This window comes from Schistocerca gregaria, chromosome 8 (genome assembly GCF_023897955.1).
Source record: "Schistocerca gregaria isolate iqSchGreg1 chromosome 8, iqSchGreg1.2, whole genome shotgun sequence".
NCBI lineage: Eukaryota > Metazoa > Arthropoda > Insecta > Orthoptera > Acrididae > Schistocerca > Schistocerca gregaria.
The window spans coordinates 243,404,518-243,471,214 of NC_064927.1; the positions used below are offsets into that span (position 1 = coordinate 243,404,518).

The 66,697-nt window shown below is 39.7% G+C and overlaps 1 protein-coding gene across 1 annotated transcript; it reads left to right on the forward strand.

Annotated features, from left to right (window-relative positions):
- Positions 1 to 4,863: 4,863 nt before the first annotated feature.
- On the forward strand, positions 4,864 to 55,988 carry LOC126284455 (nuclear migration protein nudC). Its single transcript, XM_049983376.1, has 6 exons — positions 4,864 to 5,056; positions 6,015 to 6,092; positions 16,956 to 17,177; positions 30,474 to 30,662; positions 52,065 to 52,462; positions 55,375 to 55,988. Exons 1-6 carry the CDS (start codon positions 4,979 to 4,981, stop codon positions 55,424 to 55,426), a joined length of 1,017 nt encoding a protein of 338 aa, XP_049839333.1. The 5' UTR covers positions 4,864 to 4,978; the 3' UTR covers positions 55,427 to 55,988.
- The last annotated feature ends 10,709 nt before the right edge of the window (positions 55,989 to 66,697 follow it).

A 66,697-nucleotide genomic window follows, 5' to 3' on the forward strand; every position in this document is an offset into this window, starting at 1 on the left:
TCCAAAGGTCTCCTTGATTTTCCTGTAGGCAGTATCTATCTTCCCCCTAGTGATATAAGCCTCTACATTCATACATTTGTCGTCTAGCCATCCCTGCTTAGCCATTTTGCACTTCCTGTCAATCTCATTTTTGAGACGTTTGTATTAATTTTTGCCTGCTTCATTTATTGCATTTTCATATTTTCTCCTTTCATCAATTAAATTCAATATTTCTTCTGTCACCCAAGGATTGCTACTAGCCCTCGTCTTTTTACCTAGTTGATCCTCTGCTGCCTTCACTACTTCATCCCTCAAAGCTATCCATTCTTCTTCTACTGTATTTCTTTCCCCCATTCCTGACAATTGTTCCCTTATGCTCTCCCTGAAACTCTGTACAACCTCTGGTTTAGTCAGTTTATCCATGTCCCATCTCCTTAAATTCCCACCTTTTTGCAGTTTCTTCAGTTTTCATCTACAGGTCATAACCAATAGATTGTGGTCAGAGTCCACATCTGCCCCTGGAAATGTCTTAGAATTTAAAACCTGGTTCCTAAATCTCTGTCTTACCATTATGTAATTTATATGATACCTTTTAGTATCTCCAGGGTTCTTCCATGTATACAACCTTCTTTCATGATTTTTAAACCAAGTGTTAGCTATGATTAAGTTGTGCTCTGTGCAAAATTCTACCAAGCGGCTTCCTCTTTCATTTCTTAGCCCCAATCCATATCCACCTACTACGCTTCCTTCTCTCCCTTTTCCTACACTCGAATTCCAGTCACCCATGACTTGTGCATTCAAAGTACAGTGGCCCCTGGTAGCTGAGTGGTCAGCATGACAGAATGTCAATCCTAAGGGCCCGGGTTCGATTCCCAGCTGGATTTTCTCCGCTAAGGGACTGGGTGATGTGTTGTCCTATTCATCACCATTTCATCCCCATCAACACACGGGTCGCCGAAGTGGCGTCAACTCGAAAAACCTGCACCCGGGTAATAGTCTACCCAACGAGAGGCCCTAGCCACACAACATTTATTTAGTACAGTATATTAGTTTGTGCAAGCAGAACAGTTCTGTTCAAATCATGGCAGTCATAGTCCATACACATAAGCATTGTCACTGCTGTTTACAGCACTTGTAGGGTGTATAATAATTATGTATAATAATTAATTATGTTTTTCAAAGCCGTAAAACACATAAAAACTTGTTACGGATAAAATGAACATTTTATAGACTTTGACACTTTAAGCTACAATATTCGGGAGTGCCAGCAGTCGAACGAGGAAAACCAGCATTGGTCATGTTTCTACCCAATGAGAGAAGGCTGATGACCAGCAGAGTTTGCGCAGCGGCAGTCAGCACTTGGACAGATCAAAGACCGAACAGATGGGCACTGCTTCCAAGGAGAACAACGTTCAGCGCTGTTCACACATCAGTGGTCAACACTCCAGGGACTGTCAGCATACTGAACTGACACGCACGACATATCTGGCGATGCGGAGGAGACGACAGGGCAATTCCCGACCATGTCAGCATATAGTCAAAACAATAACCAATGCAGCAGCACACAATATGGCTAATTCATGACAAGACACATAGTAACAACATGGAACACCACAAATAATAAAAACATATTACATACATCAGCATTAACACTTAAGTGTACACATTCAAATTAACAATATCAAAGTATCTGAGCAACAATATAATACTACAGCAACAAATAATGTACATTTATGCTTACATTGAATGGCTAACTCAGTTTTATAATAAAATCTTTCTCCCATGCATTAAAAACCACTAACTGAATAGAATGACTTTTGTGTTAGGTATTCTTTCAGTTTGCTCTTGATCTTTGGTGCTTCAGGAACAAGACATTTGATGACACTAAGTAGAACATTGTAAATTCGGATGTCTTTACTCCTTTCTGTACAAGGGTATAGTTTGACCTTGTGCTGTGACCATGATATTCAACATTGGTTTGGAAGAAAGTGTTGTTTTCATTAATGCAACATACAAGGCAGTACACAGGTGTTACAAAAAGGTATGGCCAAACTTTCAGGAAACATTCCTCACACACAAAGAAAGAAAATATGTTATGTGGACATGTGTCCGCAAACACTTACTTTCCCTTTTAGAGCTCATTTTATTACTTCTCTTCAAATTTCATTAATCATGGAATAGAAACACACAGTAACAGAACGTACCAGCGTGACTTCAAACACTTTGTTACAGGAAATGTTCAACATGTCCTCCATTAGCATGGATACGAGCATCCACCCTCCATCACATGGATCAGCGCTGATGCAGACCTGGAGAAGGGCGTATTGTATCACAGCCATACACAATACGAGCACAAAGAGTCTCTACATTTGGTCCCGGGATTGCGTAGACAAGAGCTTTCAAATGCCCCCATAAATGAAAGTCAAGAGGGTTGCGGTCAGGAGAGCATGGAGGCCATGGAATTGTTCACCTCTACCATGCACACGCTGTTCTCTCTTACCACTCTCCGTACAGTGACATGGTCTATGTTACCTTGTATAGCAGCAACTTCTCTGACGCTGACATTAGGGTTATCGTCAACTGCACGAAGAATTGCCTCATCCATTGCAGGTGTCCTCGTTGTTCTAGGTCTTCCCCAGTCGCGAGTCATAGGCTGGAATGTTCCATGCTCCCTAAGACGCCGATCAATTCCTTCCTACATCTTCCTGTCGGGACACCTTCGTTCCGGAAATCTCTCTCGATGCAAACGTACCGCGCCACAGCTATTGCCCCGTGCTAATCCATACATCAAATGGGCAACTACCAACTCAGCATTTGTAAACATTGCACTGACTGCAAAACCACGTTTGTGATGAACACCAACCTGTTGATGCTATGTACTGATGTGCTTGATGCTAGTACTATAGAGCAATGAGTCGTATGTCAACACAAGCACCAAAGTCAACATTACCTTCCTTCAATTGGGCCAGCTGGCGGTGAATTGAGGAAGTGCAGTACATACTGACGAAACTAAAATGAGCTCTAACATGGAAATTAAGCGTTTCCAGACACATGTCCACATAACATCTTTTATTTATTTGTGTGTGAGGAATGTTTCCTGAAAGTTTGGCTGTACCTTTTTGTAACACCCTGTATGTACTGAGACATCATTATAAACCGTCTACCCGGCGGGAGACCCTCGTCACACGACATTTCATTTTTCATTGTAAATACCTATAGTTTCCTAAACAGATTCCTGCATGAGTGCCTTGGTTGCACACAACTCATGATGTGAATAGCTCTCTTCTGAGCAATAAAAACTTTTCTTTTTTTGCCAAGGACTAATTACCCCAAAAGATGATCTGCAAGACAAAAGTGCATGGAAATATCTGAAGTAAGCAGCTCTTATGGCATGCATGAGGCAAATGTTGCAGACTGTAGCCACTTTTCTTTATGTAGGATATGGTTGGACCAGATTCGTTTGCAATCTGTGTGCACACCCGAGTCGACTTGCTTTATTTGTTGTCTGTTACATTATATATTCGTATCCCTCGGTTCTTCATGTGCCATATGAAACTGTACACAATGAGTTTTTTTTATATTCAGAGAGAGCCCTTTCAGTTAAACCATTTCAAAATGTTACCAAATGCGTTTTCGCAGATTTTCCCGGTTGTTCCTTATTGCTTCATCAACTAGCAGAGAAGTATCATCAGTGAATAGCGTGAACTTGTTCACTGAAGTGGTGCAGTATGAGAGGTCATTTACAAATATAGGAAATAGTAAGCGTCCCAATATCGAGCCTTGAGGCACTCCAGTGTTGACTGTGCCCCATTCGGATAATGCAGGGATTCCATTACTGTCAGTAGTTATTACCCTTTGTTTCCTACCTGTAAAGTAGGATTTAATCCATGTCCCCATTATTCCACTTAACCCATAGCAGTCTGCATTATTTACCAGAATTTCATGGTTGACACAGTCACAAAGAATTTTAATTGCTGCTAATTTTCTGTTAAGGAATTCGAGAATTTGACTGATGAAAGATAAAATAGCATCATCAATTGATAGGCCTTGCCTGAAACCAAACTGACTTTGACTGAGAGTGTAATGGCTGTTCAGGTGATTAACAAGTCTCCTGTATATCAGTTTCTAATGGACATTTGAAAAAGTTGTTAGCTGGGATATTGGGTGGTAGTTTGTTACATCAGTTTTTTCATCTTTCTTGAAAAGTGGTTTCACACAGCATATTTTAATCTAAGTGGAACAATGCCTTGTTTTAGGGATTCATTAAAAATGTGATACAAGACTGAATTTATACAGTCATGACAATGTTTAAGTGTCTTAGTTGAAAGGTTTTTTTTGACTTCATCTCTCTGTCTTATTAATCTGACTAATTGTTATGGGGACTATCTTCATCTGGCAAACTCCTGGCATTGTTAGCTTTATGCAGAAGTGCTATTTCATCACCCATTGAGCCTTCACTTTTACCACTCTCTCTTTTTATAACTTAAAAGATGTTTTTTATTTTTTATTTGTGTTATCAATTTCAGATGTTATGTACATAGTTTTGGATTTTTAAAATATTACAGTACAATCAGTGGTCCTTCTTTTTGATGGGATCATTAGGTAGCCTTAGGGTGTCATATAAATTTCTTTTTGTTCAACAGGAAATTCTGATCCATTTAATAATCCAGGGTTTCCGTTTTGCAGCCAGAGGATTGTTTCTCAAGATTATGTTGAGGGAATAAACGTGCAAGATTTCATTTCCTGTGGAAACGAAATTTGCTCTGTGCTGTGGCTTATACTTAACACAACTCAATTCATTTCTCTACTCTTTTGGCCTGAAAGATACTCTACTTTCAATGACGGATTATTCGATATTCGATTTCAGCCGATGATTGAGTTTAATTTCAATGTATAGTATCTTTGTTGAATTCGAAGTTCTGCTGCGCGTAGCAACGAGTTGGTGGGTTAGGAGTTGCCGGTGTTTGTGGATTTTATTTTTGTTGTTGGTGTGTGAAAAATGCAACCAAATGATCCAGAAAAATTTGATGGAATGTTGCTTGCTATGGCACAGCAACATGAAGGAGGTGTCCAAGAGGTACAGTCAACGTGTGTATATTATGTCACTGAATTTGTATTATTCTCCTTTAATGCTTTTTAATTCCTTGTGTACGCATTACAGAATGTAATGCTTTGGTGACTATGTATTTTAACAATATAGCAAGTTACTAAGTATGGTACGGTTGTTGATTCTAGAAACATCGATCGTGCAGCTCAGGAATATGTTGTCAAGTTTAAGAGCCTGGATCTTACACAGTTTTATGTGCAACTCTACCGAAATATTATATTTTCCATACTCTCAATGCTTTCAAAAGTACTACAAACGCACTATTTTAAATTAGAACAGGAAACTATTGGCTTGCTTCTCAGCAAGCATGTGGGAAATACATATTGTCACCATGGTTGTCTGCTTTTCAAACGTAGTGTTCAGAGTTGACAGGTCTTGTTCAGTTGACATGAACATCAAATAAGAAACATAAATGTGTGTGTGTGGAATATAGAAAATGTCATACGTGAGACACTAGGTGATGGAATTGCAAAATGTGGTATTTTGCCCGAATTAATAGCCCTAGTGATAGTAATTTTTTTTTCTTCTCTTCTGCCTATTATTTAATAACCTGAGTAGGCCTTTCTAAATTGGTTGAGCTAAAAACACTAGATAATAAAAAAAATTGCCCTAATCCTTGATAATAAGGTACAGGAATGTCAGGCGATAATTTTTGCAGATTAAGAAATTCGTTTAGTATGTAAACATCTAAGTCAGTCAGATATGAATGCTGATATACATTTAAAACAGAAAATCCTTAGTATTTCGTATTTAAAGTTTCTGACTCCAAAAGGCCATAGACATAAAGAAACAATGTTATGCCCTGCTCAACAGTTATTGTGCTAGTGGCCTACCTCTAGGATTGGTAAGAGTGATCTTGCAGTAGTGTAAATTGTATTCAAACACTGCAGTGCTGTTCTGAAGGATTAATACATCATACTTCTTTCAGCTACTGGACACCATCTTCAGTTTCCTAGCAAGGAAAACTGACTTCTTTACTGGTGGGGGTAAAGGAGCAGGAGAAAAAGTAAGTCTTAATTTAAAAGTATAGAGTAGTAAAACAAATTATAACACAATTTTCCTATGAGTAATTCAAAGTCATACTATCCAAAAGTTCATCAAGGCACTGTTGGTCCAGATTGTCCCACTCCTCAACAATGATTCTCTGTAGATCCCTCAGAATGGTTGGTGCTCACGTCGTCCATAAACAGCCTTTTTCAATCTATCCTAGGCATTTTCAATGTGGCTCCTGTCTGGAGAACATGCTGGCCACTCTACTCGAATGATGTCGTTATCCTGAACAAAGTCATTCACAAGATGTGCGCGATGGGGACGTGAATTGTCATCCATGAAGAGGAATGCCTCGCCAATATGCTGCCGATATGATTGCACTATTGGTCGGAGGATGGCATTCGCGTATTGTACAGCTGTTTCAGTGCCTTCCATGACCACCAGTGGTGTACGTTGGCACCACATAATGCCACCCCAAAACAGCAGGGAATCTCTACCTTGCAGCACTCACTGGACAGTGTGACTAAGGCATTCAGACTGAACAGGTTGACTCCAGACACGTCTCCGACGATTGTCTGGTTGAAGGCAAATGCGACACTCATTGGTGAAGAGAACGTGGTGCCAATCCTGAGTGGTCCGGTTTGGATTTTATTGGTCCGATCTTTACTGCACATCATCATGTCATGGTTGCAAAGATGGACCTCACCATGGTCGTCAGGAGTGAAGATGCACATGATGCAGCCTATTGCCGCGGTTTTGTAACACGATGTCGTGTAAGTGCATGAAAAGCATTATTCAACATGGTGGCATTGCTGTCAGGGTTCCTCTGAGCCATAATCCGTAGGTAGCAGTCATCCACTGCAGTAGTCGTCCTTGGGCAGCCTGAGCGAGGTATGTCATTGGCAGTTCCTGTCTCTTTGTATCTCCTCCATGTCCGAACAACATTGCTTTGGTTAACTCAGAGACACCTGAACACTTCCTTTGTTGAGAGCCCTTCCTGGCACAAAGTAACAATGTGGATGCAATCGAACTGCGGTATTGACTGTCTAGGCATGGTTGAACTACAGACAACATGAGGCATGTACCTCCTTGCTGGTGGAATGGCTGTAACTAATCGGTTGTCCGACTCCCTCCATCTAATAAGCGCAGCTCCTGCTTGGTTATTTACATGTTTGGGTGGGTTTAGCGACTTGTCTGAACAGTCTTAACGGACTGTGTCTGTGATACAATATCCACAGTCAACGTTTTTCAGAAATTCTGGGAACTGGGGTGATACAAAACTTTTTTTATGTGTGTATTAATGAAGCTATAACTATATTAATCAACTGAATACTATGGTTTATTACCAAGCGGGAAAGTGCCGGTAGACAGGCACAATAAAATAACAAACAGACACACACACAAAATTTCTAGCTTTCGCAACCAACGGTTGCTTCTTCAGGAACGAGGGAAAGAGGAAAGGATGTGGGTTTTAAGGGAGAGGGTAAGGAGTCATTCCAGTCCCGGGAGCGCAAAGACTTACCTTAGGGGGAAGAAAAGGATATGTATATGTGCGCACACACACACACACACACACACACACACACACACACACACACACACACACACACACATCAATATATTTTTCTTTTATATATATATATATAACAACATGCCGTATGGCCTACCACGTATCACGCTATACCAAACGCTAGATAATATCATGGAGGCAGCACCATATATATAGGTCTATGGTTAGGGACACCAGGATTCTCGTCAACTTCATGCACTGCCCACAGGCCTTTCTACTAACATATTCTGCTATTAATCTAACTGTAGAAATTTTATTATTGACAGCAGATCTTCAACCAAAGCAGCACACAATCATAAGTTAGTAAACTTATCAGTCATATCCATGCCTAACAAAGAAAGAGAAATAAATACCACATTTCATTCCATGCAGCAAACACCAAACTAATCAAACCTAATAAAAATGCAAACACATGAAAACATAACAACTCACTGAAATCAAAGCAGACATTTCCAAATCCAGACTCAAATAAACACATGTTACCACAGTGATAAAGAAGACTCGAATGAATCTAATGCTGCATGTTAAACCACTCCACATATCAACATCCACCACTATTGTGCACTGTCAAATATAAAACTATGACCTCTGAGATGGTAAACTGTTTGTAATGACTGTGAGATTGCTAAGGCATCAAACTCAAATGCCTTGTGTTAACATTGAATCCTCCTCTTTGTCTGTTGATTAAATTACATGATTCAGCTCCTTCATCTGGTTACTCTATTGTTTATTGACAGGCCTCTTGCATATTGGTCTCAAGCTTCTTAGTGACACCTTATGAATCTGCCAGTATTTACCTTACAGTGTCACTCTTTATTGTGAAGTTGTTTACTTTAATTGTGTGGTACTATGTGTTTAACAATTTGCATTTCCTAGATGACACCAGGAGTTCACTTAGCTAATGATGATAGGTATTGTAATGTGTCAAGTCATTTGTGAACATTCATAGTATCCTCTGTATTCATAACCTCTGTTCATTTATAAACAAAGTACTGGAATAGTTAAAGAAAGGTGTTTTAAAAATCTTGTATCTATGCTTTTGCATTACATTTTCTACATGACCACCATTCTGATTTAAAAAAACTTAATTAATGTACCTCCCAGTTTTTGGACAAATTCCTTGTACATAAAATTCTACCACATGAGGTGGTCCCCAGGTTTTGGAATTCTAGACATGCATAACTTGTGGCATGCTAAGTTCTTAGGTGTAACATGATGCAAAATGCTTTCACAGATGTGTGAAAAGTTGTCAGACTGTTGAGATTTCAGAGATACAAGTTTTCAAGTATGTTTTTGTCAGTTTTTGTTGCTAACTACAAATAGAGATCTGCTTTAACAGTATCATCATCTTGAAAGTTCATTTTTCCATTCTTAAATAGATGACACCAATTCTCTTCACATTCAGTCCATACTGGTATGTTCACAAATAACACCCAAGTCCCAGGACATAACTGTATGAAAACTACAAAATATATAGAAAATACACATCAGTGGATAAAGCATCTCTCCAAGTTTTGTATCCTGTATTATAGTTGTTCAGTACTGGCACCATTCGTAAGCTGGCAAATGTCAATAAGTGTGTGCAGTTGCAAGTCCTTGATATGAATTTTCTGGGAAGGTGCCACAGCAACTATCTTTAGAAATATGTTCAGTATGTTGTTTATCTGTAGGTGCAGACTAATTTGATATGACAATACTGAGTGGGTGATTTCTCTACATCAAGAGCGTCACATTCAACAGTGGACATTGGGTAGACAAACAAGGCTCAAATTTAGGCTGGCCATAATACAAAGTGCAGATACAATTATAAGATTAGGCCTAATGTTTTCTTCCCGCCCGACACTTTCTTCCCGCCCGACATTTTCTTTCCGGCTACTTTAAAAACTGCCCCAAGGTTAATGCCTGAAGTTTTAGATCTGGCAGGAGATTTATTTACTTTAATGATTGACAATAGCTGCTTAGATTGATAAGTACTTCCAAACAAGGAAATAATTCAAATGCAAATTTTCAAAAATTTCCTGCCCTTATATCATACTCCACAAGCCACCTTATGGGTGGGTGGGGTGCAGGTTACTTCTGGTACAACTAACTGACCCCTTCCCCTAATGAACTGCGCATTGGAAGAATGGTAGTCAGTAAGGCTCTTTATTGGCTCTAATTTCTCAAATTGTGGTCGTCACGCGACATGTATGTGGCTGAAAGTAATGTTGCCTGACTCTTCCCAGAAAATTCTTTCTCGAAATTTTTGTAGTAAATCTCTCAGTGATGCACAAGGCCTCTCTTGTAATGGTTGACAGTGGAGTTCATTGAGAATCTCATGACGACCAAACAATCCATTGACGAAACATGCCACTCTTCGTTGGATCTTCTTTCTGTCCTCTTATCAGTCCTACCTGGTATGGACCCCATATTGATGAACAGTACTCAATAATCGGCTGCAGAAGAGCCTTCTAAGCAATTTCCTTCATTGATTAGTTACAGTTCCTATGAATCTGGCTTCAGATTTTCCCATTTATTTTACATGGTCATTCCACTTACGGTTGCTCGGGCAGACAAATATGTATGAAATATAGGCATGCAATGTCATTAAATCAATCTTCAGTTGTGGGTCACACAGGGTCTCAGTCTGTATTAGATTGGGTACTAATTCCATATCTATTATACAAATCAAAAAGAACTTGTAAAACTTTTTTTCCAATGATTTAAAATCTGCAAATCTTGATTGAAACTCATTTCTGAGGCTCAAGATTTTTTCTGCATATATTTTGTTTGAAGTTGTTTCACCTTAACAAGTTTTCTTTTCGTTTTTTCTCCATGTTGGGAATTGTATTAAATCTTTAGTTTTATGGGGAAAACTGTTGAAAAATAGAGTACTTTGTCCATAATGATCTGATCTTTTCCTTAACGTTTCAGATTTTAGTTGTGCAAGTGTAATATCAACCACAAAGGGTAGACATTGCAACAATATTTTCTCTAAAAAAATTGTATTGTATCTTTAAGTTGTTAAGAATTGACATGTCTGAGAATTGTTTAAGAATAGCCAACATACCGCATTGTAATGTGGCCAATGCAAATTATCTACATCTACATGACTACTCTGCAATTCACATTTAAGTGCTTGGCAGAGGGTTCATCGAACCACAATCATACTATCTCTTTACTATTCCACTCCCGAACAGCGAGCGGGAAAAACGAACACCTAAACCTTTCTGTTCGAGCTCTGATTTCTCTTATTTTATTTTGATGATCATTCCTACCTATGTAGGTTGGGCTCAACAAAATATTTTCGCATTCGGAAGAGAAAGTTGGTGACTGAAATTTCGTAAAAAGGTCTCGCCGCGACGAAAAACGTCTATGCTGTAATGACTTCCATCCCAACTCGTGTATCATATCTGCCACACTCTCTCCCCTGTAACGCGATAATACAAAATGAGCTGCCCTTCTTTGCACCCTCTCGATGTCCTCCGTCAATCCCACCTGGTAAGGATCCCACACCGCGCAGCAATATTCTAACAGAGGACGAACGAGTGTAGTGTAAGCTGTCTCTTTAGTGGACTTGTTGCATCTTCTAAGTGTCCTGCCAATGAAACGCAACCTTTGGCTCGCCTTCCCGACAATATTATCTCTGTGGTCCTTCCAACCCAGGTACTTAGTTGAATTGACAGCCTTGAGAATTGTACTATTTATCGAGTAATTGAATTCCAACGGATTTCTTTTGGAACTCATGTGGATCATCTCACACTTTTCGTTATTTAGCGTCAACTGCCACCTGACACACCATACAGCAATCTTTTCTAAATCACTTTGCAGCTGATACTGGTCTTCGGATGACCTTACTAGATGGTAAATTACAGCATCATCTGCGAACAGTCTAAGAGAACTGCTCAGATTGTCATCCAGGTCATTTATATAGATCAGGAACAGTAGAGGTCCCAGGACACTTCCCTGGGGAACACCTGATATCACTTCAGTTTTACTCGATGATTTGCCGTCTATTACTACGAACTGCGACCTTCCTGACAGGAAATCACGAATCCAGTCGCACAACTGAGACGATACCCCATAGCTACGCAGCTTGATTAGAAGTCGCTTGTGAGGAACGGTGTCAAAAGCTTTCCGGAAATCTAGAAATACGGAATCAACTTGAGATCCCCTGTCGATAGCGGCCATTACTTCGTGCGAATAAAGAGCTAGCTGCGTTGCACAAGAGCGATGTTTTCTGAAGCCATGCTGATTACGTGTCAATAGATCGTTCCCTTCGAGGTGATTCATAATGTTTGAATACAGTATATGCTCCAAAACCCTACTGCAAACCGACGTCAATGATATAGGTCTGTAGTTAAATGGATTACTCCTACTACCCTTCTTGAACACTGGTGCGACCTGCACAATTTTCCAATCTGTAGGTACAGATCTATCGGTGAGCGAGCGGTTGTATATGAGTGCTAAGTAGGGAGCTATAGTATCAGCGTAATCTGAAAGGAACCTAATCGGTATACAATCTGGACCTAAAGACTTGCCCGTATCAAGCGATTTGAGTTGCTTCGCAACCCCTAAGGTATCTACTTCTAAGAAACTCATGCTAGCAGATGTTCGTGTTTCAAATTCTGGAATATTCCATTCGTCTTCCCTGGTGAAGGAATTTCGGAAGACTGCGTTCAATAACTCCGCTTTAGCGGCACTGCGCAGCGAAGGTATTGACTGCGTCTTGCCGCTTGTGTACTTTACATACGACTAGAATTTCTTCGGATTTTCTACCAAATTTCGAGACAATGTTTCGTTGTGGAACCTATTAAAGGCATCTCGCATCGAAGTACGTGCCAAATTTCGCGCGTCTGTAAATTTTAGCCCATCTTCAGGATTTCGCGTTCTTCTGAACTTCGCATGCTTTTTCCGTTGCCTCTGCAACAGCGTTTGGACCTTTTTTGTGTACCACGGGGGATCCGTTCCATCTCTTACCTATTTATGAGGTATGAATATCTCAATTGCTGTTGCTACTATATGTTTGAATTTGAGCCACATCTCGTCTACATTCGCGTAGTCAGTTCGGAAGGAATGGAAATTGTCTTTTAGGAAGGCTTCTAGTGGCACTTTATCCGCTTTTTTAAATAAAATTATTTTGCGTTTGTTTCTGATGGATTTGGAAGAAATGGTATTGAGCCTAGCTACAATGACCTTGTGATCACTAATCCCTGTATCAGTCATGATGCTCTCTATCAGCTCTGGATTGTTTGTGGCCAAGAGGTCAAGTGTGTTTTCGCAACCATTTACAATTCGCGTGGGTTCGTGGACTAACTGCTCGAAATAATTTTCGGAGAATGCATTTAGGACAATCTCGGAAGACGTTTTCTGCCTACCACCGGTTTTGAACAAGTATTTTTGCCAACATACCGAGGGTAGGTTGAAGTCCCCACCAACTATAACCCTATGAGTGGGGTATTTATTTGTTACGAGACTCAAACTTTCTCTGAACTGTTCCGCAACTGTATCATCTGAGTCTGGGGGTCGGTAGAAGGAGCCAATTCGGCTGTTAAGTATAACCTCCACCCACACCAATTCTCACGGAGTATCTACTTCGACTTCACTGCAAGATAAACCAGGAGTGAAAGAACTGTTGCTGATTCGAAACTCAAGTATACGTTGCCTTTATGCACAATACTTACTGATTTCTATTCCAGTGCCGGTGATGACTCTTTGACTCATGCATTTTTCTTCCTTTTTTGACAGTAATGAAACAAAACCATGATTTTTTGTAGTCAATAAAGCAATTCCACTGTAGCATCCTGTAAAAGCGTTTTGCATCGAAACTTATTAGAACAAGTCTTCAGAATTGTTGAAATCTGTGTTACAAGCATGAAGAAACATAACCAAATGAGGTACGCCTCAAATGTCAGTAGTCTCATACAGGAAATGGTAAAAGTTTTGAAACGAAGATTTTTTAACTTGGATCTGAATACTTTGTCAGCCAAATCAGTAACTCTTTTTGTAACTGTGTTCCAAGACAAAGGGATTGCTTGACGAAGAGCCTTCACACTTCCTAGACAAACAATTTCTGTAGTTTTTATTATGCAGTCTCTTAGATGTTCACCTTCAGTAAAAGGTTTAGAGTATTTAGTTATCAACTCCAACAAGCTGTAACTTACGTGCACTGCCACTTCACTGTCTTGTGTTGTTGGTTAAAACATGTTTCTTCAATCCCAACTCAAGCTCTTCAAACCTTTCTTGTCTCATTAATCCTTCGTAATTATTGTGTGTTGACCTGCGTTGTTATGATGACTAATGTTACATAATTTTGGAACAGTAATAGCATAATTTTGGTATACTAATAGCAGGATTGCATATCAAGCCAATTATTTTATTATTTACTTACAGCAAAAGAATTCAAATTCCCTTTTTTTGAAAGTTTTGATATTTGCCTGCAGTTTTTCTTTAAATTTTCTGCCACTTCGTTTCAGTCAAAATGCTGAATACAGAGCATTGAAATATATGAATCTATGTTAAAATTATTAAAATAATAAAACATTTTAGTAATAAATAATATTTTTCTGTATATAAACATACCAGACACAGAATAATTACACAAATTTATAACTCTTTTCCAAAAGGAAAATAGAACTTATTTTCACCCACTAAACAATTTTATCTGTCCAAAACTAAAATCTGTCGATGCAGCTGTCGCATTAAGTGGGGTGAGAAGGAAGTAGAGCTCGGCCACAGCAGAATTTAGAAGGGTGTGAGGTGGGGAAAATGTTTCTCTTTCTTCTGCATTGCTACTAACTCGGGCACCATGCACCAGTAGCAGCTATGGCAGAAATGGTACATAAGTGAAACAAGCTTCGTGGAAGCGTATTATAAAGAAGTTCGTGTTCATATATGTTAAATTTTGTGGTAATAAAAATGACTAATGAACCAGGAAAAGCTCCATCAATTGTTTTATTAACACTGGACGCCCGTTCATTGAGCAGCTGCAATACAGCTGTTTTGCAAGGACCAATCCTATTCTGGGGAGCTACATGTCGTTATGGGCATTAGAAATGGTGAGGGAGAGAGCAGATTCATGTTGCAACATGCAGTTAAATATTAGTTAGTATTTACAGGTTTTTATGTAGCCAACAGTTGGATAAACTGACACCTCGATCATGCCAGTGAGGCCTGTTCGTCACGGTGGCAGCTGTTGAAGTGCCATGTGCGTCGCCAGCCTTGAAAGATGGACACGATCTGCCCAGGCCGTCCGAAGTTGTGTTGATTAGGCACCCTTGTGTGTATTCATTGCCCCATGTTGTGCACTTTGGTGCCGTAGCCAACACTAGATGTGCTAATGCCAAGCAGGAATGTCCCCATCACTCCCTAGGGTTTACAGTCCATCAGTTGGAAGACCCACAGTGGGTGGAGGCTGTCTGGGCACCAGCTCCCCATTTCAGTTTCCCTCAAGTCCTGCAGGACCCACCCCACACGTATGGGAGCACCTTGTGCCAGAACTCAGTGTGTTAATCAGGCAGGTAGCCATTCAGTCTTCTTCACCCAGCTATAGACATGGTTTCTCTGAAACTCAAAAAGTCTGTAGTTCTCTTATTTATGCCCTTATAGCCACACTTCTGACATAGTTCTGCTGGTGGGGTGTAGGGGAGCAGGTTCACCATACTACTTGCCTGCTAGCTTTTCTTAGTTCACTCAATGCCGAGCACAGGTTGTTAGGCCATGTTATATTTGCAGTTGTGTGTTCCTCGGTAACATGCAAGTGCTCTTATAGTACAAAGTATTACTTCACTTTTGGTCACAATGTGTCGGTGCTTCACCCATGACCAGGGTAGCAACCATGTCTGCCTGGAATGTTTTGATATAAGGTCAACAATACTGCCCAGTGTCTTACTTGATTAACCTATATTATTGCCTGACCTCGCCTCTACTGCATACCCACAGCTGAAATTAAACTTCAGAAACTTAAATTTTGTGTGCCAAACTTTTCAGGATGCAGCAGTTGTGGTGCTGCTGTTGGCACCAGTGGAAAACATCATGATGTCATAGTGTTTGAATATTACCAGCTTGTACCGATACGTGTCGAGCGAGATGATGATGATGATGATGATGATGATGATGATGATGATGATGATGATGATTATTATTATAGACTACTGACAAAAACTTTGATCAGGATTGATCTATTGTTGATTCATGAATGTGCAGCAGTGCACTCGTTAGTCTGTCAAATGGTAGTCACTTCTCAAAATGTTCACCTCTAGTTGGGTTTTGGCACCTGTGCTCAAGGTGACAGAGTATTTACATAGCATAAAAGGTGATGGAGTTTGCAGAAATAACCTTAAAGGGCTGTGTGCACCCTGCAGGCTTCAAGTTTTGTGACCTTTGTCCGCATGTTCTGACCTTAGTACAACAACAACACCGTGGCATGTATATCTAATTGAAACTCACAGAGTTGCTATATCCAAGTCCTCTGAAACTCGAGGTTCCTTACATTTCAACGTGATAAGCAACAATTTTGTGATTTTATACCTTTAAAAACTGTGTTAAAGAACAAATTGCATATATGTCGGGACACTTGAGTTGCATAACACTTTTAAAGAGCTATTGTAGGCAAATGAGCAGTGATGTGATCTTCCAACTGCTGTAGCTCTGGGCTCATTGACCAACTGTGTGTGTCAGTGGCGATTTGTGTTTCTATACTGCTACATTTCTTAAGTAAAAGTGGAGTTTATAATTCAGGTAGTCCTTGTAAGTATAACTGTGAATTATTTGACCTTTTATAAGATTTTATAGTGTGCAGAATTCTTGGGAACAAATTTTGAATTTTGTTGGTTGACTGCACCTGTCTGTGTGTGTTAGTAAATGATTGAGTTATTTGGCAGAAAAGAAATACTTAAGCTAGGTACTTGAGAAAAGAGGGATTGGAAACACATTTTGCGTCTGTGAGAAAGGATAGATAGAGTAATAGTCACTTCAAGTTTGTGATAAAGCTCTGCGTGAGAAAGACTATCAGTAAATATAATTCTAACTTCATTGTGAATTTAAAGGATAAATGTAAATCAGGAAACTCTTGCTATCTCCAGGAAACCATATGCTAAGTCACAAAGTAAGATATTTTGGGATGTGTTATAAACACAGGATGGGTGAGCAATGTTGGTTTTTAGTCTTTTTTATCTGTTTATTAACTGCACAAAGTATCAGCTATGTGGTGAGTTATTCCGTCCATTACTTATATTGTATCCTGTATTTTCCGTTTATATGCATTGAAAAGAAGTATTTTAAAGCACATGATACATTAACTTGAAGGGTGACTCCATTTTTTTTGTGTAGTTGGTAATGGAAAAGTTCAAGAAATATGAAAAGGTGGCACTAGACATGGAAGCACAGAAAGCCGAGGAACGAGAAGCCAGTGAGAAACGACGCCGTGAAAAAGCAGAAGCACAGAGAAAGAAGGAACAGGAACTACAGAAGCAACAACAGGCTGAAGAAGCAGCGTCCATTACTGAACTTACCGAAGAAGAGGCCAAGAAATTGCAGGATGAAATTGATCAGGTTAGTATATGCATCAAGTCAGTTTGATAGATTAATTGTGCAGAGTCATTATGAAAACATTTTTTATTTATTTTAGTTTCATGTGCTGTATTTGTTTGCATAATCTCGTTTTGTCACTACAGCCTTGAACTTTTATAGAAATGTAAAGATATTGCTGGTCCTGCCAGCATTTAGAACTTCTTTTATAAAAGATAGTTGGAGTTTAAGCTTCTGTGCCCACCTGTGGACAAGAATTGGACTGTAAATGTGATAAAAATTCTATCATCTGTTTCCTAATGGTTGACTCCTAGCTTCAGGCTCCTCTCGCATGATAATGTTGATGCATAGCACCTCTCTGTCTACTTTTATTTCACATGTGAGTATTAAAAGTTGTGTGATAGCTTGTCCCAGTGTTATTTTGCGTAGAGGTGATATTGAAGAGTAACAAAAGCCAGGCTGCAGTTTCCTCAAAAACATTGTATACAGTTACAACTCTTCTCTATTTACTGGCAGATTTTCATTGTTTTCTGGTTAGTCGTTTCTGCTGAATAATGCCAATGCAAGACCATATGATGAAGCTTGCTGTTGCAGCTATTGATGTAGAAAAATTGCAAAGTTAAAACCTGAAAATTTACTGGTTATGTCACATATCATTAATAATGTATAATTCCCACATTTTTTGGTTAAGAGTTTGTATTTGCATTAGTAGCTGTGGTTGAACAGTGAAGCCATACCAGTGCGCTGCCACTGTCGTAATGCAGAATAAGTGCGTATTCCACCAGCGAAGAGTGGCGACATACTGCTTGTGTACCAGTGTAGCTTTGTCTTGTTAGTGGATATTACTTGTGAAGAACATCAGTCACTTTCAAGAAGCAGGAAAATGGAAATTGGATGTATACTAGCAGTTGTCAGTAAATGAGTAATGAAATTTGTAACAGTAAGTAAAAAATTTGAACTGGTATGTGCATCAATTAGCTGGAATAAATTTTACAAGGCAGAAAAGAATGAAATGGAAAGAAGCTATTGTTATCACTTTCTGCACTGTGTGAGGTCTCACTGTTGCCATAGTGATCTATTTGAATCAGCATTGTTTCTATTAGCATGTCAAGTCAACAAACTCTTTATGCTAATCAGTATTTGAGTCTGCACATGAGCCATCAAATTTCTGCATACACTTTGCAGAGTTGAGATGTATACGATCACTTATATGTCTGGTTCTTTGTCATTAATTTTTTTGTGATAGTTCCAAATACGTAGACTAGTATTGAATTTGCAATGTACCACACGCAACCTCAGAAGTTAGCACAATACTCTGAAAAAAGAATTATAACAACACTAAGTGCAGTTTCATGTTCAAGCAAAACCTGCTTTAGTAAAGCCCTTGTAAGATGTGACATTAGATAGAAACTCTGCATCTCTAATCATTAAACTTTGGCCCTCAGTTTGCATGTGGCACAAATCAAGTGTTTGTGCGGCACACAGCTATATTTTTTAATACTTGTATGCATGTAATAATGCTCAGCCAAATCCAGAAACATGAACTGGTGTTAAGAACTTCATGAGAGTGTAATTTCCCTGCTCAGTAATAAACAAAAATACTTAACAGAGACAGTAGTATTTTAAGATATGCTGATTTTAATTGATGTTGATAAATTTCATCACTGATCTCAGCGGTGTAGGGGGTAAGTACTGTGGGTTAAAGGTTGTGTGAGGGCGAATCTTGCATTGTCCGTCTTCCAGTACTGCAAACTCCCCGGTGTGCATGAATCATACTGATCAGTTATGTTATAAATTTCAAGTGGAAGTAAAATGGATTCTTGAATGCTTGTTCAAATGTGATACATTGATAAGTCATTCTGTAATGTTACAAACTTCCAGGGATGAAGGAGAAGGGTAAATTTATCAATGTGAGGTAAGGTATTGTGGAGCAGAAAGAACAGAGTCAAAACTTCCATGCAAAAATCGTTCAAATACCTCTGATTATGGAATACATCTACTGGTACTGTTTTAGTGAAGGCTGTAGGGTAGGTGACTTACAGAGGTGGTAGTATGGATCAGAATATGAAAAAAAAGTCTGGTGAACATGAGTTCTAAAATGCAAATCTTAAGAACTACAAACACTTGTTCATCTTTGATACTGTGAAACACATCCACTGCAAGTTCTTTGGTTTCTGTATTTTTGGTAGAGGTAGTATGGGTCAAAGCAAGAAAAAAAGTCCAGCAATTATGATCTCCAAAAAGGTTACCTTAAGAGCTATGAGCATTTCTTCTGTAGAAGAGATGTGTTTCACTGTAGCAAACATGAACAAGAGTTCATAGGTCTCAAGGTATTCATGTTAGAACACATGTTTACTATACATTTTTGTCTTGTTTTGGTCTACCCTGAAAGTTGCCTACCCTGCGATCTTAGTAACAGCAGCAGTTCAAGTATTTCACTGTCAGAGGTATCGGAATGATTTTTGCGTAAAACTTTTGACTTTCTTGTTTCCGGACCATGATCAGTTACCTCGAATTGATACATTTACACTCATTCATCCTTGAAAGTTTGTAATATCATCATGGAATCACCTTGCTTTTGTAACAAGGAATATGAAATTAAACTAAGTCTACTGTAGTACAAGTTAATGAATAGAATAAAAATGACAATCAAAACATTTGTGATCATCTCTCATATTGCATAATTGTTTAAATATAAGTACGTTTGTTGATAGTTTAATCATCTGCACACAAATACGATACAGTGCCACTTCACCAGGCCATTACAGTGTCACAACTTCAGAGTCACTGTGTTTGGCTGGAGTCTGAAACGAAACAGTGGACATGGAGTGTTCTGAATGGTGTTGACGATAAGCACTAGGGGGCTAGCAGTGAATGTACTTGCCCTTACTTGAGCTACACTATTAGATGTCTGGAAGAAAGTTCTAATATTTACAGAGGATGTAGTATGCATTAAGGGAAGGAGAAAGGTCCTATAAACATTGGTCATAAATCTCATATCTTCGGAATTATGTCCTGCATGTGGACGAGGAACCTATCTTGCACACCAAGCACTTTGGCACAAGACAAATGAGGAAACAGCATACGTACTAGAGGTACAAGCAACACAATGTGTTTGCAATGGTATCAACCATGCACCCAACCGAGGAACACTTACAGTATTCAGCAGCATACTACGGTATGTAATGTATCGGTCAAGTATGTTACTTTTATCTAGTGTACCCATAGTGTTCATACAGCACACTATTTGTTGTGACACAGCAGTACACTACTGTAATTTATTTCCGTGTCTGTCACTGGTTGTACAGCTCTCGATGGAGCCCTACTATTCAACACAAGAGATGGGAGGTATGGTCTACTGCCATGAAGAAGCAGATGGAAGAAGCCAACCGGCTTTTAACCTCTATGTCACCAAATGTCCACAATGCCATACACCATCTGTAAAGATGTTTAGTACCCTTTTCCAGTGGCTTTGCACCATGAACATGGGATCATGGCAGACCTCAAACAACTTGCAGTGAGTATTAGAACATAGGATGGACATCTCTGGAACAAGTGCCTGAAGGATAGCTACAGCAAAAGGTACTGCTAAATCTGTTGTCTGGACAGTCTTCCATGAACAGTCACTCTATCCCTACCATATGCAGTGAGTCCAAGCATTCAGGCATCACAGGGACAGCTTTTTAGGTTCCTAGGTTCTACATAGCAAATTTAATGGTTCTAAGTATTGTCATTTCCTTCAAAACCAATTAACTGTTGTGCCATTACATGAAGACTGCAAATGTACATGCATGATGTGGCACAGGCCCATGGTCAACCTTGCGTGAGGCATCACCTAGCACGAGTCTTTCAGGAGCGATGGGTTGGTTGGGGAGGGCCAATACCATGGCCTGCTCATTCTTCTGACTTTAACCCTGTGGATTTTTTGCTTTGGGGACTTGTAAAGACCTTTTGTATGTGGTCCCCGTAAGTGGTGTGTATACGCTTCAATACCTGCGACGCAATCCAGCAACAACCAGGGATGTTCCAATGAGTGCCAGATTCCATGAGACATAGGGTGGAAGGCAGTGTTGCAACAGATGATTGTCACATTGAGCACAAATGGGGGTGAACTGTAGCACAGAGACATGGGGGTCATTGACAGTAGTGATAGTAAACTGTAATTCCTAAGATATGAGGTTTACAACAAGTGTTTATAGCGACTTTTTTCCTTCCTGTGTTACACACTAAATCATGTGTAAATACTGTAAGCTTCCTTCCAGGAACCCTGTATAGGCATAAGGTATGCACATTGTTTTTCATTTGTACCGGCTGATCAAAAAGTCAGTATGAATTTGAAAACTTAATAAACCATGGAATAATGTAGATGGAGAGGTAAAAACTGACACACATGCTTGGAATGACGTGGGGTTTTATTAGGAAAAAAAAAAAAGTTCACAAAATGTCCGACAGATGGTGCTGGACAGCAAAACAGCAGTGACTGTGCATGACAATCGTATATAAAAGGAGTTGTAATGAGAGAAACAATCAGATGCGCCTGCAGTTGCAGCATGTTGTCGTCACCTGAAAAGGCGCTTTTAGTGAAGCTGTATTATCAGAATGAGGAATGAGAAAGTTCAGCGTTACGATCCTATCGCCATAGGAAGGGGATTCGAACGGGTAAAGGTCCGTTGACACATGCAGCTGTGGCAAGAATGATTTCGAAGTTCGAAGCCGCGGGTTGTATAAACGATACACCTCATAGTGGCCGACGGAGCACAAGGCGTAATGCTGCTGAGACAGTTCAGGAATAAATGGAGACTGTAGCGGGTTGGTCTATGCACGGGGAAGTCAACACTCGTGCAGTCGCACGTACCACAGGCATTCCATACACTACTGTTTGGTTGGCACTTATGTGTACCCTCCGATGCTATCCATACAAAATCCATCGGCATTATGAACTGTTACATGGCGATTTAGTGAAGCGGAGGGCATTTGCGGTGTGGGCGTTTCGAAAGATGGCAGATGACGACGATTGTGTGAGTAACGTGTTGTGGACCGACGAATCTCATTTCACACTCCAAGGGTCTGTCAACACCCACAACTGCAGAATTTGGGCTACCGAAAATTCTAGAACTGTTGTGGAAACTCCATTGCACGACGAGAAAGTCACGGTATGGGGTGGATTTACCACATATACCGTTATCGGGCTTTTTTTCTTCGAAGAAATGGGTGATTCTGGTTTTGTAACTGTTACCATGAGGGGTGAGAGGTACGCCGATATGTTACAGAATCGCATCATCCCCGCCCTGGCTGATAAACACCTGCTGGAACGTACGATGTTCATGCAGGATGGTGCTCCACCCCATATTCCTAGACGCGTGAAAGATCTCTTGCGCGAGTTGTTTGGTGATGATTGTGTGCTCAGCCTCCACTTTCGTCATGCTTGGCCACCCAGGTCCCCAGACCCCAGTCCGTGCAATCATTGGCTTTGGGGTTACCTGAAGTCACAAGTGTATTGTGATCGACCGTCATCTCTAGGGATGCTGAAAGACCACATCCGACGCCAATGCCTCGCCATAACCCTGGGCATGCTTTACAGTGCTGTTCACAACATTATTCCTCGACTACAGCTATTGTTGAGGAATAATTGTGGACATATTGTGCATTTCCTTTAAAGAACATCATCTTTGCTTTGTCTTTGTTATGCTAATTATTGCTAGTCTGATCAGATGAAGTGCCATCTGTTGGACATTTTTTGAACTTTTGTATTTTTTTGGTTCTAGTAAAACCCCATGTCATTCCAAGTATGTGTGTCTATTTGTACCTCTCTATCTACATTATTTCATGATTTATTCAGTTTTCAATTTTATACTGACTTTTTCATTACCTGGTATATCACATATTAACTATTTCGTGAAGATGGATTTATTCATTGATACTAAGCTAGGTGTATCCTAATGATAGCATGCTCAAGCAAAAGACAAAAATCCTATAACTTTCTTTCTAAATGGGAAACTGATTACTTTACCCACATAAAGTACAAATGTGTGTGTTTTCTGTGTTATGTATGTATATCAGTTGGGAAGAAAAGGAAACGTGGATTGTCCCTTCGAAACCATTCATTTGGGGATTGAAGAGAATTCCCCAATGGAATCTGCTTCAAGGAAAGAAAGTATAAGACAGCTAAAAATCTGAGCTTATTGTCATTGTTGTCTTTGTTGTTGTTGTTGTTGTTGTTGTGGTCTTCAGGCCTGAGACTGGTTTGATGCAGCTCTCCATGCTACTCTATCCTGTGCAACCTCATCATCTCCCAGTACCTACTGCAACCTACATCCTTCTGAATCTGCTTAGTGTAATTCATCTCTTTGTCTCCCTCTATGATTTTCACATTCCACGCTGCCCTCCAGTACTAAATTGGTGATCCCTTGATGCCTCAGAACATGTCCTACCAACCGATCCCTTCTTCTAGTAAAGCATCCTCAATTTTCTTTTCCATTCTTCTGTATATTATGCTTGTAGGCAACTTGGATGCATGAGCTGTTAAGCTAACTGTACGAAAATTCTCACACTTGTCAGCTCTTGCTGCCTTCGGAATTGTGTGGATGATGCTTTTCCAAAAGTCAGATGGTATATTGCCAGACTCATACATTCTACAGACCAACGTGAGTAGTCGTTTTCTTGCCACTTCGCCCAATGATTTTAGAAGATCTGATGGAATGTTATGTATCCCTTCTGCGTTATTTGACCTTAAGTCCTATAGAGTTATTTTAAATTCTGATTCTATTACAGGAACACCTATCTCTTCTAAATCGACTCCTGTTTCTTCTTCTATCACATCAGACGAATCTTCCTCCTCATAGAGGCTTTTGATGTATTCTTTCCACCAATCCGCTCTCTCCTCTGCATTTAACAGTGGAATTTCCGTTGCACTCTTAATGTTACACCTTTGCTTTTAATGTCACCGAAGGTTATTTTGACTTTCCTATATGCTGAGTCTGTCCTTCCAACAATCATTTCTTTTTCGATATCTTTACATTTTTCCTCCAGCCACTTTGTCTTAGTTCCTTGCGCTTCCTATTTATTTCGTTCCTCAGTGACTTGTATTTCTGTATGCCTGAGTTTCCCAGAACATTTTTGTGCTTCCTCCTTTCATCAATCAATTGAAATATTTCTTCTTTTACCCATGGTTTCTTCACAGTTACCTTCTTTATACCTATGTTTTCTTTCCCAACTTCTGTGATGGCCCTTTTTAGAAAGGTCCATTCCTCTTCAACTGTACTGCCTACTGAACTATTTCTTATTGCTGCATCTATAGCCTCAGAGAACTTCAAGGATATCTCGTTATTCCTTAGTACTTCCGTATCCCAGTTCTTTACGTATTGATTCTCCTTGACTAATGTCTTAAACTTCAGCCTACTCTTCATCACGACTATATTGTGATCTGAGTCTATGTCCGCTCCTGGGTACGCCTTACACCCCAGTATATGATTTTGGAATCTCTGCCTGACCATGATGTAATAAAACTGCAATCGTCCGGTATCACCCAACCTTTTCCAAGTATATCTTCTCCTCTTGTGATTCTTGAACAGAGTATTCTCTATTACTAGATGAAACTTGTTACAGAACTCAGTTAGTCTTTCTCCTCTCTCATTCCGTGTCCTAAGCCCATATTCTCTGATAACCTTTGCTTCTACTCCTTCCCCTACAGCTGCATTCCAGTTCCCCATGACTATTAGATTTTCATCCCCCTTTTACATACTGTATTACCCTTTCAGCATCCTCATACACATTCCCTCTCTCTTCATCTTCAGCTTGCGATGTCAGCATGTACACCTGAACTATCGTTGTCAGTGTTGGTTTGCTGTCGATTCTGATAAGAATGAACTGTTCACAGAAACACACTCTCTGCCCTATTTTCCTATTCATAGTGAATCCTACTCCTGTTATACCATTTTCTGCTGCTGTTGCTATTACCCTATACTCATCTGACCAGAAATCCTTGTCTTCTTTCCACTTCGCTTCACTTCACTTCGCTGACCCCTACTAGGAAATATGGTTGTCTCTGGCACCTCATCTGTAGATGGACTAAATCTGATAATGGGATTTTGTCCTCTTAATATTGAGATTGTCATCTTTTGGTTAGTAGGTGGAGGAAAAAAGTACCCATCACAGAAAAAAATAATACATTGTCTGTCAAAATGAATGGGAAATTAAACATTTTACTGTAGAAATCTGTTAAACGAAGCATTTTCAATCCTCAAAAGCAATCGAGTTTGTGTAGACCTGATAAAGATGGGCCAAACACTGAATATTGTCATGTTGCAGGAGAGAGAACACCAAATCTCATTATGTTTGACTTCCTCATTTATGTATGAGCTGCTGCCTAAGTCATCAAAGTAGAAATTTTCCCATCTTCTTTTCCTGCTACCCGTTGAACACCAGGACAAGGATATGGGAAAATGATGCAGCCAACAAACCATCTAAGGAAGTATGTAGAGATGGCTTTATGATTCAGTGTGCTGTCCCCTGCACACTTTATCATAAGAAATGTGGATCATGTGGCAGTAGAAAGGTAAGCGGTTACAAGTAAAAAATGCACACTATCAAATTGACCATGTGGGCTTGGTAAACCTCAAGCCTGCCATCCCAATGAAAAGAAGTGGTGCTTACCACTCACCAGGCTACAAATAGGACAGTGTTTGTTGACACACAGTTTCCTCTTCTAGCATGATAATCCACCTTCATGTGAAGCTTGTGGAATACCACTCTTGATACAACACATTTTAGCTACATATGATTCACATGCCTCCCCCCCCCCCATGAACCATGGACCTTGCCGCTGGTGGGGAGGCTTGCGTGCCTTAGCGATACAGATAGCCGTACCGTAGGTGCAACCACAACGGAGGGGTATCTGTTGAGAGGCCAGACAAACGTGTGGTTCCTGAAGAGGGGCAGCAGCCTTTTCAGTAGTTGCAGGGGCAACAGTCTGGATGATTGACTGATCTGGCCTTGTAACAATAACCAAAACAGCCTTGCTGTGCTGGTACTGCAAATGGCTGAAAGCAAGGGGAAACTACAGCCGTAATTTTTCCCGAGGGCATGCAGCTTTACTGTATGATTAAATGATGATGGCATCCTCTTGGGTAAAATATTCCGGAGGTAAAATAGTCCCCCATTCGGATCTCCAGGCGGGGACTACTCAAGAGGATGTCGTTATCAGCAGAAAGAAAACTGGCGTTCTACGGGTCGGAGCGTGGAATGTCAGATCCCTTAATCGGGCAGGTAGGTTAGAAAATTTAAAAAGGGAAATGGATAGGTTAAAGTTAGATATAGTGGGAAGTAGTGAAGTTCGGTGGCAGGAGGAACAAGACTTCTGGTCAGGTGACTACAGGGTTAGAAACACAAAATCAAATAGGGGTAATGCAGGAGTAGGTTTAATAATGAATAGGAAAATGGGAATGCGGGTAAGCTACTACAAACAACATAGTGAACGCATTATTGTGGCCAAGATAGATACGAAGCCCACACCTACTACAGTAGTACAAGTTTATATGCCAACTAGCTCTGCAGATGACGAAGAAATTGAAGAAATGTATGATCAAATAAAAGAAATTATTCAGATAGTGAAGGGTGACGAAAATTTAATAGTCATGGGTGACTGGAATTCGGTAGTAGGAAAAGGGAGAGAAGGAAACGTAGTAGGTGAATATGGACTGGGGCAAAGAAATGAAAGAGGAAGCCGCCTGGTAGAATTTTGCACTGAGCACAACGTAATCATAGATAACACTTGGTTCAAGAATCATAAAAGAAGGCTGTATACATGGAAGAACCCTGGAGATACTAAAAGGTATCAGATAGATTATATAATGGTAAAGCAGAGATTTAGGAACCAGGTTTTAAATTGTAAGACATTTCCAGGGACAGATGTGGACTCTGACCACAATCTGTTGGTTATGACCTGTAGATTAAAACTGAAGAAACTGCAAAAAGGTGGGAATTTAAGGAGATGGGACCGGGATAAACTAAAAGAACCAGAGGTTGTATGGAGTTTCAAGGAGAGCATAAGGGAGCAATTGACAGGAATGGGGGAAAGAAATACAATAGAAGAAGAATGGGTAGCTTTGAGGGATGAAGTAGTGAAGGCAGCAGAGGATCAAGTAGGTAAAAAGACGAGGGCTAGTAGAAATCCTTGGGTAACAGAAGAAATATTGAATTAAATTGATGAAAGGAGAAAATATAAAAATGCAGTAAATGAAGCAGGCAAAAAGGAATACAAACGTCTCAAAAATGAGATGGACAGGAAGTGCAAAATGGCTAAGCAGGGATGGCTAGAGGACAAATGTAAGGATGTAGAGGCTTATCTCACTAGGGGTAAGATAGATACTGCCTACAGGAAAATTAAAGAGACCTTTGGAGAAAAGAGGACCACTTGTATGAATATTAAGAGCTCAGATGGAAATTCAGTTCTAACCAAAGAAGGGAAAACAGAAAGGTGGAAGGAGTATATAGAGGGTCTATACAAGGGTGATGTACTTGAGGACAATATTATGGAAATGGAAGAGGATGTAGATGAAGATGAAATGGGAGATAAGATACTGCGTGTAGAGTTTGACAGAGCACTGAAAGACCTGAGTCGAAACAAGGCCCCTGGAGTAGACAACATTCCATTGGAACTACTGGCCTTGGGAGAGCCAGTCCTGACAAAACTCTACCATCTGGTGAGCAAGTGTATGAGACAGGCGAAATACCCCCAGACTTCAAGAAGAATATAATAATTCCAATCCCAAAGAAAGCAGGTGTTGACAGATGTGAAAATTACCGAACTATCAGTTTAATAATTCACAGCTGCAAAATACTAACGCGAGTTCTTTACAGACGAATGGAAAAGCTAGTAGAAGCCGACCTTGGGGAAGATCAGTTTGGATTCCGTAGAAATGTTGGAACACGTGAGGCAATACTGACCCTACGACTTATCTTAGAAGCTAGATTAAGGAAGGGCAAACCTACGTTTCTAGCATTTGTAGACTTAGAGAAAGCTTTTGACAATGTTGACTGGAATGCTCTCTTTAAAATTCTACAGGTGGCAGGGGTAAAATACAGGGAGCGAAAGGCTATTTACAATTTGTACAGAAACCAGATGGCAGTTATAAGAGTCGAGGGACATGAAAGGGAAGCAGTGGTGGGGAAGGGAGTGAGACAGGGCTGTAGTCTCTCCCCGATGTTATTCAATCTGTATATTGAGCAAGCAGTGAAGGAAACAAAAGGAAAAATTTTGAGTAGGTATTAAAATTCATGGAGAAGAAATAAAAACTTTGAGGTTCGCCGATGACATCGTAATTCTGTCAGAGACAGCAAAGGACTTGGAAGAGCAGTTGAACGGAATGGATAGTGTCTTGAAAGGAGGATATAAGATGACCATCAACAAAAGCAAAACGAGGATAATGGAATGTAGTCGAATTAAGTTGGGTGATGCTGAGGGAATTAGATTAGGAAATGACACGATTAAAGTAGTAAAGGAGTTTTGCTATTTGGGGAGCAAAATAACTGATGATGGTCGAAGTAGAGAGGATATAAAATGTAGACTGGCAATGGCAAGAAAAGCGTTTCTGAAGAAGAGAAGTTTGTTAACATCGAGTATAGATTTAAGTGTCAGGAAGTCATTTCTGAAAGTATTTGTATGGAGTGTAGCCATGTATGGAAGTGAATCATGGACGATAAATAATTTGGACAAGAAGAGAATAGAAGCTATCGAAATGTGGTGCTACAGAAGAATGCTGAAGATTAGATGGGTAGATCACATAACTAATGAGGAAGTATTGAATCGGATTGGTGAGAAGAGAAGTTTGTGGCACAACATGACCTGAAGAAGGGATCGGTTGGTAGGACATGTTCTGAGGCATCAAGGGATCACCAATTTAGTATTGGAGGGCAGTGTGGAGGGTAAAAATCATAGAGGGAGACCAAGAGATGAGTACACTAAGCAGATTCAGAAGGATGTAGGTTGCAGTAGGTACTGGGGAATGAAGAAGCTTGCACAGGATAGAGTTGCATGGAGAGCTGCATCAAACCAGTTTCAGGACTGAAGACCACAACAACAACAACAACAACAACATATTCACATGCTGACAAGATCAACGCTCAGCTTGGTTGGAGATGTGTTCACCATCCTAGCTGGGAGATGTGTTCACCATCCTAGCTGTCAACAGTAAAAATGTCAACTGTTGGGGAGAAAATATTAGTGATAGAGTGGATGGCTACTATATGTTCCTGGGTTATTATTGTAGCAATTTTCTTTGTGAGAACAGACATCTTTCGAACCAGGATGTGTGTGTGTTTATATCCATTAAGGGTGTTGATGGCCATACTGTTCTGCACCCTAAATCCATCATAATTAGTGGAGAGGCTGGAAATAGATCCAATAATGTGGAGCCAAGTACCCAATTAGACATTAACATGGGCTGCCACTTACCGTAAGTCTGAACAGTGATGTTTAGGTCCAATCAGATGGTTTTGTGCTTGTTATCTACATGGTTGTCAGGGAACATGTAAAATGTTATGAGTGGAGTATCAGTGGCACCTTACCTATACTGAGAAATATAATAAATGTTGTAAAGGATTGATGCGAGCAAGTAGCTGCATCCCCAGCTTAAATTTAAAACTGGTTCTTCATGTTCTTCCTCTAAAAATGGATTTTTAGTTTGATGTAAAATACAGTGTGTTGTTTAGTAGTAGTTTGTGTGTACAGTTGTTTTGTTGACAGTGGACCACACACTAGCACATGGCCTGGGACCGATGCTTGTACTGTTTGTCGGAGAGTACTAGAAATGCGTGCATTGTATGTAATGTAAAATTATAGCCAAGTAGACCAATACGGCAACCACAATGAAAAATAAATTAAATAGCTATTGTCTAGACTCTAGTGTGCCTCCTTTTAGATGCCAAGTGAATGGCTTATTTGTAGAAATAAATGAAGAGATGTTTTTCATTCATCTGAGATGCTCTCCAAATTGAATTAACAGGGAGTTTGTACTCTGAGTGCAAATGAATCACAGAAATGCTCAAAGAAAAGAAGTACTTGGGAGATGGTACAGGGAAGATGTTGCACATTCCAATAAGCGTTACACTCAGTTTTGAGTGACCCTGTTGTAACGGGAGTCAAAAAACAAATCGATAATTGCCCTTCGTACCATCTGCAGGGAGGAGAAGGAGGATTGTTACATTGTGTACTTCTAATCACACGCTGTACTGTGTAAGAGTGTAGTTTAAGATGTATTTCAGTATTTTGTGCCCTGTAATTAAGATTGTTGTGTTTAAAACTTTCTACTTTCATTGTTACAGGAGAAAAACAAAAGGACCAATCCGACTCCCATGGAAATCAGTAATGAAAATGTGGATGCTTCTGGGGACAAGGCTAGTGAAGCTGAGGAGGAAGAAGATCCAAAAGAAAAAGGAAAACTAAAACCAAACTCTGGCAATGGATGTGATCTTCCCAACTACCGGTGGACACAGACTCTGTCAGAAGTGGAGGTTAGTGTCATATTAATATCAATAGAACAAAAAAACCATTCAAAGTAAATTGTACTTTTTTATTCACTCTATGACTAGTTTTGGGGAGACTCATTTTCAGATAATCATAACATAGTTGAAAATGGCCTTTCCCAAGATGTCAAAATGTGCAGCAAACAGTTACAGTGCTGTAACTGCTCGTTGAATATTTGTGACATCTTGGGAAATGCCATTTTTGACTACGTTATGATGATCTGAAAATGGGGTCTCGGCCCAAAACTAGTGATCAAGTGAATAAAAAAGTACAATTTCCAACTTTGGTCTGGTGTTTTGTTCTAGTGGTTAACGGAAGTTTCTGACCCAAGCTACTCCAGCATGCTGGAAGTTCATAAATATTAAGATCAGTTTTATGTATATTCTCATCTGGATGTTTGTGTGTACTGATTTTTTACACAAGTATTGGTTCAGACACTGTGCAACTATCCCATCATACCATTTTTGATCTGAGTCCTCGATCTTGTGAAAGCAAATGCTTACTGGTCGGCTATGGACTCCTTGGCTGCTAGTGACCACACATTAGTATATATGGATGGCTGAAACTTTACACACACTATCAATATGAATCAAATCGGTTAGAGCATGTGTGTACGGTCTCCTCCAGGATAATGCACTCACAACTGCACAGGAAACTCTTATGACCACGGCTGACACTTGCAACATTTTAAGGACATTGCACAGTTGCTGTTCAGGATCAAATACAACAGTGCAACCTGCAGTCTTGGTTAGCATCTGTATTTTTGTTCAAGCATACATTTCTCACAGTGTTTCCATATTTTTGTCCTGTCACTATGTATATGTATGTTTAAATGTAGACATTGTAGAAATTGAAAATAGATGAAATTAATAGATTAAATTGGCTGTGTGTTTATGTACGTAACTTGATTAAATTTCAGTTTGATGTAAGACCTAAGGATGTTTTTGAAGTGACTAAATACCAACAGACTGGTATAGTTGTATGATTTTCAGATGATTTCAAAGAAGAGGCTATCACACTCTACTGCTTGTTTCCTCACACAGCTGCAAAGAGTCAATCTGTTTAATACTGTTAATAATAAAATTCTCATCTACCGAGTGGCAAAAGATGGCAGGGGTTTGCTGATAAAGTTCGTATTTGATGCTGCTTGAAGTCCAGCTCTTGGAAATAGAAAGTTGTGACATTGATTTGCTGTGTGCAGCATCAGTGTGCTAAAATCTGAAAACAATTTGAAGATGCTTATATAAGCTGGATCTGATAAAATTTGTGAAATTGTGATGATTTGCCATCTTTTAATAAAAAATTTTCCTTTTTCGAACCGCACTCAGAAAACTATTAAATTCGAAAACTTCAGAGGATAGAAGCAGCAGTAAATTTAATTTTGGGTTGTTAAATCAGTTGGAGAAAAATGTTTGATATACTAGAGAATCTACATGTGAAATTGGGTTACTATGTAACCAGTCTGATTGACTGTTAAAATTTGCTTCTTCAGGCAAAACATGGCAGAGTTACTAGTATTCATCTCACAAACATTCTTATGCAATAGAAATTTTGACTGAATCCTGAAACAGTGTATTATTAAAATAGCAACTGAGGGAAATACAGGACAATAGTTTATGAAAAGGCCCATTCTCAGTACAAAAGTAAATATATATTGCTGCATGAGCCTCAGCAAGTTTCATTTCACCAGCTGTCATTGGCTATTAAAAATTACATTATTTCATTGAAAAAAATCTGTAGTTACCTAAGTATCGCAGTAGATAAGGAAGTTTTGTTTTGAACCATGTAACAAACAAACACTCTTCGTTGCATGCTATTGGTTTCCAAAAATCTAATTTCGATATATCACACTGTTTGAGATACAAGGGATGTTACGAATGTTTCATTCTGGTTGTATTCCTGGCATATTATTGGAACCGAGTGTGTACATAACAATCCATTTTCTCAAAATTGAAGATAGTGACATCCTTTCAACTTTAAAGAATAATTCAATGTGTTACCTACATTTCATTAACAATAACAAGTGCTCTAACGTGCACAAAATGTAGATTCATACCAATCACTAATTTTCATTGCAAACTGTTAGATTTTCTTACAGTAGTTTACTTAATTTTGAAATATCACAATAACTATGACTGTTAACGGAATGATAGGTATTCATTGTGATGCTGACTAATGATGTTATGAGGCATCATAGATTAAATTATTTTATGGAATAGTTTAAGATCTGAGACAGATTGCAGATCTAGCACTTTTTGCTGTTCACACATTCTGGTGAGCCAGCTAGCTTCTGTACTGAACATTACACTGTGTAAGAGCTTGGCCATATGAGCTAGCCATCTCCCCTCCCTGAATGCCAACAGTCAAGTTCACCACCTAACATATTTATGGTGAACCTTACTCTGTGTGAGACGGGATTAAGATCTATGACTGCAGCTCCTTGTAAACCACTTCCACCAGTGGTCTCTACCAAACTGTAGAGACAACCATCAGTGACAAAACTAGATACACTACACAGCTCAGTCTTATCAAAATAGCTTGCATCAAAACAACAAAAACCAAAATCCACATCCACAGCATTCAGAATCCAAAGAAACCTGTTTCATCAGGTAAGAGAATGTTTGTATTAATTGAATAAGGTGATTCCAAAATGGAAATGGATGCATATGTTGACAAAGTGGGAGGTCATATGGCTTCTTCTCACACTATTCAGCTGGTGTGATCAGAAAAGGAGGAGAGAAAAAACTCTAATGGAATGTGGATAGTTCCAGAATACATGAAGTAGTAAAACTTTTAACACAGGATAAGCTCTTGTGCATATGGGACACTCATCTCAGATCTTCAGACAATGCTGTGTTGGGTTACATCAGGCACAGGAAGGGTGATGCAGATTGTGACAGGACAGAGGATGAAGTGGCAGTATTCATCCACAGTAGATGTCATTCTGTACTTGTTACCCTCACCACCCAACTTCAGGCAGCAGCTGGCTGGGTTTCGTACGCCACTGAGAATAACTTTGGGATTCCTCTTTCCCCTACCTCATGAATTTTTGGATAATAAGGTCCTTGATAATGTCAGCCACGGACTCCCATGTACCTTTATCTTCCTCAGAGTTCTTAATGTGCGTCACATCTGGCAAGGCTCTACACATACTTTTTCCGAGGGTCGAGTAGTGGAGAGGTTCCTCTTGTTCAGTATTATTTGTATCCTTGATATAGAGAAAGTGACACATCTCATCACTGCAGATAGATTGTCCGTAGCCATTGACCTTTGAGTTTGCTGTGCCGGGCTAGTTGATTCTGTTCTTTGAGATGTGGCGGATGGCTTGCACTCTAGGAACCGTTTTCTCATTTAGACTTAGTTATCAGGTACATCAGCACCTGTGAGTAGGCCACTTAAATGGGTGCTAAAAAACTGACTGCTTTACAGCAACTTGGTAGTCTTACATCAGCCCAGTATCCAGGACATGATAAATCACATAACTACTGTCATCCACAAGGGTGCCAATTTCTATGTCAAGAAGTCATTTGTTATACGTGGCAAGTGACAAGTCCTGTGTGGAGCAAGGAGTGTCAGGGACATAGACAGGTGGGCAGCATTACAAAGGTTCCACCATAATCAATTTGCTGAGGTTCTTGCAGTTTTTTTGCATTGTTCTAAAAAAAAAAAAAAAAAAAAAAAAAAAAAAAAAGCACAACACAATACCAGCGAGAGAAAAAAGCAGTCATGGAAAGTATTTGTACATTTTGTACAATCTGTTAACTGTTTCATACCACCAGTAAAGGTATGGGAGACAGTGAGAAGGATCTGTGGGGAAAGATAATACATGCATTGAGTGGCCATGTAAGACAGTGTGCTCTAATCGTTGCACCAGTAGCTGTAGCCCAGTGGTGAAATACATGAAATAAATTACATTTAGTGCCAGTCAAGATCTCGCATTCCAGCTGAGATGGGAATTAACCAAGAAGACATGGTTGGGCCTAGCTCTGTATACTGCATGTTGTCTTGTTGTTGTGGTCTTCAGTCCAAAGGCTGGTTTGATGCAGCTTTCCATGGTAATCTGCCCTGTTTGAGCCTCTTCACCTCCGAGTAACTATTGCACCTTACATCCTTTTGACTCTACCTATGCATTGGTCTCCCTTCACAATTTTTACCACACACACACACTTCCTTCCAATACTGAATTCCCCCCTTGTGGTTAGAATAGGCCTCAGGTATTCCTGCCTGTTGTAAGAGGCAACTAAAAGGAGTCTCACATTTTGGCCTTCGTGTGATGGTCCCCTGTAGGGTTTGACCTCCATTTTTAAAAATGTTCCCGAAGAACAAGATAATTGGGGAAGAGCACCTTACACAGTACATCGTGTCCAACATGCGCTGAGACCTATCGCATCCTTTGACAATGTGGATCTGCACTTCAGTTCATTCTCCAACTGTTGGGCAAGATCACCCTCCTGGGTGCATATTTTTCCATCAACTGTGCATTATCATTTTCTACGCTGACAATGATAATGGACTTGTTTGCTTGGTTGCACCTGATACCCAGCACGGTAGCCAGTCCATTATGGTGGTTCTGCCATGTACCCTGTTGGTTGTAGCCCCCTGACAGCACAGGGATCGCTCTGCAGATGCCTGCACCGTTAACTCCCCATGTATGCTGAGAAGTAGATGCCCGTCACCCTGGGGCATCGGGACTCCCAACAATGGCCATCCTGTCAGGTGGCCTTTGCTGTGGCTGGGTGGCACCCATGGGGAGGGCACCTGGTCGGAGTGGGTAGCATCAGGGCGGATGACACGCGATTGAAGCGTATTACATCATCTCTTGCTGGTGGTCAAACACCAGCAGTCTCTAAGCATTCGCAGGCTCAACTCAACACCATGGGAGGAACGTCAGGCTGAGGATGGCAGTGACGCTTACTCGCCCTGGTACCTTGTACATTTGAGAGATTGTGAATCTTTCAAAATGATAAGCCTCAGTTTTTTTTTTTTTGAGGACAAGTTTGTGGAGGTGGAGATCTGGGTCGGTCTTGATCGAAACAGCGTCCTCTACCTAGTCATGGGCGTTTCTTGCTTGTGACAAGCTGTGAGATGTTTCTGTAACCATCAAGCCCCATAAGAGCTTAAATATGGTCCAGGATATCATATTTCATAGGGACCTACTTTTGCAGTCTGACGACGAGCTGCGTGCCAATTTAGAGCGGCGAGGTGTACATTTCATTCAGCGTGTCCACCGGTGGCAGAGGGATAGTGAGATTGCCACCAGTGCCTTCATCTTGGCATTCGAGGATGATACATTACCCGAGAAGGTAAAGGAGATAGTCTACCGCTGTGATGTGAAGCCCTATATCCCTCTCCCAGTGCAGTGCATTAAATGCTGGAAGTTCAGCCATATGTCTTCCCACTGCACTTTGAGCATCACTTGTCGAGATTGCAGACGCCCATCACATCCCAATAACTCCATGTGCTCTGCCTATCATCTGTGTCAACTGCATAGAGCACCATTTGCCTTGCTCACCTAACTGCAGGATTTTCCAGAAAGAAAGGAAACAAACTCATGGAGTACAAGGCCCTGGACCGACTGACCTACACTGAGGCTAAGAGGAAATTAGAATGCTTACATCCAGTATGTATGACATCGTCTTATGCTGCTGCTACAACAGTTCTAGCCCCATTAGCTCAGCCAACGACAGTCACCTCTCAGAATCGGAAGACTACACCTGCCCCCTTGATGGTGGAGGGCACCTTCCCTCCCTGTTGCTCCTGCACCACCTACTTCGGAAGCAACACCCACCCAACCATCAGGGAAACCAGGCCCCACCTCTGCGCCGGAGAAGCGTAAGTCTTCTATGGCTCCTCTCGCTAGGAAGGAGTCCCTTGGGTCACTCCCTTCAAAGGTTTCTGCTAATGGGCAAGATGGCACCCACCAGTGGCTGAAGAGCCCAAAAGCAGCTGGTCGTAGGGCTTCATGCTCATCCTCAGTCCTGGAGACTGAATCAGTTAAGTCCTCCCAGCCAGGGGAACTTGAGGAGCAGTGAGAGAAATCCAAAACAAAGATCCCCAAGACCAAGGGAATTGTGGTGACACCTACACCATTTCTACCTACAAGCTCTACATCTGTGGATGAGGTGGAGATTCTGACGTCTGCTGAGGACCTAGATCTTTCCAGACCCTCAGACACAACGGATATAGACTGCTCAGGCAATAAGTCAGTGGCAGCAGGTAACCCTGTGGTGTAAACTGCCCAGTCTCATGATGACATCATCCTCCAGTGGAATTGCGGCATTTTTTTCCACCACCGGGCTGATCTACAGCAACTGTTAGGCTTCACACCTGCTTTCTTCATTGCCCTCCAGGAAACTTGGTTCCCGGCAATCTGGACCACTGCCCTCCGCGTCTATAAGTGATGTTACAGGAAATGTAGTGACTATAATCAAGTGTGAGGTGGAGTTTGCGTTTATGTCCTAAACTCAGTCTGTAGTGAAAAGTCTTGAAGCTCTTGTTCAGAATAAGGACAAGCCAAGAAATAACTGTCAGCAATGCATATATTCCTCCAGATGGTGCAGTGCCCCTGAATGTCTTAGCTGCACTGATTGACCAACTCCTTAAACCTTTCCTACTTGGGGAGATTTTCATGCCCATAACCCTTTGTGGGTGGCACCTTGCTTACTGGCCTAGGCAGAGGTGTCGAAACTTTACTGTCTCAGTTCAATCTTGGCCTCTTAAATACTGGGGCCACCACACATTCCAGTGTGGCTCGCAGTAGTAACTTGGCCATTGATTTATCAATTTGCAGCTCAGAACTTCTCCAATCTATCCACTGGAGAGCACATGACGACCTGTGTGGTAGTGACCACTTCCCCATCTCCCTGTCACTGCTCCAGCATCAGGCACACGGACGCCTGCCCAAATGGGCTTTAAACAAGGTGGACTGGGAAGTTTCACCTCTCCTGTCACTGTTGAATCTCCTACACATGTAAACATCAATGTGATGTCTGAGCAGGTGACCACAACAATCCATTCTGTGGCAGAAAAAGCAACCCCTCGCTCTTTAGGGTGCTCCCGGCGAAAGGCAGTCCCTTGGTGGTCGCCTGAAGTCACTGAAGCATTTAAGGGTTGTTGGCGAGCTCTACAGCATCCAAAGTGGCACCCTTCCCTGTAGCACCTCATGGCATTTAAACAGCTCCATACCCACATTCGCCAACTCATCAGATGACAGAAGCAGGAGTGTTGGGAGAGATACGTCTTGACCATTGGGCACCATACGTCACTTACCCAAGTCTAGACAAGGGTACCAGACTGCAACAGGTGTCTTCCCCCCCCCCCCCCCCCCCCCCACCCACCAGCCTTTCACATTCTCAAACGGCAGGTGGAAGGGAAAGTCCTCTCGTTTAATACACGATACAGTAATGCCCCATTTACAGAGTGGGAGCTCCTCAGTGCCCTTGTACATTGCCACAACACTGCTCCTGGGCCAGATTGGATCCACAGTCAGATGAGTAAACATCTCTCATCTGACTACAAGCGACATCTCCTCGTCATTTTCAACTGGATGTGGTGTGATGGTGCCTTTCCATTGCAGTGGCAGGAGAGCACCACCATTCCAGTGCTCAAACCCAGTAAAAAACAGCTTGATGTGGATAGCTATTGGCTCATCAGCCTCATCAATGTTCTTTGTAAGCTTCTGGACCGTATGGTGTGTCGGCAGTTGGGTAGGGTCCTGGAGTCACGTGGCCTACTGGCTCCGTCAGGGCAGATTCCGCCAGGGTCGTTCTACCGTTGATAATCTTGTGTCCCTTGAGCTTGTCATCCAAACAGCCTTTTCCATATACCAACATCTGGTTGCCATCTTTTCTGATTTATGAAAAGTGTATGACATGACCTGGCTACATTACATCCTTGCCACATTATACGAGTGGGGTCTCAGAGGCCCATTCCTGAATTTTACCCAAAATTTCCTGTCACTTCGTACTTTCCGTGTCCAAGTTGGTGCCTACATAATTCCCCCCATATCCAGGAGAATGGGGTTCTGCAGGGCTCTATATTAAGTGTATCTCTACTTTTAGTACCCATTAATGGTCTAGCAGCAGCTGTAGGGCTGTCCGTCTCACCTTTCTTATATACAGACATCTTCTGCATTTCGTACTGTTCCGCCAGTACTGGTGTTTCTGAGCAGCGCCTGCAGGTAGCCATCCACAAGGCGCAGTCATGGGCTCTAGCCCATGGTTTCCAGTTTTCGGCCGCAAAGTCGTGTGTTATGCACTTCTGTTGGCATCACACCGTCCATTCGAAACCAGAGTTTTACTGTAGCGATGATCCACTCACTGTAGTGGAGACATATTGACTCTTAGGACTGGTTTTGGATGACTGGTTGCCTTAACTTCCACACCTTCATCAGCTTAAGTGGAAGTGCCTCAATGCCCTCTGCTGCCTGAGCAACACCAACTGGGGTACAGATAACACTGCACTGCAGCTCTACAGAGCCCTTGTTCACTCCCACCTTGACTGTGGGAGTCTGGCTTATGGCTAGGCAGTGCCCTCAATGTTGTGTTTACTTGACCCAGTGCACCACTGTGGCGTTTGCCTAGCGACAGGAGCATTTAGCACAAGTCCGGTGACCAGCGTCCTGGTGGAGGCCGGAGTCCCTCCATTGCAGGTTAGGTGTGCACAACTGATGCCCAGTTACGTTGCACACGTTTGTAGTTCTCCTGCACATTGGAATTAGTGTCTCTTTTTCACACCCACTGTGGTTCATCTCCTGCATCGGCGGCCCTGGTCAGGGCTTCCAATTGCTGTTCGTGTGCAATCCCTTCTTTCTGAACTGGAGTCATTGCCTTTACCACCTATACTTGAGGTTGATTCATGTACACCTCCATGGTGTACACGTAGGCTGCGGCTTTGCCTGTACCTTTCACGTGGCCCTAAGGACTCGGTTAACCCCATGGCTCTCTGCTGCCACTTCCTCTCCATTCTTGACATTTACCAAGGCCATGAAGTGGTTTACACCGATGATTTGATGGCTGATGATCACATGATCACGTCGGCTTCGTGTATGTCCATGGAGGACATATTGAACAGCATTCCTTGCTCAGTGGGTGCAGTGTTTTCACTGCCGAGCTGGTGGCTATATCTAGTGCTTTTGAGCACATCTGCTGAAGCCCTGGGCAGTTGTTTCTTCGTCGGTGTACTGACTCCTTGAGCAGCCTACAAGCTATTGACCACTGCTACCCTCATCACCCTTTGGTAGCGACCATCCAGGAGTCCACCTATGCCCTGGAATTGTCCAGTTGTTCAGTTGTGTTTGTTGGACCCCAGGCCACATTGGAATCCCAGGCAATGAACTTGTCAACAGGCTGGTCAAACAGGCTACACGGAAACCGCTTATGGAGATCAGCTTCTCTGCAACTGACCTGTGTTCAGTACTACGCTGCAAGCTTTTGCGGCATTGGGAGACGGAATGGCATAACCTCAGTACGCGCAACAAACTACGTGCCATTAAGGAAACTGTGAATGTGTGGAAGATCTCCACGTGGGCCTGTTGCAGGGACTCTGTGGTTCCCTGTCGGCTCCGCATTGGTCACACTTGGGCGACACATAGCTACCTCATGTGCCGTGATGACCCACCTCAGTGTCGGTGTGGCGCTCGGCTGACAGTGGCTCATATTTTGGTGATCTGTCCCCCTTTGGCTGCCCTGTGCCAGACTCTTCAGTTACCAGTCTCGTTGCCATTAATTGTAGCTGACAACGCCTCATCGGCTAATTTAGTTTCACTTTTTATACAATCTGTTTAAGTTTTCACACATGTCCTTTGTCCCTTTGTGTTCTCCATTCTAATGCTTTAAGGCTGGATGTTTTATTGTGTTGCAGAGTGGCTGGCTTTTCCTTTTTAGTCTTGTGCTCAGCCAGCAGTGGTCGTCTGCACTCTTGTTCTTATTCCTTCTATCTGTTTATTGCTTTTCTCTGTGGTTTTCTTTTCGTGTTTTGTCCATAGTAGTGTCGGTTGTCCTGTCCTTTGTCTGGTTCTTCCAATCTACTGTTATTGTGCTGTATGTCTCTTTTCTTTTCTTCTTTCCCATCTGCAATTATTTACCAGGAACAAGGGACCGATGACCTAGCAGTTTGGTCCCTCCCCCCCCCCCCCCCCCCCCCCCCTCCTCTAAACCAACCAACCGACCAATACTGAATTTGTGATCCTTAGACATCTCAGAATTTGTCCTATCAATCGATCCCTTCTTTTAGCCAATTTGTACCAGAAATTTCTTTTCTCCGCAATTTTATTTAGTACTTCCTCATTAGCTATATGATCTACCCATCTAATCTTCAGTATTCTTCTGAAGCACCACATTTCAAAACTTCTATTCTCTTTCTGTCTAAACTGTTTATCATCCATGTTTCAGTTCCATATAAATACTTCCAGAAAATACTTTCTAACACTTAAATCTATATTCGATGTTAACAAATTTCTTTTCTTGAGAAATGCTTTTCTTGTAATTGCCAATCTGCATTTTATACCCTCTTTACTTCGACCATCGTCAGTTATTTTGTTGCCCAAATAGCAAAACTCATCTACTACTTTAAGTGCCTCATTTCCTAATCTAATTCCCTCATGATCACCTTATTTAATTCGACTAAATTCCAGTATCGTTTCTTTGCTTTCGTTGATGTTCATCTTATATTGTCCTTTCAAGACAATGTCCATTTGTTGAACTGCTGTCCCAAGTCTCTGACAGAATTATAGTGCCATCGGCAAACCTCGGAGTTTTTATTTCTTTTTCCTGAACTTTAGTTCCTACTACAAATTTTTCTTTGGTTTCCTTTACTGCTTGTTCAATATGTACAGATTGAATAATATTGGGGGATAGACTACAACCCTGTCTCACTCCCTTTTCAACCATTGTTTCCCTTTCATGCCCCTCGACACTTATTACTGCTGTCTGGCTTCTGTACAAGTTGTAAATACCCTTTCAATACCTGTATTTTACCCTTGCTACCTTCATAATTTCAAAGAGTATTCCAGTCAACATTGTCAAAAGCTTTCCCTAAGTGCATCTTTCCTTAACCTATCTTCTAAGATAAGTCAGAGGGTCAGAATTACCCCGTGTGTTTTTACATTTCTCTAGAATCCAAACTGATCTCCCCCAAAGTCAGTGTATACCAGTTTTCCCATTCTTCTGTAAAAAATTCATGTTAGAATTTTGCAGCCTTGATTTACTAAACTGATAGTTCAATAACATTCACAGGTGTCAGCACGTGCTTTCGTTGGAATTGGAATTATTATCTTTGTATTGGAGTCTGAGGGTGTTTCTCCCGTCTAATACGTCTTGCATGCTGGATGGAAGAGTTTTGTTGCGGCTGACCCTCCCAAGGCTATTAGTAGTTCTGATGGAATATCGTTTACTTCTAGGGCATTGTTTCAACTTCGGTCTTTCAAAGTTTTGTCAAATTACTCTCATAGTATCATATCTCCCATCTCATATTCATCTACATCCTCTTTCCGTTCTATAGAATAGACTTCAAGTCTATGTCCTTTGTATAGACCTTCTGTATGCTCATTCCACCTTTCAGATTCCCTTCTTTGCTGAGGATTGAGTTCCCATCTGAGCTGCTGATATTCATACAGCTGCTCATCTTTTCCACAAAGGCTTCTGTAATTCTCTTCTAGGCAGTATGTATCTTTCCCCCAACAAAGTATGCTATTAAATCCTTACATTTGTCCTCTAGCCATTCCTGCTTAGCTATTTTGCACTTCCTATCAATCTGATTTTTTCAGACATTTGTATTCCCTTTTGCCTGCTCCATTTGCTGTATTTTTATATTTTTTCCTTTCATCAATTAAATTCAGTAGCTCTTGTGTTATCTAAGATTTCTTACAAGGCTTTGTTTTTTTTTCCTGTGTGATACTCTGCTGCCTTCACTATTTTATCTCATAAAGCTAACTATTCATCATCTACTGTATTCCTTTTCCCTTTCCATTCAACCACTGTGGAATGCTCCCTCTGAAACACTCTAAAACCTGTGGTTCTTTCAACATTTCTGATCCCATCTCCTTAACTTTTTCCAATTTGTTCAGGTTGTCTACAATTCATGACCAATAAATTGTGGTCAGAGTCCATATCTTTTCCTGGAAATGTTTTACAATTTAAAATCTGGTTTCTAAACCTCTGTCTTACCATTATATCAACAATCGGAAACAGTTGGATGTCTTGAGGTCTCTTCCATGTATACATCCTTCTTTCATGATTCTTAAACCAAGTACTAGCGATGATTAAATTATGCTCTGCTCAAAACTCTACCAGGTGGCGTCCTCTTCCATTCCGTTCCCCCAGTCCATATTCGCCTACTGTTTTTCTCCCTCTTCCTTTTCCTACTTTTGAATTTCAGTCCCCCATGACTATTAAATTTTTTGTCTCCCATAACTACTTGAATGATTTCTTTTATCTCATCATACATTTCTTCAGTCTCTTCATCATGTGGGGAGCTAGTTGGCATATAAATTTGTACTACTGTGGTGGATGTGGGCTTCATGTCTATCTTGGCTACAATAATTAGTTCAGTATATTGTTCATAGTAGCTTACTGCATTCCTGTTCTCTTATTCATTATTAAACCCACTCCTGCATTACCCTTACTTGATTTTGTCCTTATAACCCTGTATTACCTGACCAGAAGCCCTGTTCCCCTTCCATCAAACTTCACTAATTCCGCCAAATCTAACTTCAACTGATCCATTTTCCTTTTTAAAATGTCTAATCTACCTGCCTGATTAAGGGTTCTAACATTCTACACTTCAATCCATAGAATGCCAGTGTTTTTTCTCCTTGAGGTTGAAGCTCTTTTGTCTGTTTTTGCTTTAACAATACATACCGTATTTACTCGAATCTAAGTCGCACTCGAATCTTAGCCTCACCTGAAAAACGAGACTCGAAATCAAGGGAAAAAAAAAAATATTCCCGAATCTAAGTCGCACCTGAAATTTGAGACTCGAAATTCAAGGGGAGAGAAAACTTTTAGGCCGCACCTCCAAATCGAAACAAAGTTGGTCCATTGTAATATGAGACACAACTTAGGTTGAATGAATGAAGATACAGCTACAGTACTTTGGTTCGAGTCGTAAGCTTAGCAATTAACCTTTACCAGGTAGCCATTGCTATGCGTCACGTGCTCCATCCGTATTTATACGAGTACCCATCCTTTTTCGCATACTACGTCTGGTTTGAATTGAATGCTTATTTTTCTTCGATCTGATAAGTGTCATTCTCTTTGTTATAAGTGTTTACGTCACTTTAAGCTGAAAATGCATTACTGTACTGTGTCCTGCATTGTTCGTCGCATTCTGATAATGAGTGTTTACGACCTGTCGCCGCTCGCGGCATGGCTTACTTTTGCGCACGCTACCGCCGCTTACAATTAAAAAAAAAAAAAAAAGAGATAGACGAATCGTCTCCTTAGCGAAACAATGGCAAGAGACTGCTATTTGTTGTTACTTACTCTGCTGCTTTCTTTGATAATGATTAACAAGAACCAAATAATAGACAGCGTATGATAGAAGATGATCTGAACGAGAGTTTAGTGGAAAATTTTTCTCCATTTGAAAAACTTTTCAGACGCCTCTTTAGTAGCCTACATTACAGTCTGCACTGAAATTAGAGTCATCTTAGATTTAAAAATCTAATCAGTTGCCGTGCTTCATTTCTGACTGTGTCATTATTAGGCATAAGAATAATACGAATATAAACATGACATGATATGTACATTCTTCCGCGTTTGCCGTTGTCTCACTCTAGTTTTGTAGTTTATTATTCAGACAGGATTTAAATGAATTAGCAGCAAACTCGAAAGAATACATGGCAAAATGTTTATATTTGTATTATTCTTATGGTGAAAAGAATACTGCATTTGATTCACAATTCATAGAAGCTCCTATAAGGAACCACCTCTTCTCATAGGTAGGGAAAAATTAAGAACGTAGACATCCCAAACAGTCTTGCTAGTCGGATTTTCGTAGTACATTGAAATACTGCTACATTTGAAGGTTGACAATACGGAATTTGTATTTACTTCGTTGGATAATGTGTGAAAATGCAGTGGTCGAAACTCGAGGCGGAGGAAAAAGCTCGTCGTCCACATATATTTTTTTTTTTTTTTTTTTTTTTTTTGCGCAGAGGGTTTGGTGCCAGTATTTATCTTTGTGCCTGCAAAGCATGCCTGTGTAGCGCTACATATATTCGATGGCAGAAGTTATTCTGGCGGCACCTACCAACTTTTTTTTCAGAACTTCTGTTTACTTTGCACGCGATTCTAAGCCGCAGGCAGTTTTTTGGATTACAAAAACCGGAAAAAAGTGCGGCTTAGATTCGAGTAAATATGGTATGTTTTTGGATGGGGTCCACCTTTAGCAGAACACAATTTTGTTTTTAATCCCAAACATGTTTCACTGCAGTTGCAGCATAATCTGTGTTGTTTTTATTATTTTATGGCTGTTAAACATAAAGAATGTTTGTTTACTGTATATATACATGTAAATATTAGTTTTTAAATTGTAATTACAGATTTTGAAGAGCACATAAAATTATGTATTCATACCTTTTTGCAATGTGGTGTGGTTTTCCTGTTGTATTACATTTTTACAGTATCTGTTTTCTTTTACAGTTTGTCATTTGCAACCATATACAACTTAACGTAGACAAAATATTTATGCAGAAATTACGATTTTGAAACAAGTTTACGATTAAAAACAAAACTGTGTTTTGCTAAAGGCGGACCCCATCCAAAAGCATATGTATTTATTTTTCCTGATGACAACCTCCTCCTGAGTATGAGTAGTCTCTGCCCGGAGATCCAAATGGGGAACATACAGTGGAGCTGCATGCCCTTGAGAAAAACTGTAGCTGTTTCCACTTGCTTTCAACCATTTGCAGTACCAGCACAGTGAGACCGTTTTGCTGATGTTACAAGGTCAGGTCAATCAATCATCCAGACTGTTGCTCATGAATTTACCAAAAATGCTTCTGGCCCTCTTCAGGAACCACACATTTGTCTGGCCTCTCAACAGATACCTCTTCATTGTGGCTATCTGATCTGTATCACTGGGAGTATGATCACCCATTTTCATGGGTGATTGCTGTTTATGTGGCCTGCAGTAAAACACCAGTGCCAAACAGATTGCTCTGAGATGTGTTGCACCTACTTCTATGTGATTACTCCGCTATTCACAGTAAAGTGCTTGATAGAGGGTTCCATGCACCACCTTCAAACTGTCTCTCTACTGTTCCACTCTCGAGCGGTGCGTGGGAAAATCAAGCACTTAAATTTTTCTGTGTGGCCCCAATTTCTCTCATTTTATCGTGATGATCATTTCTCCCTCATGTAGGTACATGCCAACAGAATGTTTTCGCAATCGGAGGAGAAAACTGGTGATTGAAGTTTCATGAGACTATCCCGTCGCAATGAAGAATGCCTTTGTTTTAATGATTGCCACTCCAATTCATGTATCATGTTGGTGGCACTACCTCCCCTATTTTGTGATAATACAAAAAGAGCTGCCCTTCTTTGAACTTTTTCTATATCATCTGTCAGTCCTACCTGATGCGAATCCCACACCTCACAGTAGTACTCCAGATAGGACAGACAAGCGTGGTGTAAGCAGTCTCATTAGTAGACCTGTTGTACCTTCTAAGTGTTCCACCAATGAATCGCAGTCTCTGGTTTGCTCTACCCGCAACATTATCTATCTGATCATTCCAGTTTAGGTTATTTGTAATTGTAATTCCTAAGTATATTGTTGAATTTACAGCCTTCAGATTTGTGTGATTTACCGCATAATGGAAATTTAGCTGATTTCATTTAGTATTCATGTGAATAACTTCACAGTTTTCATTAGTCAGGGTCATTTGGCACTTTTAGCACCATACACACATCTTATCTAAATCATTTTGCAATTCGTTTTGGTCGTCCAATAACTTTATAAGATGGTAAATGACAGCATCAGCTGCAATCAATCTAAGAGGGCTACTCAGATTGACTCCTATGTCGTTAATATTGTTCAGGGACAATAGAGGGCCTATAACACCTCCTTGGAGAATGCCAGATGTTACTTCTGTTTTACTCTTGATGACTTTCTGTCTATTACTACAAACTGTGACCTTTCTGACAGGAAATCATAAATCCAATCACACAACTGCGGCGATATTCCATAGGGACGCAGTTTGGTTAGAAGATGCTTGTGAGGAATGGTGTCAAAAGCCTTCTGGAAATCTAAAAATATGGAATCATTTTTACATCCCCTGTCGATAGCACTCATTATTTCATGAGTATAAAGAGCTAGTTGTGTTTCACAAGTATGATATTTTCTGAATACTTGATGACTATGTGTCAATAAATTGTTTTCTTTGAGGCACTTCATAATGTTCGAACACAGTATATGTTTCAAAACCCTACTGCAAATCGAAGTTAGTGATTTGGGCCTGTAATTCAGTGAATTGCCCATACTTCCCTTTTTGAGTATTGGTGTGACTTGAGCAATTTTCCAGTGTTTAGGTTCTGATCTTTCTGTGAGTGAGTGGTTGTATATAATTGCTGAGTAGTTGTATATAATTGCTATATATGTAGCTATTGTATCAGCATACTCTGAAAGGAACCGAACTGGTATACAATCTGGACTGGAGGCCTTGCCTTTATTATGTGATTTAAGCTCCTTTGCTACACCTAGGACATCCGCTTCTGTGTTTCTCATCTTGGCAGTTGTTCTTGATTGGAATTCAGGAATATTTACTTTGTCGTCTATGGTTAAGGAGTTTTGGAAAACCGTGTTTAATAACTCTGCTTTAGTGGCACTGTCATCAGTGACTTCACTGTTGTTATCGCACAATTTGAATTTTGCACTGGAGCTTTTTAAATACACCTTGTCTGAAGGACAATACTGTGATTCTTTGGGGGAGGGGGATAGGACCAATTATGATCTCCCTACCCCTCCCCCGAAACCAAGCCCGAATAGCGAAGTGTTTATCACAGTATAGCACTCACTGTCTCTGTATGGCAAATTATTTATCAACAGGCATTTAATTTGGATAATTTATTCACCACAGGATCCACAGCAGTGGTAAACTTCTTGAAAGAAAGAAGTTTCCTGTGTTGATGATGTTGCTAACCTCAAACTGTCTGTGAAATTGTATAACTATAACCCACAAAATATATGTAGTTGATGGGTGAACAGTGTGCTTGAAAATAGCTACACAGTTGAAATGTCTTAGTTCACAAAATAAACATAAAATGGAAGTGCATAACATCTAAAATAGGAAGCTTGTGTACTTCAAGAGGACAGTTAGTTTGGCTTGTAGAAACCAGAAATTCTGTCACCTCCATTGTGATTCTCTCCAGTATCCTGCACTCAACAATATAATACTCGCTGAGGCAGCAATACAAGAGGCCGTTTCATGTTTGCAACTCTAGATAGGAATTTTTTTTTCTGAAAAGGCTTTTGGCACTACTTGGAAATAAAATAGTGTTCAACAACTCCATGAATGGCCCTTCTGGGTTTGTCTTATCATTGTAGTATGATGCTTCCTTTCAGGGCAGTACTTCAGGTTCATGATTGGCATTGCACTCTCATGGTGACATATCTAGGAAAATTGTGCCCCTGAGGGGAACTGTTTAGTAAAGTGCCTGTAATCTGCACTTACGGCTGATTGTCCAAATACCTGAATGTAAAGATAATTTTGTGAGGCAGTCTTTAGAGTCAGTTGACAGTCCTCATGGGCGTATACGAGTCGTGTATTCTCTGTTGCAGAGGTAGTGTTGTAAGGTGTGTTTCTAAAGAATTCACTGATATGTACCTGAGTGCAGGCATAGGAACCAGCATAATCATTTTCCTGTGTATAAGATGGGCGGTGCTATTCAGTGGGTGTACACTTATTCTGTAGGAAGACACCACATATCAGAAATTACAGCTGTTAACTAGCTTGACTGTGTGTTTCATGAGTGATGCAGACTTGGCGTAGTTTATCAGAAGATGATTTCATTGTCTTTTTTTTTCCCAGTGGAAATTTGAAGTGTGACATCACCTTTTTGGGCTGTTATCCTATTTTAGTTTATGGGGGAGATTGTTGCCAGAAGAGACTGAATAGCAGTTTGGGACAATATAGTGACTGGGGTTTGTGTGTCCCAATCTGTTGGCTGAATCTGAGTGTCTTTCGAAAGCAATTGAATTGCTACAAGGCATTGATTAGTAGTGTCATGTAGTAATAATATTAACACTGCCGCAGAGCTCAAAGTGAGGCTATTGACCCTTATTTAGACTGTTAGCATATGTTTAACATTGCACAGAATTAATCTGAGCCCACCAATAAAGGTTTTTAAAAGAATCTGTGGAAGAATTCATAGTGTGATTGGTCTTGCACACCACTTATTGCTATGGTTGCTTGGATTTTGGCTGTGGCCATGTGGGTAATTTTGTGTGATGACTAGGGTGCTCTGAGGATGAACAGGAAGAAACATTTCACGTCATGTATCAGTGAGAGAATGGGTAGCTTACATTGGCCTAGCTACTTTCAGCTACACAAAAGCTGCTAACACACGTCTTAACACTGTCTGCGGACACATGGGTTTACTGTCCAGTAAGTAAGCCCACCAGTATGCACTGCTTGTGACATACAGCTAGATGTGTACTATACTTTAGGAGAGTATACACTGTTAACATGTGGGAGGCAAGCCATAATTTCGCTATGCGGTTGCCCTCTAATTTGGGTGACAAAAATTGTTGTTGTCATGTATTACTTAAATTTCTGTTAATCTTCGCAGCTTGCCTCTAAATTATTTAGAGGAAATACACAGCTTTGTCCCTGAGTAGGTGTAACTACTTAATCATTTCCATTTTTGAAGTTACATGTTTTGTAAACACTTTTGTATCATTTTATGTATTTTACTATGTTAGTGACATTTTCTTCTGTCAGTACAGTGAATCCCCAGATAAGTATACACCCAACAGATTATCAATTAGGATCATCTTTTTCAGAGTTGTAGCACATACTCAGATATAAAAATGCAGCTAGAGTATGATATAATTCTTAAGCATTTCCGAGAAATCAGAGTTGAAAGTTTTCTTAGACTGTACCATATAAGAGTTCCAGTCATTGAGCAGTGGTTTTAACATAACATGATTAAGTAGCACACTAGAAGCCTGCTGGTTCATCATTCATCAGATCATTTTTTTATTTTTTTATTTTCATCCCTTTCATCTTCAATCAAATACTTGTCACTATAACGAAACATATTTCTTTGGAAAGGAGCAAGAGGAATAATGATAATCATTGTGGTCCATCCATTCCAAGGTAGTCTAGGTAATACACTGTGTACATAAAGTGCGGGAACACTTTGTTATTTATTGCACAAGAACTAAACATTGTACAGATGTAATACATATTGCAGTTTGAACAGAAACTCTGAAAGGTGTTTTTTCTTTACAAACATTTGATATACGAACCATGAGTGACTCGGCAGACGTCAACACTGTAATCGAATTCTTGCCATAACCGTCCCAGCATGGCATCGTAGACTGTAGCAGTTGCTTCCTGTATTATCTCCCGGAACTCTTCTATATCTCGTGATAGAGGCGGTACATACAACAGATCTTTAATGTGTCCTCACAGAAAAAAGTCACATGGAGTGAGATCAAATGATCGCGGAGGCCAATTCATGAAACAGCTGTCCCCTCTGTAACATGGCCGATCCATTGATATGGCAGCTCCGTGGTCAGGTACCCACGAACTTCACAATGGAAATGAAGTGAAGCCCCATCCTGCTGAAAGATGAAAGGAGAGTCCGATTGCATTTGAGACATCAGCCATTGCTACAACATGCCCGTGCTCTGCATTCACTTCACTCACACTGGGACGTCCACTGCTCTTTGCCGAGCACAAGCAAACCGTCATAATGAATTTGATGTGCCAGTAGTAAATGGCCTTCCTTGTTGGTAGCTTCTTAGTGTACTTCGTTCTAAACATCCATTGACCAGCTGTAGCACACTTGTTTTTGTCGAACTCCAATACACAGAAAGCTCGCTCCGCACCTGAACTCGCCATGTTTGCGACTAGTGCTGCCTATCGGCAAATTACCAAGCTACTCTGTGGCAGTATACATGAAAAAAACTTTCAAGGTTTCTCTTCAACACGATATAGCTATGATATCTGTAGTGTTTGCTTCTTGTGCAATAAATAATTGAAAGTGTTCCCTGTATCAAGGACTCACAAAGTAAAGATCATTTATTGTTTAGCACTTTCATGTGCATATTACAGTGAAGTCATACTGATCTATACCTGCTTAGAGATGTGTACACTGTATGTACATGGGTGTACCATAAAATAAATATTCATTTTGACACAGTTTATTATTGTTTAGGTGTACACTGTGTATTCGCATATTGGATCAAGGTGGGCTGTAACTGTTTTAAGTAATGTATAGTGTTCTTGCAAGATTTGCATGAATGTATCAATAAATAAATGTTTATTTCAGCATGACATCTTATTATATCTTGCCATGACCGTGCAAGAACAACTCATATTGCTGCTGCTGTTGCTGCTGCAATTTCCTGTCCGAAGAAAAGTCATTTATTGTAGTGATACAACTTTTTGGTGGAAGATAAGAGGGACAAAAAGAAACAAAATAATGTGACTCAAATGCAGTACAAACACAATTCCAGTATGCTGCTCTGATTGGCTGTACTAATGCTGCTGCTCATCACCTGGTACTATCTTACGGAATTCAACAGGTTCAAAAAATTCGAACAGTCCTTGCTCTGAAACACTCGAAGCACACCATACTAGAGCAGTATCTCTTACATCTAAGTATGTTGTGCAGTTTGGTGAAAGATGAGTGACCTGTTGAGTGTATGCTTGCCTTGTCAAAATAGGCACTGTGTTCTTGACCCAAAAAACATACAGTATATCACATATTCATACTCAATGGATTATGTGGTGTCAGTTTTAAATGTTTGCTTTTACGTATAATTTCTGGTATGTAAATTGCGCCCCCTCCCCTCCCCTTCCCCGATCCATATTGCAGTTGCTTTCCAATTCTTATTGATATAGTAACCAACAATCATTGGGATTTGTGATTCTAATAGCTTTTGCACAGGTTTTTCCTCTTTGTGATTTGAAAGTTGCACAGATCATTATTGCAAGTTCAGTGAAACATTCTTCGTTTTTTACAAATCTCATTTATCAAACACGAGAAGAATAAATTATAAGACATTTGTGAGTGTGAGTGCACCAAATAGGCCTCTTGTGGATAAATCATAATTCTTTAAAGAACATGTTATTTTTTATGCAAATCACTAGCTATGTCAGTTGTTACTCTGTTGTTGCTATGGATATTACAAAAGTTCTTTGTTCTGTTAATCTGCAGTTACGTGTACCTCTGAATACTCCAAATCCTCTACGCCCACGAGATCTGGTGGTGAGCATAACAAAGAAGCACCTGGTGTGTGGAATCCGTGGCCAGCCTCCGATTATAGATGGAGATTTACATTCAGAAATAAAAATAGAAGAATCAACATGGGTGCTAGAGGATGGACGAACACTGTTTCTTAGTCTTGAAAAAGTGAACAAAATGGAATGGTGGAGCAGACTAGTACTGACAGACCCAGAAATATCTACACGTAAAATCAATCCAGAACCGTCCAAGTTGTCTGATTTAGATGGAGAGACACGTGGACTTGTAGAGAAAATGATGTATGATCAGCGACAACGAGAAATGGGCCTTCCAACATCAGACGAACAGAAGAAACAAGATGTAATTAAAAAGTAAGTTTGTTCATTTGATAATGAGTCATTCATTGAAGGTTTCTCAAATGATTAGTCTCCTATTTATTTATCGATGTTCAAGGAGATGTGCAATGAGTAAGATACTGAACTTACATTTGGAAGCAGCAGAGTTCAAATCACTATCCGTTCCCCCTAATTTAGGTTTTACTGTGGTTGTTCTATATCACCCAAGGCAATGCTGGTGCAGTTCTTCTGAAAAGTATATGGGTGGAAAGGACACTGTTGTCTGTAAATTCTGATATACTTTATTTTGTTTATTTTTCGGCATCAGAGTACTGCACAGTTAGAAGTGGACACCTGTACACTGTTTGTACCTAGGTGGTTCAGTGATCGGAACATTGAACTCAAATTTGAAGGATTGAGGATCAAATGCTCAACCAGTTATCACAAATGCTGAAATATTTCTTTCAGTAAAGCTACAACTAATTTGTATCTCTTTCTTGCCAATCAGAGCATTGATCATTGTAACGACATTTTTTACTAGACACTAACCCTTTCATGGGCTGTGGGAAATGTAATTGCCAGTAACAGTATTTCTTTATGCATTTATGGGGATACATCATACCACTTCCGTGTGCTCCTGGCAGCTAGTGACAGCCTGCTGATCAGCTGCAGTTTTTGTTTGTTGTTAAATACAGCTTTTAAGGCTGTGGGAAGTATACATACAACCACATAATGCTGTTGTTAAGGCCCTTGGGAAATTTGCTTTTCACCAAAGTATTCCCCCATGAAACATAGGAATTATACTTACTACAATGTTAACATGACTATTGTGAACATTGCGAAGAGTAGTTCCCACCAGCTTAGTGGTTTTATAAAAGTTTGTGGGAATATGTCTTACCATGTGTAGATGTGCCTGACATTGTACCAGGTGTATAGAAATTGCTTCAACAGTTAATTTCTGCTTGTCATGAGATCAGTCAATACTGTTGTCTCTTTTGAAGTGATAATACATTGCTTTGTTTCTACTGTGTGTGTGTGTGTGTGTGTGTGTGTGTGTGTGTGTGTGTGTGTGTGCGCGCGCGCGTTTGTATGTGTTCCCCATTCTGTTATCTGTCCTAAAGTTCCAGTGGTCTTGCATTATTGAAAATTTAAACTATAGATTAGTTTGCTTGCTTTTTTCGAAGTGTGATAATGGACCAAAGTTAAATTGTCCTCGATGTTTTCAGTGAGTAACTGAAATAATATAAGCAGTGCAATATAACACATCAGCAACTCAGATACAGTAAAATATAATATCTTCAATTTTTTAACTGTGATTTTATCACAGGTGTTAAATTTCCACAAAGAGGAGATTAATTAGCAAATGTGAACTTATTTGATAAGTGCAAATCTTATGAGCAATTCACATATTCATGACTTATTTTTAATCTTCCAAATACATTCCTCAATTAATAATTCTGTTACACTTATGTTGCTGCAGTTTGCTTGCCTTTGATCCTGTAGAAAACAATTTGGGAAGCATTACTTAAGCATGAAACAAGCCGTCAAAGTATTGTGTAATAACATAAGTTAACTAAATTCTTGTAGATATTTGTTAGTGTTTTTATCCCAAATCGTAAGGTATTTCATTTCTCCCTGCTATTGCTGATATTATTATTATTATTATTGTTATTATTGTTATTATTATTATTATTATTATTATTATTATTATTATTATTATTATTTAAAAGGCTGTAGCCATTCAAGACAACATGAGAAAATGTCATGTAAGGCTTTGAACCAGTATTTTATGAAAAAGTGTGTTAGTTACCACATCCATATGCAGTGTTAAAAATATTAGCAAAATTTTATGGTATTAAACTATGTTGCCTGTAACATTATTTGAGGTTCATTTAGCACCATACATTATTATGTTTTGCTTTCATTTCAACTAAACAAGTGAAGCAGGGTTGACACACTGTGGAAACAGACTTGTTTTTGACACACATGGCTGTCTACGTATCATCTGTCAAGGCTAGCAGGTAATACTGCCAGGGTGGCAGAACCTCCATGTTTACACCTGAAAAGTAACGAGCTGAGGTAGTAATAGTGTATGTTCCAGTACTCTTAAAGTGGAGTACTGCCACGTGCTAAATGTCTGTATACACCTATAAATGAAGTGCCCATTTAGGAACAGGACATGTGTTGTAGAGAGAGTGGTAACACTTTTAAATGTAATAGCACTGGGTATTTCGACATGTGTAGGTAATGAATGGACACATATATAATTAACAGAAATAATAGCTTACCTAGTTATTTGTGTGGAGAATACCAGTAGTTACATATATATGTTGTGGAAAAATCGTCATCATCAAATGAAACTGTTGCAAAACTTAAATCATCATCATACTACTACAGTACATACATATATCTATGCTGTATAGGAAGTGTTTTTCCTTTTTAATATTATACTGTATTTTATTATGTTTTCATCAAGACCTGATTAACATTATATGTTGATAATAAATAAGTAAAGATAAGAATCACCATTTATAATTTGCCCAAACTGTAACTGCTGAGGCAGTGCAGATAAACTGAAAAGTAATCAACATGTTTGTGGTGGAGCTGCCTCATGTGGCTCTTCTTAGTGAGTGTAGTCATATGTCATACATGTTTATCTGCCCTGCTTCAGCTATACATCCCTAGGTACAAATGTCAAACAGTGGAAAGACCAGGATGGAATAACAACAATATTATGAAAAAGGATAGATTGCTATTCACCATACAGAGGAGACATGACTCACAGAAAGGTTTGTCTGTTATTCGATGTCTCCTCTATGTGATCAGTAACAGTCCAGCCTTTTCATAATATATATATATATGTGTTACATTTTTGTGTGTGTCTATTTTCATTATTTTTATAATGCAGTATTTTCTCAGGAAGAATTAATTTGTTTTTGTCTTTCCAGGTTTATGGAACAGCATCCAGAAATGGACTTCTCAAAGTGCAAATTTAATTAATATTGTGAAAGAAAGTGAATGTTGTTGATTACAGCAAGTGTTACTAAGACTGAGAGACTGGACAGTTCAATTTTTTTTTTTCTTTTTAGTATAATTTTGTAAGAATATGAAAAGGATCAGGATATTTGTTTCTTTCACAGAAAGTTGTTGTCTGTGTCCTTTATTGTGGTGTATATATGATTCTGACAGAAGACTTTTAAAGAAATTGGCTTTTCAGTTGTTTGAGGAAAAGATTACATGGAGGACTGCTCCAAATACCAGTTGAACTAAGGATGTAATTGAGAAAAGCTCACATACTGAATCACCACTGTTTCATGGAAGTTTAACTCTTATTCCATGCAGTTACTCTTTGTTCTGGCTCTGCTGCTCAATATGGTTCAAATATGTCAAAATGCAACCGTCTTCGGAAATTTCAAAGCTGTGTGCTTAGAGTATAAAGGCTTGTGATTTAAACTTCTGTTTTGTTTTTCTGTCACTTCACATTTACTGGTCAATACCTTTAAGGATTTACACCTAAAACCACATTTTATGTGTGAATTTTAATAAAAGTTAATGAAAGACGTATAGTTGTATGTTCAGATGTTACTAGCAAAATGTTTAATATTTTGTTATATTTACCTTTGCAGGTAGAACTTTCCTTCACCTTTGATTTAGAAACAAAGTGTGAAGTAAGCTTTAGATTTCATACTTTCATTTTTTTTTAAAAATGAAGTAACAAATGCCTGAAACACCTGTTTTCACAATAAAGACCCTTTTCATGAGTAATGTCATTTCATCTGAGTGCAGTGAGACACGACTCATAAGATGTTTTGCATAGAAGAAGTAGATGTGGTAGGCATACATTTTTTACTCACTAAGAATGCTAAATATTTGGGAAAAAAAGATATTTGATGTCCTTAGCCTATGGCTATTGCAGATCAAGGCATTTGGTTTGTCTACCAATGTAATTTGTCTTTTTGCTAGGAGACATTTACTATTGGAAAAGTGTTTTAGTTACACTTGATAGCAAGTAGTCTTATTGAATGATTTGTAATATTATTCAACCTTTCAATGTCTACTCTGAGTGTGTTTTTTGACATCATCTAATGTTGTGTTGTACTTAAATTTTTTCACATTCGTGGCATGAAATTTTGATGTGTTGCAGTGTGGTGGCATTAAATATACAGAATGTGGCTCAATTAGAGACTGCAGATTGAGTGCAGCAAAAACTATTTAAAATAATTTCGCAGGCTACTGTGTCATCAATACTGCTGATTTCCAGCAACAAGGTTCTATACTTTATGCCTGAAAAATTGTGTGGCTCAAAGAACAAAATTTAGCATTGAAAGAACTCCATATATCTGCTAGACATGTTTATATGATAAATACCTTGCTGAAGATTAATGTTCTCCCCTTGTGGTATCAAAATCCATTTTTTATGATCAACATATTTCATTAGAAGGTTCAGCCTTTTCCTAATGTGTTTGCAAGGTCAGATATGAAACAATCTGACAGTTCTAGCCTACTTCACACACCAGACTGTGACACATTATGTCAAGTATAGTCGCAGTTTTCTCCATTGACAGACATGCACAAAAAAATTTCTCCTCCTGTACACTAAGGATAAATAGTGCGCAATGGACAGAAACATTAAAACTGCATACCTGACAATGTGTACTGAAATTATACATGACAGTTGAAGTATCAGTGCGCCTGCTGGTAATAAGTAGCTGACTGTTTCCTGCCTGAAGGCTCCCATCTTGACTCTGTGTAAAGTGGGAAGCAGCAGTTCACTTAACAGGTATGGAGAGTGAAGATGTAAGATCCCTGCTTCTTGTGTGTTAGGTCACACAAAGGTCAGTGTAAAACAAACCCTCGACCAGAGGAAGTTATTCATAAAAGCTGTGTTTCACACATAATAACTTACTTCTTGCATCTAAACCTAAAGCAATTAAGTAGTCAACACCAGGTACTGAAGATAAACATTCTAGAAATGTATGTGAAATGGAAACTAAAAAGTGAAGCTAAAAAGTGATGTATGTATTGACACATCATCCTGATTAAAGTTAGAGAGCAACCTTTAAGTTTGGCTCATTGTTTCTTGAGATGATAGTGATTAATTTCTGTTGTTTGTCTTTAGAAGCTTTCCATGGGATGATATAAAGCATAATGATTGTGCTGCCCGTGATCCATCTCTTTATTCGAGTCAATGAATTACGTGTGAATGGGCTTAGACTCATAAGAAGGCTGATTACATAAATTGGCATTGTGTGAAATAATACTAAAGACCAATAATAGAACCATATTTTGCTTTCAAATTGTTAATGTTGTTTGTGCGGAGCTTCCATTAGACTTAATTGGCTTCTTATTGTTCATTATTGTCTTATGCAGTTTGTGTTGCTCCTTTCCTATGGTTCTTGGTAGATCTCTTGTCTGGCAGTCTATCTCATTATTGCATTTATCTTATTTCTCTCTCAAGAATTGTGTGTTATATTACAATATGAGCCTGTCAGTCATTGAATTTTATTCACAAACAGAAAGACTGGGGAGTACTTACCAGTACAGCAGATATAAACACAGAAAAGTGATCACAGCATTTTTGTAATTCAGTATAATTATTCCTTCTCCAGGGAGAAAGAAATTTGGGAATGGGTGCAGGACAGCCATTAAAAATCTGATTCAAAAGAGACCCAGCTCTATAGTGGAGGAAGGGAGCAAAAGGTGTCGAGATGAGTATGTGATTAAATACAAGCTTAAGTAAAATTTTGTACTAGGAGAAATCAGATGATTTTAAGACTTGAAATGAAAGAGGATCTAAGTTCCATAATTATGTATTTTGAAGAGTTGTATGGAATGGGGTCTACAAGACAAGCCCAATAATGTATAAAAGGTTCAAACTGACACAAATGAAAATTTAGTACCAAATGCAATCAATAGACGGCATGCAGTTAAACAGCCACTGCTGCTAATATGTAGTAAGGCTCTGTATACTGTGCAAGTAGTCTTCGGTGTTAGATACAATAGCGGAGACAGCAGATGTTTGTAACAATCTGAGCGGTAAGAAACAGTGAATTAAAAAAGATCTTGTGGAAGCAATGAGGAAAAGCTGAAAAATGGAGGGATGGATACAAAAGTTCAAGTAATAAATGCATGCCTGCAAAAGCTCATCCTACACAGGAGGTAAGTCTCCTTATTGATTGCTAACCTCACTATAACTGGACATACTGAGTATTTTTGAGTTGCCAAATGTATGGTTCCAGCAGAGGTAAAGGATGTGATACCCTAGTCAAGACAAATGAAATCATCGCTCATCAGGAACATGAATGCATCTGACTACTTTAGATTTAAAGAAAGCAGCAGATTGTAATATAAACACAGCAGATCTGATGACATTCAAGGTACAGTGGCTATGGTTAGACAAACATAAGATTCATGTAATTAAAACAAAGAGAAGCTGAAATTAAATTAAGGCCAGGGAAGGTATTCCTATTTTGAGGAAAATGTGTGTGAATGCAAGAGATCAAGAAAATGAAGCTACCTGCCCTGGATGTAACAAGCCATATATGTGAAAAAAGAAGAAAGATTTTATTATTATGGTGCAGTATGAGATAATGACCACATACAGTTTTACAAAAGCACAATAAACTTCTATCTTTTTGCCGAGTATTGAACTATCACTTTCAGCTTTTCATTGCATTTCCATTTTCAGCAAGTTTTTCATACTATTACAATGCAGTGTCTAATTTCCTTTGGAAACTAGATCCATACTATGCTCAGCTTTTAAATAAAACACATCAATGCAATTATGACTGTTAATTACGTATTATACTTAACTCATTGTCCTCAAATTCCTGATTGGCATATTCCATACCAATTCAGGCAAACTATGAGAAAATCTTACCTTCATAGTCTCGGGTGTTATTGAATTTAGCATATGTTACAATAAAGGACTAAGTAAGGAGCACACATTTGTTTATTTTCTCCAAATAAATTTCTGCTCCAAGATACAGCCCTCCAAAGATAACACTTTGCATACCATTTTGAAGACCGAATTTTGGAAAAAAAAAGAGACATATTGCTGACACTCGCCTACTTCTTTATAGTGACAAGTCAAATAATCTGGTGGTGTGTGTGCCCAAGGTCTTACAGTACGCACACCACAGCATGTGAAGTCATTAGTAGTCTGTGACGTAAAGTGAGATACTTGTTCGTTTCAAGAATGTGGTGACTAGCCTGGAAAGGGAGGGCTGTCTTTACAGACACTTGGCCTGGAAGATGAAGCAGATCTCTCTGCAGAAATTAACATATGCGACATGGGAGGAAAATAAACTAATTAAGAAAACTGTTGCCTTTGACAGTTTCATTGATGAACTTGATACATGGTCAGTGAAAGCAGTAACACTCCAGCACCTGAAGAAACTGCAACAACAACACATTGCAAAAGTGAAGGAGTGTGTACAGGCTGAAGAGCTATGTTTAGTGATTTTGCTGAGAACTGGTCTGTAATTCTCCCACAAGAAGTACAAGGGTATCATTGGAGTCATGACCAGGTTTCAATTTTTACAGGAGTGACATATTTTGAAAACAAGACGACAAGTGTTGCAGTTATAAGTGATGACACAGGACAATGTGCAAAATTCTTCAGCTGCAAACAGGGGCAGAGAACATCATCATCATTTCTGAGGGTGCTCCTAGTCATTTTAAAAATTGTTACCAGTTGTTTGAATTGAGTAAGTCGCTTGTGCCAACTGAATGGGTATACAGTGCTATTGGTCATAGGAAGGGGCCTTGTGATGGTGTAGGAGGCCTGCTGAACTACCATGCTACAAAAGAATCTTTCCAGACCAAATACAGCTGTGATTCAGAATGCTGAGGATTTTACGAGTCATGAAATTTTACACATCCAAAGCCCTCATTCTTTTGTCGAAAGAGGGAATCAAAGAAATCTGTGAGCAGAAAAAAGGAGAATGGTCCAAACAAACTACTCCTGTGAAAGGAATTCAGAAGACATTTTTGGACTCAAAATGATGGGCAAACTCATATTGCACGCACTTTAAAGAGCAAAAAAGAAGGAACTCAGAAACAGCAAGGTAATATTCAGATTCACGATCTGAGAAGGGGGAAGTTTGTGGCGTGTGTGTATGACTGACTGGTGGATTGCAGAGATTATAGACACTAGTTATGAGGTAAATGAAACTGAACTATATGCTACCACATGGACCAGCTGCTGGATACAGGTTTCCAGTTGAAGGACAGCAACAACGCCATCAGTTCTCATTTCTGTTCTCAATGTTTTGAAGATTGTAAGTGCTCCAATTCCTATTGGTTCAACAGGAAGGCATCACTCTATATCAAAATAAGATACTGAAGCAGTGGAACACATTTTTAGTTAATTGACTGGCTAATTTCAGTATAAAACAGAGTGCACAGAAGTTGTATAAATTGAAAATAAGTCTTTGGACCTTTCACATACGTTGGAATTATTTAAAATGCTTGAAAAAAAAAAATGAAGTCTCTTACCTTTCAAAACTAAAATTACATTAAATTAGGATAAAACAGGTTTTATGTATGGTAAAAATTTCAGTTGTATATAAAATCTGTTCAACCTAAAAGTGGAAGCTCTCCTTTTCAGGGAATGTAGAACTATATGGTACTAATCAACAGAAAAAAATCAAAATGTTATGGATTGGCTTTTTGAGAAAAAAAAAGCAAAAAAAGAAAAGAAAAAACCACTTTCCATAAACTATAAAAAAGTTCAGAACGCTATAGTAAAAGAACTTTGTGTGGCATGTTTATCTTCTGCTGTTAGGTCAGACGATAGAAATGCCACTTGCACGCTTAGAGTAGCTGATTGACGGTGACCAACTTTAAACCGAACTTGATTAATTTTCACACACATTTATTAAAATAATAAAAAGTGTAGACATTACGTAACTTGATTCTGGATGCTGTTTACAATTGACAATCTGAAGTTCCTTTGGTCTTGGTACGTTAGTCTTATTCTCGCATATCTCTGATACTTAACAAAGTGTCTATTCATTTATCTTCATGGCTATGTACGGGAATATGACAATCTTCTTAGGAACAGACTGAAACTTGACTACAGACTGGTGCAGACTGACTACTCGGAGGTCTGTACACTCGTTATAATACCTTGCGTGTTCAGGTATAACTGCGCGAGTATGATCTGCGAGGAGAAAAGGTTGTACGTTAGCAGCAATCTCATTGGCTGCATTACATATTAATACACGGATCGGTGGAAGCAGAATTTGGTCCGTCTCTAAGTGCGGAAACGGACGAGTGCTGCGCCTGCACTGTTGTGCTTAGCGGGGCGTGAAAGTTGTGTACACACTGACTACATGGAACTATGTACACAACACACGCCCAACCAAGGTGTCGTATGTCACATGCTCCAGTAAGTTCTTCAAAGTTACCACACAAAGTTCAAAATTCACACAGGAAGCAGACGTCTCTAGGTGGGTATGGAACTACCCAATTTAGGTCATAGTGCATAAAATTTTGATCTTCCAATATGTAAAGTTGTATAGTTGCTCTTATAAACTGCAAAAGTTTCTTTAATGCTGTGAGTCATGTACCTCTTCACTTTCAATACTTTTTGAACTTCAACTGTTAAAGTTGTAGTGTCTTTTTTGTTGTCACTCTAGTGAGAACAGTGACATTCATCTTGCAGATAAAATAACTGCACAATTTGAACTTTAAGTGCTTTGTCTTTTTCCTAATCCGCATAAACAATTTAGGAGGCTATCATGCATTGTTTCAAGATGAGGCTGTTCTTTGCCATCTGGTAAAGCCATCAGATGATCAAAAGCAACTGAAAATCAATTTGGCCAGGATGTCTGTATGGTGCGATACATGGCAATTGACTGTGAATAGTGAACGGTTTGAGGTCATCCACATAAGTATTAGAGGGAATCTGTTAAATTCCATTTACATGATGAATCGCCTAGGTCTGATGGCTGTCAATTCAGCTGAACACTTCCGGATTACAATTGTGAATAACTTATACTGACAGAGTCGCATAGATGAAGTGAGAACGGCTAGCTGAGGACTTCGATATATTGGGAGGACATGTAGAGGATGCAACACTTGTACTCAAGAGACTCCCCATACTACCTTTGTCCGTCGTCTTCTGGAGTGTTCCTCTTCTGGAGTGTTGCTGTGTGGTGTGAGATCTGCATAAGATGTGATTGGTCGAGGACGTCAAGGTGGTTTTGGGGAGGGCAGTTTGTTATGTGTTGCAAAATAGGGGGGAGAGTGTCATGGGTGTGATATGAGAGTTGGAGTGGCAATTGTTTGTACAGGAGCATTTTTTGTTGCAGTGGCAATTTGTCTCGAATGCCAAGATATTTTGTTGGTGCACACCTGTAGAGAGAGGGATGATAATCTGATTTGATCCATTATAAATGATTTTTGAAAGCCTCCGACTGTAGAAACAATAGGCTTGTTTATAAATAAATAAATCTTCTGCTACCAGTCACGAATTTTCTTTATTTTACTTTTCGCGCAACGCATTTCGAGAAATAATTCCCATTTTCAAGTGTGTTTTTTGTGTGTATTAAGCCATTTCTTTTGATGTTGTCCTTGTGTGTGAGCCTGCTTCATTTCATTGACTTTTACTGCAATACATAAAAACACACAAATTTTTAGTTGTGAAGTTAGAGGCGAAATTTAGAAGAATTTTTACTTAGTTTTCTAATGGTCCATTTGCGCAGTCTCTCACACACACTAAACATCACACACAACTTCTTGTGCACTTTACACATCAAAAATATCTTATATAAACAAAAGTTACAAAGATCTTCTTACAGGTAGTCCACAGAAATAACATTATAGGTCTTTCACAGATTATGATATGTTTTTGTACAGAGGGATGATAAGTGTGATGAAGTGGGAGAGGTAGGGGCTTACATAGAGAGGAACTGTGTGTTTGGTTTTCCTGCGTGCTGTTAGAGAGAGGAACAGTGGCTTGAAGGTAGTTTAATTAAACCTCTACCTGGCACTTAATTGTGAATTTCCAAGTACTCATGTAGATCAACTTTAAACTTTTTTCCTGGTTTGTAGATTCACTCATAAAATCAGTTTTTTTCTATCCTGTCACTTTTCCTATACACACAGCAGAACCAAAAATAGTACTGGCGAACATGGTCAGAATTAAAAGAAGAAAACACACATTCAGAACTTTAGAACAAAGTGATATGACATGACACCTGTAGGAGGTCTAAATTAGTTCACAACGTATTTTCAACTTTAATCATTTTTTATATTTAAAAAATGTAACAACTATGCTTGCTTGTCTTCTGTTTTTCATTTCATTGAAGGGCTCCAATGGCCTGAATAATGGTGTTCCATAGTACGGACGTATTGGTGAAAGCATATCCATCCGATGTGTGTGTGTGTGTGTGTGTGTGCACGAGTGTACACCTGTCCTTTTTTTCCCCTAAGGGAAGTCTTTCCGCTCCCGGGATTGGAATGACTCCTTACCCTCTCCCTTAAAACCCACATCCTTTCGTCTTTCCCTCTCCTTCCTGAAGAAGCAACCATCGGTTGCGAAAGCAAGTAATTCTGTGTGTGTGTTTGTGTGTTTTGTTCATGTGCCTGTCTGCCGGCGCTTTCCCGCTTGGTAAGTCTTGGAATCTTTGTTTTTAATACATAAATAAAAACATACGGAAACTCATTGATAATTTTTGCTGAAGTACACATATCTCACAAAGAAAAATTGTAAAGAAAGATAATTATAGTAGATCCTGATTATTGTTGATGCAGTACTTCCACTGCGATGGAAGGAACCACTAGGTGTCAGAAAATAGTTGGCCAAATAATTCCTTACTTCATTAGCAGTAGAATGGGGACACAGTGCAATGTCTTTCCTTGGCTGTACTCTGACTGTTGGCATTTTGGAGTTGTTGCAGTGTTGTTCACCACAATTGTATTGGATACCTTCATGTTTTCGAATGAAATTATGCAGTAGTTTGAGAACGAATAGGACTGATCAGGACTTGGAACTTCTGTGTCAGCATTCCCCAGATTTTCTTCCTCTACTTAATCTATGATAGTAAATTCTCTTCATGTTATGAAGTATTCTTTGTGGGTACGGTCGCATCAAGTAGAGTGATAATGGAAACACTTCATCTCCTACAAAGTTATAAGGGAAATCATATTCATTTTCATTATCTAGTTATCTGAAAGGGAATGCAAGTTTAATCTTCAATTTGTAATCCACTGTTTGGTTGCTGAAGCACGAAATATTCCTCCATCACTATTTCTACGTGCATAACCAGTTTCAGTGATGATAAATAAGCCATCAGCCTCTCTTCATGTCAACAATATTAGGAGTGATTGTTTAGTTGGTTGAGCCTGTCCCAGGTAATTTTTCAATGCGGATATGTTTCCCGTGCAATGCTCCAAAGCAATTAGGAAACTGGTAACCTACAATTTATATTCTCAGTGTAAAGATGAACTCACAACTTCCTCACTCTTCTTCTATACCGGTAGTAAAATAATAATACTGTATTATATCATCATCACTAGTAGTCATTAGACATTGTACTACTAGGGCCACACAATACAAAAATGCACACTGTATGTCCTTTGGCCACAGCCAATGAAACTGATTTAATTTTCTATTCACATTGCAAGTGACTTCGCAGTACAGTTGGTTTGCAGCTATGAGCGAGTTTTCGATTACTACCGCAGGTCCCAAGCAAAGTGCAGGAGAATACCTCCAATAGCATAATACTGCTCCCACTAGCCTTCATCCATGGCACGCTGCATGTTTCAAGCCACCATTCACCTGGATGATGGCGTTTGTGGAGATGACCAGCAACATAGTGTAGCAAAAATGTAATTCGCCCGAAGAGCCGACATTTCCATTGATCGATGGTCGAATCTCAATGGTTCCATGCACAATGGAATCATAGATGATGATGGATCAACATGTGAATGCTTAGGGGTGGTCTGCTACAGAGCTCCATGTTCAACAATTTACAATGAATGGTGTGCTCCGAAACACTTATGCGTGTACCGGCATGATGCTCTTTCAGCTGAGATGCCACACATCACATTATATCCTGCCTTATAGAGAAAACAACCCTCTGAACCCCACATCCTGTGAAGAGTTGCGGACATCCAACCATTTAGTACCATTGGTAGTTTTCACTTTCCTACCTTTTTCCATAGATGTTCACAAAAGTAGTACATGAACATTCAACGTGCTTCATCATTTGGATTTTCTGATCTGCAACCCATATCTTTGCTAGGGTGATCCCTCATCTGCTCCACTTATGTACCTTTTTTTACCACATCACGTGCCTCAATGCAACCAGGTGGCATCAAACATCGCAGTGGGCAGGCGCCATAATGTTTTGGTTTATCAGTGTATGCTACGAGTAGCAGTTGAAGCTGTATGAAATATCTGACTCAATATGCATATAAGAAGAAAGAGTAACATACTATATATTTCACATGAATAATTAACTATGAGTCAACTAAGACCGTAAAAAGATATCAGTGATGTACCTCATGTGGAAACAGTGTCTCTGAATGGCCCATTTTTTCACTTTGTTGTATATCTGCTTAGAGGACATTCTTTTCATATTAGTAACAGTTAAAAAGTAAAGGAAAAACTGTCTAGATCATGTGCACAGCTTGTCCTATAGAGCACAGCAACCTTCTTTTTACCAGGCTCATGTCTGAGTCTTCTCTGTCACGAACGACATTAAAGAATGGGTATCAGGGAATGGTTCATAAACAACATAAGAAATGCAAACACTGATATTCCAAGGTACAGGATAACAGTAAAGTTAGTGCCCTCAAATTTTTTTGATGTTAAAAAAATTCAGTAAAACTCTGACTGGATTATCAAAAATCCATGTTACAATAGAAGAGTTCTGTGATATGGCCAGTGTCGAAATCAGTATTTAAGATCATAGTAGTAAGATACACTATACAAGTAATATTAACGTTTTAGCACATGTGAAGGTACAATGTTGAATGGCTCAGTAACTATTGGTTTTGCGCTTTTGTTAAAAATTACAATCTGCAAATTCCCATTGGTTTTAGATCTGCTTCATCAATGTTCACATTGTGATTAAGTGGAGTTCAGAATCTATCCCATTTACACAGCCTTTGTGACTGCAGTGCCTTTTGGTTACTCCTTAGCAGACACATTAAAACCTCAAAGCTTCCTGACAGGTTCTGATGTCTCTGCTGTGACAATCCCCCCCTCATAAAAACCAATGCACTTGGCCCTTTAAAAACTTTCCTTTTGTTGCC

Coding starts and splice junctions, on each gene's coding strand:
- LOC126284455 (XM_049983376.1), top strand. CDS start 4,979: ATGCAACCAAATGATCCAGAAAAATTTGATGGAATGTTGCTTGCTATG. Junction 30,663..52,064: donor AGACTCTGTCAGAAGTGGAG/GTTAGTGTCATA, acceptor GTTAATCTGCAG/TTACGTGTACCTCTGAATAC. Junction 52,463..55,374: donor AAACAAGATGTAATTAAAAA/GTAAGTTTGTTC, acceptor TTGTCTTTCCAG/GTTTATGGAACAGCATCCAG.